At 42.9% G+C, this 63,122-nt stretch overlaps 4 protein-coding genes across 5 annotated transcripts in view; all 4 read right to left on the reverse strand.

The window, feature by feature from the left end:
• Positions 1–798, reverse strand: part of man1a2 (mannosidase, alpha, class 1A, member 2) — a 127,901-nt gene extending 127,103 nt beyond the window's left edge. The window contains exon 1 of one of the 2 annotated variants that reach the window (XM_086123596.1): positions 293–798. The gene's annotated coding sequence lies outside the window, so the exon portion shown is untranslated. The remainder of the gene's footprint in view (positions 1–292) is intronic. The other variant, XM_086123595.1, reaches the window with a different exon arrangement.
• Positions 799–18,028: 17,230 nt separating this feature from the next.
• trim45 (tripartite motif containing 45) lies at positions 18,029–29,235 on the reverse strand. The gene is made up of 8 exons (XM_086124400.1): positions 28,565–29,235; positions 27,258–27,546; positions 27,051–27,196; positions 24,391–24,707; positions 23,793–23,922; positions 23,118–23,232; positions 20,775–20,901; positions 18,029–19,626 (listed from the first exon to the last, which is right to left on the reverse strand). The coding sequence occupies exons 1-8, from the start codon at positions 29,047–29,049 to the stop codon at positions 19,472–19,474; spliced, it is 1,764 nt and encodes a 587-aa protein (XP_085980526.1). The 5' UTR covers positions 29,050–29,235; the 3' UTR covers positions 18,029–19,471.
• Positions 29,236–33,816: 4,581 nt separating this feature from the next.
• vtcn1 (V-set domain containing T cell activation inhibitor 1) lies at positions 33,817–39,904 on the reverse strand. Its single transcript, XM_086124177.1, has 4 exons — positions 39,873–39,904; positions 39,573–39,637; positions 37,807–38,166; positions 33,817–34,278 (listed from the first exon to the last, which is right to left on the reverse strand). The coding sequence occupies exons 1-4, from the start codon at positions 39,902–39,904 to the stop codon at positions 33,839–33,841; spliced, it is 897 nt and encodes a 298-aa protein (XP_085980303.1). The 3' UTR covers positions 33,817–33,838.
• An 11,187-nt stretch (positions 39,905–51,091) lies between these two features.
• Positions 51,092–56,739, reverse strand: LOC147197841 (uncharacterized). Its single transcript, XM_086124158.1, has 2 exons — positions 53,169–56,739; positions 51,092–51,123 (listed from the first exon to the last, which is right to left on the reverse strand). Exons 1-2 carry the CDS (start codon positions 56,737–56,739, stop codon positions 51,092–51,094), a joined length of 3,603 nt encoding a protein of 1,200 aa, XP_085980284.1.
• Between the last annotated feature and the right edge of the window lie 6,383 nt (positions 56,740–63,122).

Here is a 63,122-nt window from a genome sequence, read left to right on the forward strand (position 1 = left end):
CAAGCGTTCAGTGAATGGATGGATGGATGGGTTACTAATCATGACGCGACTCGCTCCTCTAAGAGGGCCAACACATGCGGCGATAACAAGCAGTGACATCTAACCACACCGTGTGAATTTAAAAGTCTCGATCTGATCAAACGGATGCATCGCTGTCGTGTGTTTTGTGGTATGGCAGGAGTTCATTCGTGGAGGGTCGCATTCTGGCAGGGATGATTAGCGGACTAGCTAGCTACCCTGCTAGCTCACAAGCGGCGTATACTCGTTTTTTAAAAACAAATGTTTCACTTACCGGGTATCATTCAACGGGAGACGTAACCTGAGGAAAATAGTAATTCCGCACGCACGTTCAGCGTGCTGACATCATTGCACGCAGAGTTGAAGACTCGATGTCCTACGCCGAACGGTCACAGACCAATGGGCTGGTTCCGTTAGCTATGTTACAAGGCTGCTAATGCTAGAATAGCGAGTCTGCCTTGTGTACCGCCGACAGAGGCGGTCTTTAGTCGCTGCCGTGCCGCATCAACGTTGCACTCATATTTTCGGGCAAAATATGACGTGCCTTCTAATTCCCAGGCAGTCCGGTCAAGGCGGGTGACTTTCCGGGTGCGTTCATGATGCCCACAAATGATTCTACGTTGCTTGGGGGAGGGGGGGTGAAGAAAAATAATGAAGGAGAGAAAAAAAATCACGCTCCGAAGAGGCGGCGGAAGTTGCTGTCTGGTCGCTCGATTGGACCTGATTGGCGGACCGACCGTCTGAAGCTTCCCCGCTATTGCTGCCGCTCCTCTATAAAGTAGTGATGTGTCGTTCGCGAACGAACAGGCTCTTAGAGCCGGCTCTTTGAACTGAACGACAGGAGCCGTCTCCTAATAGGGAGCCGCTCATAATAGGAGCCGACTTTTTTTTTCTCCTGTTTTTTTCACCATTTCGGTTAAAGCCGCACGTGATTGGTCAAGATCCGTGGTAGAAGAGGGAGGGGAAGGTTACACTCACACACACATACATACACACATGAACACACTCACACACACGCGCTGCAGTGAAGAGGGAGGAGGAGTTAGAGACATTCACAGCAGCACGCTGTGTGCAGCACACGAACAGGAGAGACAGGGAGACGAGAGAGAGTTCGATAGCAGGGGTGTTCACACGGCACACATTTGCTCCGGCGCTGCACCGATGTATTTTGTTGCGATATATTTTGCACCGCAGCAAATTGTGTGGAGCGTTCACACGTACAAAGCCGCTGAGCGTGTCTGCACCGGCACAGCGTCGGTGCAGCTCCACTTGCGGTCACACGGCAGTTTCTGCAGCGGAGCAAAACGACAAAAAACGAATGAGCTGTCGTGTTGGTTCTTTTTAAAACGTATACACAACTCAAGCGACTACTGGACAGGCACGTCCTTCTCCTTCTCGGTCTCCGTGCCTTCTGCTCGAGAGTGACCGCCCCCGAAAACGTAAATCAACGATGACTTCAATGACACTCAGAAAAGCAAAAACGTAATGCGCCAAACAGAAAATCAAGAGAGGAAATCACAAAATAAATTATATGGGGGTGGGGGGGTTGTGAACACACAACAAAGGAACAAACTACACAAACAACTCCGAGACAGTCCAGTCTCCTACAAAAGGAAAGATGTTAGCAGCCAAGTCTTGTGTCGTTATTAAACAAACACATGACGGAAGTCCGACAGAGCGCGAAAGCAACGCATTCTCGCCGTACGTAAACTCTTCACAAGCATTTGCTCTGCAGCAAATTTAACCCAGTTGCGTTCACACGTGCACATTTACACCGGTGCTGCTTTGCAAACGAGCATTTGCTCTGGAGCAAATTTTTAAACCGGTGTAAGCTGTTTTCCGGGGCTACGCCGGAGCTAATTTGCACGTGTGAACGCTCTACTGGGGCAGCCCCGGCGTAGCACCGGACCAAATCTTGCCGTGTGAACACCCCTATTGCCACAGAGAAAAAACACGATGGAAAGTGGAAAGGTGAGAAAATGGATAGGGAAACGCAGTGAAATTTGGACTCATTTCAACTTATTTGATAGTTCAAAGGCAGCGTGTAGACTGTACAAGGTTAAAATATCCAATATCAAATGTTAATTTATGATTTGTTGTGAGGTAATCAACGCTTACTTATGTCGTTTTACTGTAAATAGTTAAAAGCTTATAAATATACACAGAGATTGGAACTTTTTGTTGACCTTGTTTTGAGATGGGTCTTTGTTTTTGTACTTTGTAATTTATTTTTTGTACACTCCATGTTGTACTCCACGTTGAGTATGTTCAGAAGAATATAAATAAAGCCATATAAATAATAAATATTTGATATTCTGTATATTTTTTACATTAGTAATTTATTTTACACATAATTTTACATTATTTTTGGTCATAAATTAATTTAAGCAACAAAAAAACTGAGGAGCCAATTGGGAGGCGAAAGAGCCGGCTCTTTTGAGTGAGCCGAGCCAACACAGCCGGCTCTCTAAAAAGAGCTGGAATTTCCATCACTAATATAAAGCTGCAAGTAAATTCTCGCAGCCTTGCTGCATCAGGAACCGTCTGACAATTGCATGAGGTAAAATTTGCGTAAAAGGAAAATTGTAAAAAAACAAAATGACATGATCATAATAGCATCGAAAAATAAGTGAACTAAACATGTTGATTTGATATCACAATATTTATTCTAATCCTGCAATTTAGCAATCAACATATAATTTCTCTGGACGTGATATTGTAACTTTACCTCCTGCCCTCCTTCCTGACAACAGTTCTATAGTCGGTTATCCAAAATTATTGTTACTCAAAAGCAGTGCTTCTCAAATAGTGCCCCCCCCCCCCGCCAAGGGGGGCGTGTTTGACCTCGGGGAACATGCTTTTTCATTTTGTAATTTAGATTTTTTTACTGTGCTGGAAATAAAGTGCAGTTGCACCTCCACTACATTAGGGGGTAGTGGCGCTCTCATTGGCAGTGTGCGCAGGGAGCATTCGAAGGGAGGAAATATGACGAAGCATATGTAGTGCTTCGATTCACTGTGATTACTAGTGATGGGACGATGATACCTCAAGGAGTGTATTGACCCACTTCTGTCATGTTCCTGTTCTGGGCCTGGCCAGCAGGTGGCAGACTGAGCGGACTTGCTGGCTGCACACCTGCTGCCAATCTGTCAATTACGGAACTGTGTATTTAAGCACCCGCAATCTGTCTTCTGGTTGTCGGAGTATTGTTTATGCCTTGCTGTTTCCATGCCCATAGACTATTCTTGCTATAGATCTCGTCGTGTTTCGCTTTTGAACTCTCGGTACCAATGGTTTTGTAAGTATTGGAGTTTATTTTGTGATTTGGCTTTCGCTTGCGTGTAGTTTGATACATTGTTTTTGTTTGTCTTCGCGGTCCTTATTTTCCACCCTTCCCTTTTGTGCAAGCGCTTTTTGTTGTTCGTTTTTTGTGCCCTCTGGTCCTTGTTTTGACCAGCGCTTTATGTTATCTCTTAGTCGTGGCGATTTTTGTATTAAAAACATATTTTTGCAACGGAGACCTTGTTGACGTCTACACTTTGGGGTCCAAACTTAATTCGGCTTGTCCGAAACGTAGCAACTTCACAAACTGTGTCAGCACTATATTGACACTGTGTTGGTCACCCAATAGTGACTCCTGCAGTAGTTATAAAATCATTGCAGGTAAAGAAATTCCTTGTTTGTGTAAATGCTAAACTGAGTTGGTATGTAAAATATAGCAAATTTGAGTTACAGTTCCGATTTTTAACTTATGTAGAAAATTTTGGTTAAATCATGTGAAATAAAAGACAAAAGTGATTAGTTTATGAATTTTTATTGAGAAACTGTCAGAGATTTTCTCGGACAAAGTTAAAGAAATGACTCGGCACACAGGAAAATTGTCTTCAATATCGGCGGAAGCGGATCTCTGAGAGCGAACGACGGTTAGTTGCTCCGCGATCACACTCGAGCTCCCTTCCCGCCAATTCAGGCTTTTATTGTAACATACAAGGAAAACACTGCCCCCGATATTTGCATACCGCACCCACGGTCCGGCCCCTCGGTAATGATGGGTTACCTGTGTTAAACATTGAACCACCAGTACATTGGCGCCTTTTCTGGCTGGTCTACATCGAATTAGCATGTTGTAGACTTTGCGGATGGCCAATGTCGTCTGGGCGCGAGGGGTGTTCTCAACTCGTCTTTTGTTGTTCAACCGCTGTTCCCGAATTATTCATTCCCCTTTTGTGACCGAGTTTCGCACTATCCCCCGTGATCGCCCACCTGTATTGATGTGCTAATTGTGGACTTCAACAGCCCTCTGGCTTTGTGCACAGGAATTTGGGGGTGCTGGATACGCACCCAAATGTTTAGATGTGTCCAGATTAAATGAAACTTTAAACATGATACAATTTTGCTCATAGATTCCTCTAACACAAACACAAGTTTTTGGAGTGTCTCTGTTCCAAGGCGATTTCTCCTCTTCAACACCAGCTCTCCAGCCTCAGAATATACACTTTCACATGGTTCAGATGACGATAGTTATACAATTTTTTTTACGGTGGTGCATTGCACCCACTTTATCAGTTTATCAAGTGAATGACCTGTTATACATATGATAGTCAGTTAAAGAGCCTTACGGTTGCTTTATTCATTTTATCTTATAATTGCAGGGATGAGAGTGGCTAGTGATGAAAAAAGCGGAAGAGGGCGTGGCCGGGACGGGGGCGGGGCCACTTACAAAAGTGGCACTAAACATGTTGAAGATGAAGCGTATTCAATTTAGACACTATTTGAAACTTTAACAGAAAAAAATCCCAAGATTGTTTACTATTCTTTCAAGTGAAAATTTGCAATTTTGCTTATGCATTCCTGGTGAGCACCAACTTTGCTGTTCAAAATCAAAACTAAAAAAGGAAACATTCCCTGCCATATTTAAGATTTGTTCATTACTCGTATTCATAAAGTGTTGTGTAAATGTGATAAAAAGCTGTTGATTCTTACCTCATCGAGCTTTTTCACGAAATCCGACACAAGCACAATGGTTCCTCTTTACTGTTTCCTACTGGGGACATCGTCAGCTTTCTATCCAACCAGTCCCATCGAAACGTGTTTTTGAGATCCGCATCTATCTGACGTACTTTAGCTTCGTCGCGAGTCTCGATAACATTCGGCATTCGCGAGAAAGGGGTTTAGTAAGGCGAACACAGATTGGTTGTGATTTGTATTTGCCGATATAGCGACCAATCACAACAAGTAAGACATTGGTTTTAGCCCCTATAGGAAGTACCGACAAACTAACGCTCCGCGATAAAAAACGTGATTCAAAATGGATGCTTACAAACGTTACTTGTAAACATTACGAGCCCCGAATCTGCCAAAGACAAGTCCGGACCCCCCCCCCCCCCCCACCCTCCCACAGATTTTTTTTTACGTATTTGGAACAATATAAAATAGGTCCATTTTGACTGGAAAAAGAGCGAATTCCGCCAAAAAGCGGAAAAGTCTCATCCCTGTAATTGCGAGATCCTCCATAATTGAAGTTCAACGCTGCCTGTCAGAAGCAAGCACACCCAGAGAACAAGACCCTTTACATTATTGGAAATGGAACCAGAAAACATATCCACATCTGCATCAACTTTCATTTAAAACTCTCTGCTCACTATCGCCATTTGAACCATGTGAAAGAGTACAGTATTTTCTGAGGCTGGGGAGCTGGTGTCTCAGAGGAGAAATCGCCTTGGAGCAAAGACACTCCAAAAACTTTTGTTCCTCAATAAAAATTCATAAACTAATCACTTTTTTGTCTTTTATTTCACATGATTTAAAAAATTTCTACATACGTTAAAAATCTGAATTGTAACTCAAATTTGCTATATTTTACATACCAACTCAGTTTAGCATTTACACAAACAAGGAGTTTCTTTACCTGCAATGATTTTATAACTACTGCAGGCGACACTATTGGGTGACCAACACTGTGTCAATACAGTGCTGACACAGTTTGTGAAGTGGGTCAATACACTCCTTGAGGTATCATCATCCCATCACTAGTAAACAATGCTCAAAGGAGAAAAAGATTTACCAAGATCAAACGTATTCCACACTGGGGAAAACTTAGAACGATCCATAATTTCGCAAAACTCCAGCCAACAAACCCACGACATGTTGATACAGTTTGTGTCCTTATAAACACACTTTAGCGCAGCACATTCAAACGATTCAGTTCCTGGATTGGTCACGTGATTCTTTCTTAACTCAATACGCGCACCAATACGGGGTTTCACTCTTGAGCTCTCGGCACTGTGCTAACGTACCAGTGTCGCTCGTCCCATCACTAGTGATTACGGTGGGCTGTCTTGTGACAAGATAGCGACGTGAGCGGTTGTGCTTTTGGGAGCTGCTTACCTGACTCGATATAAAGTTAGTGGAACACAGATAACTCTTCTGTTTTTTTCATGTCAGAAAATTGAAAGTTTTTTCCTCTTGACTTTGCTGCACTCACGGTAACCTGTCCTTAGCGCAGTCGTAATTCTCTCTCTTAAATGTTGCCTCAACACGAGCTAAGCTAGCAACATTGTCGGCAGCATTGACAAAATGGAGCTGAAGTTCGCACCTGAGAATGTGCTCGTGGATGGCGCGCACGCCTACTGCCTGCAAAACCAACCTGTCCTAGCGGTTGCAGAAACTGACTTTCCCACATTGCTCGTCTCGCCATCCAAGCCACCGGCGTCGAAGAAAAGTAAGCAACCTCGCACGACCGAAGGAGAGAGCGCAACCATGTTGCAACAAATATCAACGCTGATTAATACCAGATTTGATACGATGGAGATGAATGTCAGTAAAATGACGAAGGACATAACAACGAAAATAAAAAACCTCATGAAAACATTGAATATTGCCTGCGCCGAATTACGAGATGTAAAAGCAAATCTAAAACAAGTCGACGACCGCGTTGGACTTATGGAAAAGAAAGTGAGCGTGATGGAGGGGCGGCTGACTGAACTTGAAAACTACTCACGACGCTGGAATCTATGACTCTGTGGTGTAGCTGAAAAGAAAAACCAAAATGTCCGTGAGGAGGTAATCTCGATCTGCCAAGCAGTCCTGCCCGGAGAGAGAAAAGAAAAGTTTCTTCACGCCATTGACACTGTACATCGACTGGGACAGCTGAAAAATGATGCATCCAAGCCTCGAGGGATCATTCTCCAATTCACATCGCGACTCTTCCGAGACGCTGTCTGAAATTCTGACTGTAATTTCCCCATTGCGGGACAAATAAAGGGATATCTTATCTTATCTTTAAGATTAAGATATCCTTTATTTGTTTCACACTGGGGAAATTTACAGTCTACAGCAGCAAGATTGTGGGTAGAAAGAAGAAAGAAGAAAAAAACAAACACCGTTCAATTAAGTGTAATATAAATACAAAATGGATAAGTCGCAGTGCTATTTACAATTGTTTTTCACATCATTTAATTATTATTATTATTATTTATTCTTTTTTTTTATTCAGCAGCCTGACAGCAGTCGGTAGGAACGAGCGTCGGTATCTCTCCTTCTTGCAGCGCGGGTGTAACAGTCTCTGGCTGAAGGAGCTACCTAGTGCTATCAGGGCGGGCTGGAGCGGGTGGGAGGGACTGTCCATCATAGCTTTTAGCTTAGTTAGCATCCTTCTGTTGCCCACCTCCTCCAGAGTGTCGAGGGAGCAGCCCAGGACAGAACTGGCCCTCCTGACCAGTTGCTCCAGTCTCTTTCTGTCCCGGGCCGAGATGCTGCCTGACCAGCAGACAATGCCATAATAAATGGCCGAGGCCACCACCGAGTTATAGAAAGTCTTAAGGAGTGACCCCTGAACCCCAAAAGACCTCAGTTTCCTGAGTAGGAAAAGTTGACTGTTTATTGGCCAAGTATGTAAAACACACAAGGAATTTGTCTCCGGTATAACGCTGCATTAGTATCATCGTAAACAAGGACATGACAAATAGGTATGGAAGGACATTTCGTAATGTAAGTGAACCGTAGTGCGGTGGTACCACCCAGTGACAACTGTGAGACAATGTGCAAAGTATCAAGCAGAGCTAAAGTAATCAGTGGTAGAATGCAATACTATGACAGTTGTACAGTTGGTGCAGAAAATCATTGAACGATTTTAGAGTGACCAGAAGCAGTATTTGTTGTACAAGAAGAGTGACTGCGTCAGTGACTGTTTAGGGAGTTCATGGCTAGAGGGAAGAAGCTGTTTAAGTGTCTGCTGGATTTGGCGCACATGGATCTGTAGCACCTGCCTGAAGGGAGTAGCTGGAAAAGGTGGTGGGCAGGGTGCGGGGGATCCAGGAGGATTTTCCGTGCCCTTGTTTTGATTCTTGCAGTGTGCAAGTCCTCAAAAGTGGGTAGGGCGGTGCCAATGATTTTTTCCGCCGTCCTAACTGTCCGTTAAAGTCGGATTTTGTCCTTTTTTGTGGCCGCCCCAAACCGTGATGGAAGAACACAGGATTGATTCGATGACTGCCGTGTAGAACTGTCGTAGCACCTCCTGTGGCAGGCCATGCTTCTTCAGCAGCCTCAGGAAGTACATCCTCTGCTGCGGCCTTTTCAGGATGGAGGTGGTGTTGACTTCCCACTTCATGTCCTGGGAGACTGTGATTCCCAGGAACTTGAAGGTCTCGACGGTTGTCACAGGGCAGTTGGATCGTGTGAGGGGCAACTGTGGTGAAGGATGTTTCCTGAAGTTCACGATCATTTCTACAGTCTTGAGCGTGTTCAGCCCAAGGTTGTGTCGGTTGCACCAGAGCTCCAGCTGCTCCACTTGTTGTCGGTACGCAGACTCGTCGCCGTCTTTGATGAGACCAATGACCGTGGTGTCGTCTGCGAACTTTATGAGTTTGACAGCTGGACTTGTTGAGGTGCAATCGTTTGTGTAGAGGGAGAAGAGCAGTGGAGAGAATAAATAAATAAAAAAAGAAATAACGACTATAAAGTGTTTGCTTCCATAATAGCTAGGAGAATCAAAGGTGTACTCGACCCAATTATTGATGAGGTTCAATCCGGTTTCATAAGTAAAAGACACATTTATAATAATATCAGGCTCGTCCTAGATCTGATTGATTACTAATTCCTCTGCTCTGACAATAGTTACCTCCTATTTCTGGACTTCTATAAGGCATTTGACATGGTCAAACATGAGTTCATTTTTCGCTGCATGGAACAATTCGGATTTGGTGATTTCTTTTGTAAAGGTGTTAAGACTATGTATGCCAATGGCAATAGCTCCATCAAACTGAGAAATGGCACCTCTCCAAGATTTTCTCCAAATCGAGGAGTGTGCCAAGGCTGTCCGGCCTCTCCATTTCTGTTTCTATTGTGTACGCAACTCCTCACCTGTCATATCAGAAGACGTGCCATCCAAGAGATATCTATTGCGGGCAGAGAAATCCTGATTAGTCAGCTTGCGGATGACTCTACCTTATTCCTAAAGAACTCCAGCCAAGTCTCTGCTGCGATTAAAACGGTCAAACAGTTCTCAGCGGCCTCTGGTCTCCACCTAAATCTCAACAAATGCAAACTGTTCCCTATCCATGACCGGAATGAGACTTCGATCTGCAACATCCCAATTAAAGAGAAACTTACCTATCTAGGGATTACCATTATGAAAAATGAGGCCATGCGATGTACAGCGAACTGTGACCCAATTATTAACAAAACCCAAGCAAAGCTTTACCAGTGGCTAGGTAGAGATCTTTCTTTAAAAGGACGTACGCTACTAACCAAAGCGGAAGGACTGTCACGCCTTACGTACGCAACAATCTCATTGTCTGTGAATGCGAAAATTTGTAAGAATATCAATAAGATGCTTTTCGACTTCTTGTGGAGGAACAAGACTCACTATGTGAAAAGGTCTGTTGGAATGAATACCTACAAAACGGGTGGCTTGAACTTCCTGGACTTCTCTACCCTCAATAATACGTTGAAAATAAATTGGATCAAACAATTTTTGGGTAATTCCTCATCGATTTGGAAATTTATACCTAACTATATATTTTCTCAACTTGGTGGTCTTAACTTTGCACTTTTAATGTGACTACAAAATAGAAAAAATTCCCTTGGCTTTATCCAATTTCCACAAACAAATACTTTTGGCTTGGTCCTTGATATATAAACATATTTTTCCCCCTCATAAATGCTTTATCTGGAATAATCGTTACATCTTATAAGATATCCTTTATTTGTCCCACACTGGGGAAATTTACAGCCTCCAGCAGCAAGAATGTAGGCAGAAAGAGAAAGAAGAAAAAACAAACAAACACCGTTCAATTAAGTGCAATATAAATACAAAATGGATAAATCGCAGTGCTATTTACAGTTGTTTTTCACATCATTTAATTATTATTCATATTATTGTTGCTATTTTTATTCAGCAGCCTGACAGCAGTCGGTAGGAACAAGCGTCGGTATCTCTCCTTCTTGCAGCGCGGGTGTAACAGTCTCTGGCTGAAGGAGCTATCTCGTGCTGTCAGGGCGGGCTGGAGAGGGTGGGAGGGACTGTCCATCATAGCTTTTAGCTTAGTTAGCATTCTTCTGTTGCCCACCTCCTCCAGAGTGTCAAGGGAGCAGCCCAGGACAGAACTGGCCTTCCTGACCAGTCGCTCCAGTCTCTTTCTGTCCCGGGCTGAGATGCTGCCTGACCAACAGACAATGCCATAATGGATGGCCGAGGCCACCACAGAGTTATAGAAAGTCTTAAGGAGTGACCCCTGAACCCCAAAAGACCTCAGTTTCCTGAGTAGGAAGAGTCGGCTCTGTCCTTTCCTAATCAGGGTGTCCGTGTTTGTAGACCAGTCCAGTTTGTTGTTCAGAAGAACACCAAGGTACTTGTAGGAGGTCACCCTCTCTATGTCCATACCCTGGATGTTCATCGGTGCTGGTGAGGACTGTTTCCTGCAGAAATCCACAACCAACTCCTTAGTTTTCCTAGGGTTGATCTGGAGGAGATTCTGCTGGCACCAGTCCACAAAGTCCTTCGTCATTCCCCTGTACTCCCGATCGTCCCCCTCTGTAATGAGGCCAACAATCGCAGAGTCATCGGAGAACTTCTGAAGGTGGCAGTTTGGAGTGGTGTGTCTGAAGTCCGAGGTGTAGAGGATGAACAGGAATGGAGCCAGAACAGTCCCCTGCGGCGCTCCAGTGCTGCAGAGAAGCCTGTCCGACTCACAGCTCTGCAACCTCACGTACTGCGGCCGATTTGTGAGGTAGTCTATGATCCATGCTGTGAGATGGTGGTCCACTCCGGCGTTCTGCAGTTTGCCTCCCAGCAAGTTGGGCTGGATGGTGTTGAAGGCACTGGAGAAATCAAAGAACATGATTCTCACAGTGCTCCCAGCCTTCTCCAAGTGTGACAGCACTGAGTGGAGGAGGTAGATAATGGCGTCTTCCACGCCGATGCCAGGCTGATAGGCAAACTGCAGCGGGTCCAGTGCCGGGCTCACCAGCGGTCGAAGGTGGGCGAGGACGAGTCTCTCCAGCGTCTTCATCAGGTGAGACGTCAGCGCCACCGGTCTGTAGCTGTTCAGCTCCTTAGGGTGGGGGGTCTTGGGCACTGGGACCAGGCACGAAGTTTTCCACAGATGTGGAGCTCTGCCCAGCTTCAGGCTCAGGTTGAACATGTGCTGGACAATGTCACACAGCTGGTCATCTATACAAGAATAGATCATTATTTCTCCATAATTGGTTCAATAATTAAATAATCCTGGTCAGTCAACTAATCAATAATCAAGGTTTCCTTTTAAATTACTCAGAATTTTTAAATAAATTTAATCTACCGGTCACCCCAAAGGAATTTGCTACAGTCATGGATGCTATTCCTTCTGGAATCTTGACCCTCTTGAAAGGTGTGGACAGAACAACCTCCACACCAACCCTGGACCCCAAAATGACTGTTATCGGCAAATCCTGTTTTACGTCAACATCAGTCAGAAATAACAACCGTAACATACGTTCCCTGTTTCAAAAAGATATTTCAATAACCCCACATATTATTACTTACTGGTCTGGTTTTGTTGATAATCTACACTGGGGAAAAATCTGGTCTCTCCCATACAAATACCTCCTGACTAATAAGGTCTCTTTAATAATCTCTTTTAAAATGATACACAAATACTATCCCACCAAGCATTATCTTATTAGGTTCAAGAAAGACATCTCTGTTGATTGTTCATTTTGTGGAATGTACCCTGAAACAATGGTGCACTTCTTCTGGCTATGCCCGTATACCAACACATTTTGGAAAGCTGTATCCAGATTTATTATTGAACGTATTGACTCTGACTATGCTATACTGGAAAAATGTACTGTTTGGGTTCTACAAAAGTAAGGAATAAAACACTAAACAAACCTTTATTATAAATTTAATAATCATTCTCGCCAAGTTCCATATCCACAAATCCAGATGGAGTAATTCAAAACCTATTTTCTTAATTTTTGAAGCAGAAACAAAGCAGTACCTGAGTTCTATTATGGATTCCAAAAACAAGAAAGCTGTTAAGACTCTGGCGATATGCTCCTTATTTGAATTTTTTGTTTAAAAATCCCCTGGCTTCTTTTTTGTTTAAATGTTTGTAATATGTGCATGTATTAATAACGTGTTCGTTTTGTTTTCTGCTTACTGAGAATTGTATCCTGACTTGTTCAATAAAGATTCTTTAAAAAAAAATTTTTATGAACGGGCACAGTCAGCTTGCAATAGCCAATCAGATCACGAGTCTGCGCACCGGGGCCAGCTAGAATGCCTTACGTCGAGACTGGACGTGCGCGTTCGGTGATTGGATTAGCGCCTGCTAGAGGGAGCTATCACTGCATTTTAACCCAAAATGGCCGAAGAAGAAGACTTTGATCTGGTTGCAGAACTACTTTCCACACAATTTTCAAGACGGACCTTCCACGAAAAGCTGGATATTGTGCGAAGAGGTCGCCCAACTCCTGCGCTAGCTAGCCTGTCCCAGCAAGAAAAAGGGTTTGTCCGTCATTTTCAGACGAGCAATTATGAACGGTACCCGTGGCTCACAGCCTCTGAGAAACGCTGCAAATTGTACTGCTGGGAATGCCTATTGCTTGCAACGGACCGATTTGGTGTTTGGAGCCACACTGGATTGTTTTACCAAGGCAGCAAGGAAACATCAGAGCACGGCTGGGCACTTACAAGCTACGGTGAGTTTAAAAAACGTTTGGGGACAGTCGCGTAGATCTGCAGCCCAGTGAACAGGCACTACATTGGTGAGTAAATGAATTTTATTTGACATTTCTTCTTGTCATTTTATTTCGTTAGTATTAAATTAATGGTAACGAAATAAAATGACAAAGATACAAAAATATATCAAATAAATCTGCTCACCTGCAATTTATAATGGTGCATTGTAGTCACCTTTGTGCGCTAAAGTTCATTCAATCTCAGCTGCTCAACATCGTCAGTTATTTGCTGTTGTATAGCCTATTCTCAAAATGCAAATGATCTGTTAACTTTATTTTCACAGAATAGTTAGTTTTGTTATTGTTTGGTTGGTGTCTTATATGAAACTGCGACATTGCGCAATTTATTGGACAGACTTGTATTAGATCACACAGCGTAATTTAGGTGGCATTTTATTTCGTATTTTTAAATCATCTTTTTATTTTTGACAATATCTATCAATTTAGTTTCCTGCTCTTAATTGTGAATGCATACTTGATGGTTTTAAATCAGGGGTGTCAAACTCATTTCGCATCGTGGGCCACATACGGCCTAGGGAGATGTCAAGTGGGCCGGACCATTAAAATTATACCATATTCATTCATTCATTCATCTTCCGTACCGCTTGATCCTCACGAGGGTCGCAGGGGGTGCTGGAGCCTATCCCAGCTGACTCCGGGCAGTAGGCGGGGGACACCCTGAATCGGTTGCCAGCCAATCGCAGGGCACACATAGACGAACAACCATCCGCACTCACACTCACACATGGGGACAATTTAGAGTGTTCAAACAGCCTGCTACGCATGTTTTTGGAATGTGGGAGGAAACCGGAGCACCCGGGGAAAACCCACGCAGGCCCGGGGAGAACATGCAAACTCCACACAGGGAGGCCGGAGCTGGAATCGAACCCGGTACCTCTGCACTGTATAGCCGACGTGCTAACCACTGGACTACCGGGCCGCCCAATTATACCATACTCTGCTATAAATAACCAAAATATCATGTCTTTCCTTTGTTTTGGTGTAAAGAAGCACAAGAACATTAGGAAAATATTGAAATTTAATGAACTATCCTTTTACAAAACATTTCATAAAACACCTCATATTTCCTTAGACAAATGTGCAATTTATTTTTATCATTCACAAATATGCATTGCAACTGATCCCACTGATTGTACAAAGGCACAAAACTTTAATTGGTACTGAAAAATATAGTAATGCACTTTAAGATTAAATGAGACTTTTAAAGAAAGGAATTTTTAAACCACTTACACATACGCATATAAAATCTAAATGTAATCCCTGCGTACACCTTACAAACTAAGGAGAGTGATTTTAAATGTGTAATGAAGAAAGTGTTCGCCTGTCCTGTAAATCTGTAAACTTCATACATGAAACATACATACACATACAATACATTCTGAAAATTTATAGAGTTGTATGAACAGTAGAATGCCATCACACAACTTTTGTTTTGAAGCTGCTGACTAACATTAAAGTGCACATTTTTTAAATCACCACAGTAAGGATTCATCTTCACAGAGCTGTATTCTTTCAATGCAAACAGTATCTAAGGCAGCATTTTAAAGGTGTTAGTCTAGTCTGGACTTGTATTTGTTCCTGAAACTTGGCATCTTTTGGCCTGTACAAGTGCATCAACACCAGGTGTCATGTCCTGACTAGCTGTCACTTTCAGAATGTCATTTAAGTGCTTGTTTGTGAGCCTTGAACGCATTTTTGTTTTATTGATATTCATCACTGAGAAAATTTGTTCACAAAGGTAGGTTGTCCCAAACATGCACAAAATTTTAGCAGCCAGGGCTGTTAATTTGGGGTACCCTGGTAGTAGATACTGATAAAATCTGTCCAGACCTACAGAGGCAAATTTGCCCTTCAAATCTGCATCACACTGCAAATCAATTATCTCTAGCTGAATTTCGACCGGCAGATCAGAAGCTTTAGCTGTGAAAGGTGAGCGAAAACTGAAAATTCTGTCTCAAGTTCACCAAATACCTGAAAACGTTTCTCAAACTCCCGCAGTAGTCCTGCAATTTTGTCTTTGTACCGTTTCATGTCCGCATCAGGTCTGGTCACACACACATCTCTCAGACAGGGGAAATGAGCAGGGTTGCCATTTGCCAGTTGCATCTCCCACAAAGTCAGCTTCAACTTAAATGCATGTATGTTGTCAGAAAACTGTGTGACAACTTTTTTGCGGCCTTGCAACATTTTGTTCAAATTGTTCAAGTGTTCAGTAATATCAACCAAGAATGCAAGGTCCCGTAGCCATTCCTGAGATTGTAATTCCAACACCGGTTTTCCTTTTTTCTCCATGAACTGTCCGATTTCCTCTCGTAGGTCAAAGAAATGCCTCAGCACAGCGCCTCGGCTTAACCATCTCACTTCAGTGTGGTATGGCAGGCTGTGGGTAATGTTGCTGTCGCTGAGAAGTTTGTCAAACTGACGATGGTTCAGACCTCTGGACCGGATGAAATTTACAGTGCGAACAACCACCTCCATGACGTGGTCCATTTTCAGCGACTTGCAACACAATGCCTCCTGGTGCAAAATACAGTGAAATGTCCAGAAACGATCTCCTCCATTAAGGGCTTGTACTTTGTCTTTGAACTTTGTCGCGACACCTGCTTTCTTTCCGACCATGGATGGCGTGCCGTCTGTAGCCAGGCTGACAGCGCGGGACCAGTCCACTCCAACTCTGTCCAATGCAGCAACAACAGAGCCGAAAATGTCCTCGGCTGTTGTGGTGTCCATCATTGGCACCAATTCAAGAAACTCTTCAGTAACAGTCAATGTCTCATCAACTCCTCGAATAAATATGGCCAGTTGGGCCACGTCTGTGATGTCAGTGCTCTCGTCAATTGCCACGGAAAATGCAATAAATGACTTGACTCTCTGTTTCAATTGACTGTCTAAATCTGCCGATAGTTCCGAAATCCTCTCTGCTATAGTATTCCTCGTCAGGCTAATATTGGCAAAAGCTTGTCGCTTCTCGGGACATACAAGTTCAGCCGCCTTCATCATGCATCGTTTAACAAAGTCGCCGTCGGAATACGGCTTCGATGCTAATGCTATTTTGCTAGCAATTAGGTAGCTGGCTTTTACCGCTGCTTCACTGACTTCTCGGCTCTGGATGAAAGTTGACTGCTGTTTCCTCAGACCCGCCAGCAATTCGTTAATCTTATCTCTTCTCAGTTGTCCTTGCATGCCGTCATATTTTTCGCTGTGATGAGTCTCGTAGTGGCGTCGAATATTATATTCCTTCAATACCGAAACTTGTTGCAAACACACCACGCACGAAGGTTTTCCGTGCATCTCTGTAAATAAATAGGACGTGGTCCATTTTTCTTTGAAAATTCTACACTCCTTATCTACTTTTCTCCGTTTGGATAACGACATTTTGGCTAATGAGGGTGTAGCGGAGAGGTAGAGACCAAGGTATTAACAACGTCGTAACAAGCAGCAGATGGCGCATTGATACCGTCTGCTGTTTTCAGTCTGTCTCAGTGATGCGGCTTGTCTTCTACTCTGATGGAAAGAGTGCGCCGCTTAGCGGATAATCCATGAATTGCAGCGAATTAAAAATATTAATTCCATGTCTTTGATGCATTTTTTCCACTGCGGGCCTGACCGAACCTCCTTGGGGGCCGGTTCCGGCCCGCGGGCCGTATGTTTAACACCACTGTTTTAAATGCTCCTGAAATTAAGTGCTGCTTGACGAGCCTATACTGTATTGTGTTAATGTATGTGACGTCACTGAAGGCCTAAGGTTGAAATGCACGGCCCGCCACCGAGACGAGTCATTGGATGAATGCTGGTTTTGTCCCGCTCACCGGACGCTCAGCGTCTCTGGGGGTCTATGGACAGTGGGCGTTTATGGGCTGGCCCGGACGCTGAGCTTCAATCACCGATCTTTTGGTGTCGGCATCCGTGGGAGCATTTTTCAATTCTCATTCTGTTCTGAGTTGAACGGGAGACTTCTAATCATTTTAGCGACACTCTCTTTGTTGAAAATGACTAGCGACAAATTAATCTTTTATTTCTGGTGGGTTTTATTGTAGTTGCTTGTGTTCGCAGACTGACTTATATCACCACAGGGTCACAAATCATTTTCTTGAATAGGAACGGAGAGTAGAATTCACGTATAAATAAATAAACGGACACATTTTATGACGTAGCCCGAAATTGAGCTTCCACCCCCTTGACAGACCAGCATCCGCCACTGATATGGACTAAATGCAAGCTGGACTACTTCAAGCGACACATTCATCAGAAAAGTCATTTGAATGATGTTGGAACAATACAAAGTCTCAAGATGGGAAAAGGGATTGGTACAATGTTGCGGGAGAGCGCAAACGATCGGGAGAAAAAGAACCGGCTTTCAGACAGAAAAAAATCCAGCCCTGAGGAAGTTAAAGTTCTAATTGACTATATTTTACCTGCCATTAAAATGAATGCACCAAATCTTGCATTGATGTTGTTTTGATTCCGATTCAATGTGTTATAATGTCTTAATTTTCAACGTTAAACGCTTATCGTAACAATAGAACAGGTAATTGTTAAAATAAGCCTTTTTTCACATTTTCAGGTAGTGGTGCGCCGCCGGATTTTTTCAATGAAAGAAATGTGCCTTGGCAAGTTGGCTCCAAAAAGATTAAAAAAACACGGCTTTACAGCAATCGTGAGGGGCCAAGGGTCCTGTGCAAGACTCTGGCCCTGTTTGGAACACTTGATGCTTCCATCCCATTGTCAAACCAAACACACCGATCCGAAGAGGGCAGTATTCACCAAGTGCGATGATGAGTTAGTTTTATTGTGAATCAACAGCGGTCACTGGAAATGTCAGCAATGGAGGAAGTAGGAACATGAGCATTCGCTCTGGAACAGCAGGTAGGAGAGGAAAAACAATTCTCTCCTACCACCTGGTGGTATAACAAGAAACAAACGCCTAATTCATTTAAAAAGGGCACTTGCCACCATTTTATGCAAAATATATCTCGGACACCGAACCAGTATAAAAATGAGCTAAACTAACACTTTTTTTTCAAACAATTAACAGTAATAATAATACATCATCATACATATACTTGATTGTTTATTACAATGTCTATAATGTATCATTTCTGTTGAAAACATGCATATTCAATGATTGTACAGTGTGGAATAAGAGCACTTACTGACATCATTTAGCAACATCTACACTCATTGGAGAAAATTGATCACCGTTCTAATACATTTGTCATAAAAACATAGGAAATTGTAGTCATATTAAGGCAAAGAAAGGGGGCTTGTCAACTGCAAGAATGGCATTATGTACTGTATATGCATACGGTGTCGACAATTATAAGGACCATGGAAGAAATCCTGAAATATTGTGATCATACTTCATAGAAAATATACTTTACTGTATTTTTAAATCAACGATGACAAAAGGAAGTAGTAGTCCCAACACAGAGTTTTGGGGCCATGACGTTCGTCTTGTCTTCTTTTTCGTTGAAATAGGTTTACGGTTTCTTTTTTTTTCCCTCAGACAATGGTCTTTTTCTTTTGTGAAGAGAAAAACTCTGACCGAGTTGACAGTTTCGACTCTCACTTCAACCTTCGTCGGAGCTGTCACTGCTTCTTTGCGACACGTCTAAAAACAGCTGTTGTTTTTCAGTACGGATAGCTTATAGTGAATGTATTTCCTCACTATTATGTCAATCATAAGAAGAAAAAAAAGCCTCCGTCTGATAGACTGCTTCCATTTTCCAACACGGGGGGGGGGGGGGGGGGGGGGGGGGGGGACAGGTCATAAGTGTGTATTAATCTCAGTCAGATCACAGAAGTTACCGTTCACACATGAAAGAGTTCATTCCTAAGCCCAAGAGCAGCATGAGAAAATCTCAGACACCAGCAGTCTGAAACAATGATTAAAATGTAATTGTACGAATAAATGCTTTCCCCCTCATAGATGACTCACCCTGCCTGTGAATTGACTAAATTTATGCCCTTGGCCACCATATGAACATTTTGCACAACTGTCTGCAACAATAACGCATTTTTTTTTAAATTGGCACATTGATTTTATTGTTTGATGCATTATTTCATGCTCAAAAGCAGTGTTGTTATAGAATTAAGGGGCTAAAGTAATAGCTGGATAATGTTCCACATCATATGGAGATGGCTTACTGGCAACTCAGTCAAGCAGACAAATTTCCTGTTTCTGGCTCGTCATTGACCATATCGTCCAACCTCAGAGCTCGATGGTGCGTACGTGTTTGCCCGCTGAAACGGCTTTGATCACACTGGCAGGTAAACACTCTGACTTCTCCGTGGCGCTGCCACAACATGACCAGTGCGGCTTTCCGGGATGACCCTTGTGGTTGTGACCGCACCCTTGAAATCCTCCTGCCCACATAAACACAAAGTATTCAGGTTTCAAGGATGCAACATTGACCGGCTGTAGAGTTGAATTGATACCCGATATGTTTACATTTTATACCTTCAGGAAATGTTACCTCCCTTCTGTACAGTAATCAATCTGTCAGGTTTTATTAACTCATTCAATCCCAGCCATTTTCACTGGAGCAACCCCCTCAATCCCAGCCTTTTACTGGATTTTGACTGATCTTGCAAGGCCCACAGAATATTTGGTTTTAATGCTATATAAACATGGAGCCTACCAAAATAAAGTTTGGACTCTCTTCTTTCAGTAGATAATTTTGTTTCTATCTTTTTCCATTCTTCAGCAATCGGCATTACAAAATGGCTGTTTCATGAAAATGGTGATTCCTGGGCAAAAAAACGGAGAAAAAGAGCTTTTTATAAAAGCAAGGCATTTCAAGCACGTGAGGCACCACTGCCACCTACTGGTCGCTTTTTTACATGATTTACAATGCAAACGGCTTATTCTCATTCACAGATTGCATCAGACCCTCCTCTCTATGGCGCAAAAAAAAAGAGAGACTACAGGTACGTCCTTGGTAGGCGCGGCCTAATTTTAAAAAGACGTACAAGTACATCTTGTGGAATGAAAGAGTTAAGTGCCTACATGAGCAGGAAAAAATACACTACTATGCAGAAGTTTTGACACACTTTTACATTCAAAATCATGAGCAAGTGAGCTTTGCCATTTTCCCCCCGCAAAATAAAAGTATAAGATGTTATCATTTATTGACCATCATTTTCTGTACCAGTTGTTGTCCTCATTACTTTTGACGGTTGAGCTGGAGCCTATCCCAGCTGACTTTAGGTGAGAGGCAGGATATGCCCTAAAATGGCCATCCATCAAACACAGAGCACATATGGACAAACAATTCACACGAATCACTGTGGTTGCAAAAGTGGACTTTGATGTCTACCTTATACTACTTTCCTATAAGTGACTTGCTTTGGAGCGCTGCAACTGCACTTACTGTAAATTACATTAAAGCGACTTGCATCGTTTCGGACTACACCATGAACCAAACACCAATAATTAACTACAAAGTGTAATTTGTGTCATTAAAAACAACAGAGTGCAACAGGGTTAGTGTAATGTTAGCGTCTCTTCATACCGGGCATAGTTCCTGGACAGCCGCAGCGAGCCTCCTTGGCTCCTCCACTGGAGCAGAAGGAGCAGCAGTGAAACACTCCAGTGTGAAGCCTCAGCTTCTTCGTTACATTCAAAATAAACGGGGAACCCTGCAGGATAGAACATAAGTCGCTTTATGAACCAAACTACTATTGATTGTCAGAGGTGTTTTATGACCTGGTTTACTTTAAAATCTCCCAATTAATGTACAAAGCACACAATAACCTGCTCTGCCAAAATATTCAGAAGTTTTTCGAAATTCGAGAAAGCAGCTATGATTTAAGAGGTACCAACTTATTCAAAAAACTCAAAACAAGAACAAACATCAAGCAAAGAAGTGTATCTATCAAAGGTGTTAATCTGTGGAATAATCTCGAAACGGACCTGAAAATGAGTAAATCGCTTGCTGAGTTCAAAAACAAATTCAAAAAAATAGTACAAACAACCTACATCAATCAGAGTTAAAATGATAAATTCAAAACATTAAATATAATGATAAATCAGAACTAAGTTGATAAATGGAGAAAGGTATATAAATATCCATTATGAATACAAGAGAAAATTGACAAGAGTGTCAGGGTGTGGAAGTATATAATCGCAATACAAACCAAAAGTTGTAAAAATATCACGGTTAAGGGTAAAGTATGAGCCTTAATGGAGACTTCTTTCTTTCTTTTCTGATTGATATAAAAATGATTTATTAGATATAAACACATAACGGGGTAGGACTAGATACGTTTTTTACTTCTTCCTACTCCCTTGAACATAACTGTGTTGAATGAAGATTGATTTCTTTCTTTTTAATCTACCTTATTTTCTGTCAAATTATTACTGTATATATGTTTTATGTTCAGTGTCAAGGTTTGGTTGCTGACCTCAGCTCCTTAGGCTAATGTATCCATTTTTTAAAAGTTCTGGTAATAATGTTTGCAACAATCCCATTTTTAACATTTACCTTCTACAATTTTCTCAATACTCTCTTCTATATTGTCGCTGTCAGGCGGAATCCTCATACTGTCAAAATACCAACTTTTGCGGAAATCAAAAAAATGCCAGCTTGGTTGCGTTCCCAAATACATTCAAACAATAATGCGTAAGAAAATAAAAACACTCTTTTATTTCTCTGGCATTGATGAAAATAGCAAAAGTGGGCATCCCTCGTCTGTGACAGGAGGTCTGTCAGTCCATCACTGATAATTGACGAATGACGCAAAACTAAAAAAAGAAATGACGGACAAAGCATTGACAGAAATGGGTTTTCGTCCATCAGTGTCCGCTTGGAGTTGTCCCTTCTAAATAATGAAACCTAAAAACTGGACAACATCTGAGTGGAATTCACATTTCTCAGCCTTTATGTACAATTTGTTTTCAAGTAATCTTTCTAATAATTAGCAAGTAACATGTTGATGATGGCGGCCCGTTGGTCCAGTGATTAGCGCATTGACCTCACGGTGCAGAGGTTCAATTCCAGCTCCGGCTTTCCTTGTAAATTGCCCACCTCTGGAAAATAGTACAAACATGGAGCTCGAGGCGGCTGTGCGCTTCACAGTCCGTGGTCTTGCCAAGCCCCCATCATCCAAAAACCCTTTTGATATGTCACAAAAGAAAATGCCCATCCTACGTCACGGTCACAAATGTCATGAGCGAGCCAATAAGACAATCATCCAATTAACCCTGTGCATTACACGTAATGTGCAGCTGAGACTTACCTGCAATGAGGTACTACAGCGATCAATTTTAACATAACAAGCCAATTTAAATGATTCTAACCTTACTATTTTCACTCATTATTGTCAAAGAAACAACCAGATGTTGAATACAGGCGGCACACAGCATCCGCAAAACAATGAAATAGATGGGGTTTTAGAACACTCCTCAGACATAAGTCGTGTTCAAGACTGACAATGTATTTGTTTTCAAGCTATTTTCACCCCTATAAATAGGTTAATACTGTTAATACTGTTGCACTGTTTGTGCAAAATTAACAGACGAAATGAGGGTGGTCCTTAAGTATCGATTTGTGGAAAAAAAATATGAATTTCGCCATATTTAGGCATGGGGGCATCCATCAGACAGCGACAATATTATTTATGGCATAAATAGCACACAAAACAATGACATGCACATTACCAATAAAGGTAAAACAAAACGAAAAATATGTTTTTCTTGCTCAGGGAAGCCTTTGAAGTCAATTCATTTTCTAGTCTCAAGCATTACCTTTCCTCAGCCTTGTCAGTATTGTATCCCAGTACTTCTTCTCCGTATATAGTCCATAAAGTACACAGAGTAGCTATATTTAAGTCAGTCACATGGGTTCATGTTGTACCTTCACATGTTGAGCTTTGACACAAACCCACACAGAGTATGTTCCAGCCTCGTCCGGCGTGTAGGAAACTTTGTAAGAGCCGTCATTGTTGTCCACCACTGTGCTTTCCACCACACTGAAAGAAAAAATTACAGTTCCTTTGACAAAATGTCACATACTGGTAAGTCAAAACCAACATGAACTATAACATTATTTAACACATCTCACAGGATATCGTAGCAATCTCCACAAAATAAGCAAACACATAAATGCGAGTGATTGACATCACAACAAATTGAGTGAATGCTTTGTGTTTGATCTTTTTTTTCTTTTTGTTCTTGCTCTCACCGTTGGATGTCTAACATTTCAGAATGGATTTGATTTGATCTCAATTAATCCACCCAGCCATTTTGTGTTGTGTTTCACCTTATTAAGGGTTGTGATTCGTGGGAAAGCTAGAACCTCTCCCAGCTGACTTTGGGCAAGAGGCAGGGTACACCATGGACTAGTTGCCAGCCAACCTCAAAGACGACAACTTTTTGTCATTGTTTCAGTTAAGGTTAGTGGTAGTCACTCGCCTTGTAGTACACGTAAGTATCGTGGCGCCCACTGTATAAATATTCTGAAACACTCAATATAAAGTGTATGTAGGTATGGATGGATGGATGGATGGATATATGGCCTACATGTTCTTACCAGTTTTTCTTCTCCCTGTGGACAATGCTGACCAGGACATGATCCCCGCCACGTGCCATCTGGTCCCCGCTGGAATTTCTGCAAACCAGGGTAAAGTGAGCCTGCTGGCCCTCATTAGCCTGCTGGAGACCTGTGGACATGGTGATGAGGAGGGTTCAGTAAATTTTCAAATTAAAAAAGTAATTTATTATGCGGGGCAGCACGGTGGTCGACTGGTTAGCACATCCGCCTTTCAGTGCAGAGGTGCAGGGTTCAATATAGCCTTCATGTGTGGAGTTGGCATGTTCTCCCATTGCCGGTGTGGGTTTTCTCCGGGTACTCCAGTTTCCTCCCACATTCCAAAAACATGCATGGCAGGCTGATTGAACACTCTAAATTGTCCCTCTGTGTTAGTGTGAGCATGGATGGTTGTCCGTCTCTGTGTGCCCTGCTGGCAACCGGTGCAGTGGAATTTGAACCATTACCTTTAAGCTCCACAGCACAATTCTTTACAGTAGAGCAAATGCAGTGTCATAGCATAAACATGGGAGCACAAAATAAGGTCCAACTAATTACTATAACTAGCTGCCACTCTAAACCTCTGTTCACGACTGCTTACCTTCTCCATCTATAGTGCACTTGTTGGGGTCCAGAGCCTTAAAGTGGATTACGCCCACCACTGGGTAGCCGCTCACCTCACCTGCCAGGCCCCGGGGATCAAAGCGAATACCGCTGCCGTCATCGGGGACGAGTGCAGCTAGCTGGTCATCGCAGCTGCTCTCTGCCAGGCTGCTCAGCCTCCTCAGCGTCACACCCTTAGTGCTGAGAATCTCTGCATCCGAGCCACAGCTCAGCAGCCTGTCGGCGAAGTCCACGCCACCACGGACATCAGACAGTGCCTGCTGCAGCTGTGCCCTCTGCAGATGCAGCTGGTTCCTGTCACACAATGGGAATGACTCCTAAATTAACTTGGTTCAAGTTGTCATCCAGCATGGCAACACTCAAAACAATTAACAGCATATCAAAGTCCAACATATCATCCAGCAGTCCAGCGTACAACATATCAGGATCCAACATGTAATCCAGCATTTCTATCCCAACATTTGATTTAGTATGTGAATGTCAACATGTCGTTCTGTCATTCAGCATTTCAAATCCCAGTATGTCAATGTACAATCTGTCATATACAGTGAAACTCCTCTACAACGGAACCTACATGGTCGAAAATACCCCCTAATGTGAAAAATCTTTCATGCTCCCCCTATGACGAAAAGTCCCCGTTGCGTTATACGAAATATTTTTCTCTGCTCTTGCCTCGCAACGAGATTCACTACAGTGAAAACAAGCCTTCCGCAAAAGTCTAATCCAACAGCGACCTCTACTGCTTCGTTCGGAAATGGCAACAGCAACCACCACACTGGTTTACACATGGCAGTAGTCCAGGAAGTATATGTTATTGTTAGTTTCAGACGCAGCAAGAACGTTGCATTGCTAAAATGGCTACAAAACGGACCTTTGGATGTCAAGCAGCTAAGACAAGAAGAGCTCTGATGCTGGAAGAGAGGGTAAAAGTGATCAAAATGAAAGATGGAGGAAGCAAAATAAAAGACATTATCCAAGAAATCGATGTAAGTGAAAGTGAATGCTGATCGTAAATTTCTCAATTTCTTTCTTTTTCACAAATGGATAGAAAATTTGAATGTTGCTTTACAACATAACGAAAAAAATAACTGATTTTTGGGTGGTTTTTTTTCTTAGTTTTGTATCATTAATTTATTAATTACAGGAGGGGGATGATGCTGATGATAAAACACCTGAACCCAGATCCCTGCAAGACAGTCTCAGCAATATTACAGCACTCATTGAAGATGTTAAAGGCAGAGGAAACATGGAATGACTGAGTACAGCACTAAAACTCAGAGACCTGATCCAAGAAGAAAAATTGAGAAGTGTCGAGCAAAAGAGTATAAATGACTTTTTAAAACCAACAGACAAAGTGGAGTGATAAATGTCAAACAATTGTATGTTAATGTTAAACAATATCAAATAAGTGTATGCTCATATTTCTACACTATGTACAGTATTGGAATAAAAATAAAGAGTACACATACACGTTTTGTGTGTGTGTGTTTACATCGGAGATAAAAATTTGCTACAGTGAAAAACCCCCTGTTGTGAAAGATTTCTTGCTGCAAACATGATTTCGTTGTAGAAGAGTTTCACTGTAGCACGTCATCCAACAAGTCATCCAGTATGTCAGCATCCGACATGTAATCAAGCATGTCAGCCTCCAGCATGTTATCCAGCAGGTCATATGTTCTAGTTTATCAACATGTCTTGCAGTATTCTAACACAACATATCAGTGGTGTCAGGTCGAAACCTCCAATGTCACATTTTAGTAAAGTTCTTTTTCTTCCCCATAAATCTATACAATTAGTCAGTCTACACGTAGTGGGTGTTATTTTCACAAATTATTGACCAATCTTAAGTGTTAACTTGCGATCTTTGACGATAATATTAATGGTTTAAAAGACATGGCGTTTTGAAGGTGTCCTGAAAAGTGATGATTTAGCAAGTAAAAGGCTTCTGTCTGATGCCAGCCGCATCAAAATTTCATCCTCATCAAGCATGTTATTGTCTGACATATACTGTGACATGTTAAAGGGGAAGTCAAGTCAAACTTCTTTTCAATAATATTCTCCAAGCCTCGCCACTCATCTAAACACGGCATTCTGCTTAATATTGCATTTGTGGAATATGAAGGAAACCATCCGTTTTTATCCATCTCAGGGGGCGACCATTTTGCCACTTGGCTGTCGACTGTAGTCCAGTGGGGGATTATCATATAAGTGAATGATGAATAGTACAAAAGATGATCTGAGCTGTATTTTCTGGCACCAAAGCTGAATCAGGCTGTTTGAGAAATAACTGCTTTGTTGCTGCAGCATATCAGAGTACAATGTAACGCAGCATCAATGAAACCCATTCATCCAATATCCAGCACCTCATCTCAAATGTCATCCAGAAGCATCTTCCAGCATGTTAATGCGTAACATGTCTTTTAGCATATGCTATGACATCTCAGCAGCCAGTCCAGTATGTCATCATGTCATGCAATATGCCATGCAGTATGTGATCCAACATGTTAACCAGCATCTGTGATCTATCATCCAACATGTCATACTTCATACATGTCAACATCTAGAACGCCACTCAACATGACATGTTGGATCTTGGCAATATGTCATTCAGCATGGTTCATCGTGTTGGTATCATACTTGCGTTGGATGTGAAGCTCCTCTAGGCGACGCAGTAGGGCGAGGCAGTGAGCTTCCACCGCACCGGCGTAGCCTCGAGCGAATGCCCTCACCTCATTGGCTGTGGCCTCCACTCTTGTCTGCAAAGCCTCCTGGGAACCCTCCACCTGGAGAAGATTATAAATATTAACAAATGAAACAGGAGGTGACAAAATGAACTCGTCACACCTTTTGCAGTGTCTGCTCCAGTCTTTGCAGGTGAGGTCGCAGGCGGACAGTGACCAGTGTCCTGATGTGGTCTCCGTGGCAGCCAATAACCTCATGGGCGGGACTGCAGCGGTGCTCGGAGTGGAGAGTTGCGGCGCATTCCAGGCATACTGGTAGGTCGCAGGGTTGGCAGAAGAGGCGCAGCTCCTGTCCAGGATGGAAGGCACACAGGATGGGACGGCAGAGGCGACCCTGAGACTTGAGATCCTGTAATTGCTGAATGGAGTGAGACGCTGTACGCGTCTGACGCCTGTCAATGACAGCATCAATGTAGATCAGTGATTCCCAACACATAGAGTACAGTGAGTATTCAATTAAAAAGACCAAAATGTAATAGCAGGTAAGTAATTAGTGATTAAATCATCAAGATCATCAGACAAAAATCATCGTATCGACAGTTATACAATTTTTTTGGGGTGGTGAACTGTGAGATTTTTGTCACGTGCAAAATATTGCGTCTTGGCTCAACAATGGTTGGGAAACACAAATGCTCAAAAAGAGCTCAATCAAAAATGATGGCTGGACTGTATTAAAGTCAAGATAACTTTAGAGGTACAGTATTTATGTAACAATGCGTTTGTTTTTGAGCTTGTACAGCAGCAGCACAATGACAACAGTTTCTAATAGTTTCTCAATTATCTTTAACTTGATGACAGTTTTATTTGCTGATTATAACTAACCTGTGCAGATAAGATTTTATTTACATGTTGATTAGTAGAACATGATGTAGAAAGGTTCTACTGCCGTAGTAGTTGAAAAAAAGTCACCAAATTACAAGTGATTAATTTCTTGATTAATTTTGCACAAATAGTAATAATGATTATGATAATAATACATAATACATGTTCAGCTACATTTGGGAAAGCATCCTAAAAACGCCCCGACGAAACAAGAGAATTGACCAAATGGCCTGAAATTGCAGTGTTTCGTTTTGCCTTGTGTTTAAGGCTCTCATTATTTGTTATGTTTTGTGAATATTAATTGAACAGGTGTTATGCTTTGATCGCCAGATTTTGTACAAGATAAGCTATTTTATTAGCAAAGAGAAAAGGCAAGGAAAATAGTCGAACGTTCATGTGGAATTAATGGCGTTGTTGAAGTTATCGTTTTATCATCGCATGCAAATGTTCATCACGACAGAGTCTGTTTTGTTTACTTGTGAATAGAATTTTGCAATAAAGATTGTCTTAAAAAAAACAAAAGTTAACGCGGAAGTACAAAGTAGAAGAAAAAAGTAAAGCGGTAGTAAATAGCCGTGAAAGAAGTACCTGTGCGCTTGAAAACAGAACTCGCACAAGTTAACACAGCAGACCTCACAGCGGCTCTCAGCCAGTCCTTCGCCGCACAGGTCACACCCAAGTGGGCCGTTGCGAACCAGGGTCTCGAGAAAGACTTCGTCTAACGCCAAGTGGTCAATGGTTAAGCCGGCAGGCCCTGAAGGCGGAAGGTCCACCTCCGAGTCACAGTCGGGGCAGAGCACCGTGACGGTGATCGGTGTGGCTTTCTCTTTCGGAGTTCCCCCGTCGCTGCCCTTACGTTCTGGGGCGTCCCGGTTGCGACCAGCGTGAACCGAAAAGGGCTCCAAGTGGCTGATACAGTCCAAGCAGAAGGTGTGCAGGCACGGCAGGATTTTCGGCTCCCGGTACAAGCGTTTACACGCGCTACAAACCGCCCTGGGGTTCGCCGGCAGACCGTCTTGTGCGATTGCCACAGTTGTCGTCAGCTGTTCGCAATGATCTTTTTCTTCGGACATCGTTGGTGCCGACAAAAACAAACCAAACTTTGCGACTAAACTTGTTCAAAAGACAACAGTGCGGAAGGAGAATTTTTGATATGTCCACAGTAACTCACGTGAAACTTTACTATCAAAACAAAAACACATTTTTAACTTGCCTTCATCCGTTAATATGCCACCGGAATGCAGTCCTTGATGCTTCTTCCATGGCTCCAATGGGACATACGACACCGCTTCAGCGGTGGGCCAATGGAAGGGCGCCGGGGTCCAGCAGGGGCGGTCCGAACATTTTTAGGTACCCCCTCCAAACATGCCCACACTGGCCCTCTTTTCTGGCAGGACTGAACTAAGCAAATTGTCATGCTATATTTACACACAAAAACGGACCTTTTACAAGTTCTGTTGTTTCTTTTTAGAAGTATTCCAAGCACTGTTAAACTCATGTGAAAATTATGCACAGAATGAAAAATGCATGAAACGTTCAATGATAAACCTCACTCAAAGTTTAAGCTATAGTTCGCAGTGCCATGAAGGGAGATGGCCAAGTCGTCTACAGCGAGGAGCGGAGGGCTGGCCAGTGGATGGGTTGACCACCTGTAGAGTGCGGCGGGCCTCTGCGTACCAGTGTCCTACCATGGCCAAGCCATTCCAGGCCGACTTGGAGCCTGTTCCGGCGCACCACAGCGTGGGAAGTGCGCCTGGCTGACGGCCGCCATTCCGCGGGGTGGGAGTCATTCTCTCCAGATTGTCGCTACGTTTCTCCATTTTCTGTTATCTCTTCTATTATTTTCTTCTCTTTTCTTTCTTACCGCTATTTTTTTCTTCTTCTTCGTGCTACCGCTATTTTTATTTTTATTCATCGTGACAGCGGTTCATTTTGGCCTGGGGAGTCAAGTTCAGCATGCGCGTCAATGATATCTGGCGCCATCTAGCGTCGTGAATGGCTATAATGTCTAGACCCGAATATAAGACGACCCCCACTTTTTCAGTCATATTTCAATGCAAAAAACACCGTCTTATATTCGGGCCAATACGGTGTTTGTGTGTGTGTGTGTGTGTGTGTATATATATACAGGTATACAGTGTATATATATATATATACTGTATATAAATATTAGAGCTGTCAAATGATTAAAATATTTGATCTCATTAAAAATGCAACTGTCGTAATGAACTCAAATTCACTAAAAATTAATAGTGATTACTCACGCATGTTTTAGCGTTTCTGAATTTCCTTTTATATTTGTTTTGTCCTGTCCCCCCCCCCCCATTTCAATGCTCTCATCAACATGGAATCATGAATCAGTTTTCCATGTGCAAAATGCAAATATTTACTGAAATAACAATTTTGATTTTCAATTTTACATGAATTTTTTTTTAACTTGGAGCAGTTATTCACACATAATCTCTCACACAATATTACTGTCCATCAACAACAGTGAAAAAAATATTTTGTCACACAACAGCTGCTTTAACAGTTCTTTTAATGGAATCAAAACAGAGCAATATAACATTATAAAGTGCACATCTAAGGTAAACTAGTACTCAGCCGATAGTGGATTGAAGCCATGGTTGCATACTTCGTTTTTCTCAATTTTGCTTTGAACACAGCAGTCAGGCTATGTGGATTCTGTTGGTCCTTCTTGCGCGGAAGTCTCTCTACGGTTATGTGTAGACATCATTTCGGATGACTACACTTGGTTCGATGACAACACTGGAGACGTTTTATTTTCAGTGTGGTCGCTAAGTCGCTACCACTGCACCGCTGAACTCTCGACGTGCCTCAGCGCACCGTCACTGTCAGACGAACACAGAGAAGCTCCACCCGCTTTATTTATATGGAGACGGAACACGGTAACCTTCCACACAAAATAGTTCTAAACAAGTAACAATCGTATCAGTGGCATACATCATACTCAACAGAATGCCTGCTCTTTATTCACCAGAGGCTCATCAACCTAGTCTCATATTTCTCTCCCGAAACGGTGTCTGCTCCCGCTTGGTGTACCTGAGCCTTCTCCGCTACGTACAATTTCTGTTCATAGCTTGTAATGGAGGCTCTCGCTGGCAATCCGTAGTGGAGTCGTTAGATGCAATGCGAATGATTTCAGCTTGAGTCGAGCTGTGGACAATGTTGACAGGTTTGCATGCAGTCGCCATGTGGCTGTCAGACAAAGACAGCAAATGAACTGAGTGGCGAGCAGGGAAGGGTGGGGGTGGAGGTGGGGGGACAGGAGCAGAAAGCAAAAGCATCCGCCTTTGTCGAGAGCCAAGAAAAAGCAGATGACCATACCTGATGCACTCGAAACTGCCAAACAAAGGCTCCAACCCATGTCCAGCCGCCTAAAGAGGTACACGAAAGAGAATGAGGCCAGACGAATAAATAGGTATATACATATATTCATTCATTCATCTTCCAAACCGCTTGATCCTCACTAGGGTTGCCAGCCAATCGCAGGGCACACAGAGACGAACAACCATCCACGCCCACACCTAGGGACAATTTTGAGTGTCCAATCAGCCTGCCATGCATGTTTTTGGAATGTGGGAAGAAACCGGAGCACCCGGAGAAAACCCACGCAGGCCCGGGGAGAACATGCAAACTCTCTCTCTCTCTCTCTCTCTCCATTTCATTTTCTGAACCGTTTTATCCTTACAAGGGTCGCGGGGCATGCTGGAGCTGTCTTTGGGCAGAGACAAACAACCAGACAACAGACCAACAACCATCCACGCTCACATTCACACCAAGGGACAGTTTAAAATTTTCAATTAGCCTGCCATTCATGTTTTTGCAATGTGGGAGAAAACCCACGCAGGCCCAGCAGAACATGAAAACTCCACACAGGAAGGCCAGAGCCGGGATCGGAAGCGACGAGTTTCGGGCAGTGAAGACCTCGAGCCCGTTCTGGCGCACCGCGGCATGGGAAACGCGCTTGGCTGGGGGCTGCCATTCCACGGGGTGGGAGTCAAATCTCGCAGGCCCGCTGCACCTGCCGGGTTGAATCCCCTGCGCAAAATATGTGCGTACGCGCCACACCCGTTTACCTACTGTGGTCACCTGATATATTTGGTGGGTGGGGACCAATGGCGGTTCTGGATCAATTTCACTGAGGGGGCCGGGCTGGGGCCAGGGGTTTTGATGGGGGGGCACATTCAACCCAGGGCTAAAAAGACAGATTCAAATTTTTATTTGACTTTTTATTTCTTCAAACTTTGAAATTGTAGTCATAACATTACAGTGATGAGAAAAAAACAGTATTCGGAGGGCTAAAATGTCTGCAGGCGTAACAATACGCCGTGTCCATCTGTTGAGAATATTCAAGCCAAATTTTAAAAGGCAATGTCTTATATATTGATCCTGTGCAATAAAAATTAAAATAAAAAGGGAGACTAAAAAAGTTACACACACACACGCACGCACACACACACGCATATAGCACTCGTGTCGTGGTAATTTCCTTCTCTGCGGACTGCTTCTCATTTTCCCGCTCATTTTTAAGTAGCGCAGCGCACTAAAGGGTCCGACTAGAATGTTAAATTCACGCACTTGGGTTCCACCTTTCGCGTCGGCGACTTGGCGCGACTGCGTAATCTACGCTCGGAGGGGGGGCCACAGGGGGGGGGGGGCAGAATCAGTGCTACAGGGGCACTGCCCCCCCCCCCCCCCCCCAGAACCGCCACTGGTGGGGACCATTGACGACAAGTATGCATTGAAAAGGTGAGCATGCCTGCCTCAGAGTGCAGAAGTGCGGGGTTCGATTCCAGCTCCGGCCTTCCTGTGTGGAGTTTGCATGCTCTCTCTGTGCCTGTGTGGGTTTTCTCCAGGCACTCCGGTTTCCTCCAATTACATTTATACTTTTACTGAAGTAAAAAGCTGGAGTTGAGACTTCAACTAAAATATTTTTAAACCTCAATATCTGTACATCTTGGGAAATTAAAGTAAATATTTTTAACAACTCTGGTCAATTGAAGTACAAAATGTGCATCTCCTTTTTTATTGTATGGCTGCATTGCTTTCATATCGAAAAATGAATTCCCAAGTTCATCGAGACATTTTGCAGGAGAACTTAAGACTAACTGCCGACTGAAGCTGAAGAGGAGATGGGTGAAGCGACGGGAAAAGGAACCATAGGACAGAAATAATAACACAATTCTTTCAACAGAAGAAAATACATTATGCCTTCTTCAGTGGCTTCGTCAGATCTGACCTCAACACAAAGGGGATGCTGTGCCATGACCTCATGAGAGCAATTCACACCAGACATCTCAAGAAATATATTGCTGCCCTGAAGCAATTTTAGAACTTGTCCAAAAATCCCCCTGAGCATTGTACAGGTCTGATTGTACCTACAGGAAAGGTTTGGTTGAGGTTTTGTTGCCAAAGGAGGTTAGCATCCGTTCCCACCCTGCTCTTTACATGTTCAATAAAAACATGGAAGCATATTGTTTTTGTGGGGAAAATTGTGTCTGTATGTTGTTGTGGCCAAGATGAGCGTCAGCTCACAGAATGACCAATTTATGCAGGAATTAAGAGTTCACATGGGCTAATATAGGTTATTACAGGACCATAAATTGAATTTCCCCTTGAACGATTAAACAGTACAATAAATAAAAAAATGAAAAAAGCAGCCATGAAAACTTCATAAATTAGATTTTGAAGCAAATTAGTGGCAGTTACACAAAATTTTCATGGTGTGATCATCAAATAAATAATGTTTAAATGGCTTAATATACAAGAAATAATGGCATTATCCATGTGATACATTAGAACATAATTTATATTTAATTTTGAAGGACTTGTGTTGCATTACAATAGATAAACGTAAAAGACACACATTATTCTGAGATACGGCGCGATCAGGGGTGATGCGGCATTGAAGGTAAAATATGTTTCCGTAGTAACATCAGAGTCTGCAAAATATGACATAAAAGGAAAATATTCACAAAATGTTTCCATGGTTTTGAAATGGAGGGCGTATCTGGGTAACTGACCTGTTGTCACTGTGGCATCAGAGTGTGAGACCACAAGCTCTGTCTTAATGCTGCACGTGTATATGTCACTGATGTTGACCGACTGCAGTGTGCTGACCACTCGAAACATGCCCGCAGAGCTCTGCTGAAAATCTGTGCTCCCCTGCAGAACGTTGTCGTCGGCATCCAGCCATGTCACGTTGGGCCTGGGAAACCATCTGCTTGCCTCAGCTGTCAGGACACCGTTTGACAACGTAAACGTGGGTGCTGTGAAAGCTTACAGGAGGATATAAAAAGAAATCATGAGTGCATCAACCCTGAAAAAAAAGTGCAGTGTCTTAATATGTTAAGAAAAAAAAACCACGACCCGGATTCTACATAATAAAATGTGGGGTGACCGAAAGAGTGCTGTTCACAGGAAATGCTCATACAAGATGAGAGCCTTGGAGTGCTTTGAAGATACTGTAGACAGAGATGGACCATACTCTGAGTGGATATATAGACAGTACACTGTACATTTTCCATGAAAAGCGGGGGGATATATGGGGAAATTTTTTTTTGAAAAATTAACAATGCAAAAAATGGCAGAAAAAAGGAAAAAGCGAATATGCAAATCCATGGTAGCCAAACAACAAATCTGCCTCAGTCGACTGTAGTTTTAAGTTGTGACTTCAACAATCACCACTAGAAAATCATCCATCCATCCACCCAACAATTTTCTAGTCTGCTTATCCTCACAAGGGTCACGGGCGCACTGGAGCCTATCCCAGCTGTCTTCCGGCAGTAGGCGGGGGGCACAATGAACTGGTTGCCAGCCAATCGCAGGGCACACATCGACGAACAACAATCTGCGCTCTCACTCACACCTAGGGAAAATTTAGATCAGGGGTGCCCAATATGTCGATCACGTCCCAAGTTGATCGTAAGGAGTGTAGAGGGGGAACCCCCCCCCCCCCCAAAAAACTGAACATTTGTGTGTCTGTGCGCATGATATTAACTCATTCAGTACCAGCCAATTCTAGACCAAGTCTGAAAAGACGTTTAAAAACGTCTTTGGGAGTGAATGAGTTAATATGTTATGTTTGTCTTTGTGTACACTGTACCCTTAGCATCCTATCAGTCTCACTTTCACAAAAAGTATATAAAAAATATTAAAAAGCAGGTCATTTTTAACCTACAGTGTCCCATGACCTGCATCACTGGAAGTTGTTAGCAGTCAGCAGTCTGGAATTGCAGCTTGCGATCAGAACTGGTGCGTCATATCTTTTATTATTCTCATTCTGAGTTTGTTTCATGTATAATTCACCAAGGGCACTAGCAAAGAATGAGAATCTGGAGGGCTGAGAGATGCATTTTCAAACGGGACACGTGAGCTACGATTGTGAACACGCTGAAAAAGTGCGTCCCATGCCTTGACGTCAGGTCTCTACGAGGGTAGGCAGCGATTTGCTTTTCACAAACTCAAACTTTTGTGTCTACTTTATTTTTCTGTTTCGTTCATCTTAGGGGCCGTTATGGCTATTGCTCATTCGGGAATGTGTGTGTAAGTACATGCGTATGCGCAGTAACGGGTCAATCGCGGGAGGTTGGTCGATCATGTCACGTTTGCGTGGTAGACCCCAAAAAGCAGGCATGAGGGAGGAGCAGGGTGTACTTGAAACATTGTATTACAACTCAGAAAACTAAATCCAAAACAAACAAAGTATCAAACAAAACACATGACTGAAGATAAAACATAATGACCAAAACCTGACTGAAACAAACTTGACAGCAGCCAACAAACAATGACCCGACAATGAGTAGTCGGCCGGGAGTCCTTTTATAGCCACTAATTACCTAACGACCAACAGGTGTGCAGCTGCAGGGAAAAGCCCCACAGTGCCACCTGTTGGTCACAAACCGAAACATGACAGTACCCATCCCTCAAGGGACGGATCTCAGACGTCCCAAAGTTGTCCAAAAGGCTTGCCTCGCTGGGGAACGGGAACTAAAAGCGACGGCGACCTTCGCCTCGCCGGAGAACAGGAATAAAAGCGAGGGCGACCTTCGCCTCGCCAGGGAACAGGAACAAAAGCGACGGCAACCCTTTGGATGGGCTTGGCCGGACGTGGACGGAGCTCAACGTAGCGGGGGACACGGGACAGCCAGATGTGAACAGGGGCTCGGCCTGACGTGGGCGTGGACGTGGCACGGCTCGTCGTGGACGTGAATGTGACTCAGTTCGAGCAGACACGTGACGAGCCTCGGCTCAAAGTGGACGCGGACGGGGCTCGGCCCACCGTAGACGCGGCTTGACGAGACAAAAGCATGGGACAGCCGCATCACCAGCGCTGCCTGAAGGGGAAAAGTGTGTCGGCAGCAGACGTGCTCCGCCAGGCACATGGTGGAATAGGGACCAGTCCCTAGTACCTGCGGGGTCCAGGTGGTCGGGTCACTCTGTCACATAGCGAGGTGGTGGTGGACCCCAAAAAGCAGGCAGGAGGGAGGAGCAGGGTGTACTTGAACGATTGTATTATTAACTCAGAAAACTAAATCCAAATCAAACAAAGTCCAAAGTATCAAACAAAACACAGGACTGAAGATAAAACATAACAATGACCAAAACCTGACTGAAACAAACATGACAGCAGCCAACAAACAATGACCCGACAACGAGTAGTCGGCCGGGAGTCCTTTTATAGCCAATAATTACCTAACGACCAACAGGTGTGCAGCTGCAGGGAAAAGTCCCACAGTGCCACCTGTTGGTCACAAACCGAAACATGACAGATTGACGGTCAAAAAATGTTGGGCAGCCCTGATTTTGAGTGTTCCATTAACCTGCCATGTATGTTTTTGGAACGTGGGAGGAAACCGGAGTATCCAGAGAAAACCCACTAGGGCACGGGGACAACAGGATCGCAAATGACTAAACAAAACTACTTTGGGACATACACACACCATTAAAAAAGCAAGGCTTTGGAGTTTTGAAAATAAAAATATGAATCTTTTTATACGAAGTACATCCACTAAATTGTGTTTTAACCCTTTCGTGCACCCTGTAACCTGATAACATGATAAGCCGTCCACTGTAGTAACCGCTATCCCTGAAAGGGTTGTTAATGTGTTTTGTACAGCAACCTTGACGGCGTTTTAAATAACATTTATTAATATTATTAAAGTACACATTACTAGTATGAAGTACTTTTTGATTTATATTTTCATTGTTGAGCACAGACACCATGGACACCACTTGTAACTTCAGGTGGTCGTTAAATTAACCTTGCGGTTGAGCTGGAGCTCACATGTGTCGCTGGACAAGACATTCCCCAACCCCCAAAACGTGGCTGCAGTATTAGCATTCTACCAGTAGAGGGTCATAATAGACTGTGAAACATTCATTTGGAGTTTGAATCGAGTTCACGGTTGGATATCAAATGTATGAGGAAGATGACCAAGGATATAGAGCACCAGCGTATCTTCAAGGCAGAGATTCAATTTCGACGCTTTTTATTTTTTATTTTTTTGTCCAATTACCAAAATTATGTTGTTTTTTTTCCAATCCCTGCAAAGTCGGGTAACAATAAACAAATTGGGAGAGTGTTGCATGAGCAAATAGAAAAATCAGCTTTTGAAAAGCTACTTAAAGGGTGTGTATAATATTCAAGTGTGTGTTCTTGTGGAGAGGGTAATTTTTTTCATGGAGAATTACAGAACATTGTTGACTTTTGGTCCTTCTTAAAATCCGTCTCTTTCCAATTGAAGGTTTCTGCTGTTTGATTATGGAAAGAATCAGAGTGCAACCGGAATGTCGAGTTTTCCCACCTGCCGTCCTGAGGATGATGTTGACTTTCCCGCTGCCTCCGGAGTGGCTGAGCGAGCACGTGTACTTGCCCGCGTCACTGCGTCGCACCTTCCTCAAAAGAAGTGAGGCGTTTCCTTTCGGCACAACATCCCTGAAGATCTCTACCCTGCCGCTGTACTCTGAGTTCTGCTCACTGTTGCTCTCGGCACCATCCTCATAGCGGTAAACGACTCCTTCCAGTGACTCCTTCCTCCATGTGACTGACACCTCTTGGAGTGTACTTTGTTCGCTGTCTGGAGGCAGGAAGCAGCTGAGCATGTGGTCTTTGCCGAGGTTGGCCACAGGAAGTCTATTGAGGCTCTGAACCAGAGACAAGCTGCCTTCTTGGACAAAGACAAAAAACACAGGGACTGAGCAAAATTGACACATCAGAGGTATAACAGGTGCATTTACACAGAATCCACCGAATGGAGGCAGATAAGCAACTGCTGTGACGCACAATGTAGTCAGCGAGCAAAAAGTGTTTTCAGCACGATGGTGCGAGTAGTGCAACATGTGTGCAATTTTGCAAGAGGGGCTCCACTTATTTCCTTACCCTTTCATAAAGGCAATGTCCCAACTTGCCTCTGATTCACAACACCTAAATCTGTATTGGTCCGTTTTCAGAAGGGATAGAGCAGGGGTCGGCAACCCAAAATGTTGAAAGAGCCATATTGGACCAAAAAAACGAATATATCTGGAGCTGCAAAAAATTAAACGCCAAATATATGCCTTATAATGAAGGCAACACATGCTGTACCTATATTAGCTGTATTAGCCTACTGTCAAAATGATGAAGTTGGCTCCAAATACACAATGAGCCTTCATGATTATTATTTTTTCCCTGCAGTGCATCTGGGGAGCAGGGGTGCCCAACCTTTTATTGACCGAAGATCTATTTTTCGATCAACCAGCCTCCGAGATCGACCCATTACCGCACACGCGTGCATACGCACACATGTACACACGCATGCCATAATGAGCAATAGCCATAACGGTATTGTTGAAAAATGCTTCTCTCGGCTCTCCACATTCCCATTCTTTGCCAGTACCCTCGGTGAATTGTACAGGGAACGGCATTTTCATTTTATTTATTTATTTATTTTTTACAACAGGCCCATGCTTGGCATCCCGCCCTACTGATAGAACAGTGTGTCGCAGGCTATGACGCGACACACTGTTCGCGTCAACGTTGACAGAATTGTTGAAATTGAATATTTATTCGACACATTTTTGCAACATTGGAAAATGTTAAGAATGTTTGTGTCATGTGTGTCCCCAGAAAGTATATTAAAACAAAAATATGTATTTCCCTCCCCCATCTTTTTCAATTTTCAAACATTTTTGAAAAAGCTCCAGGTAGCCAGTAGGGCAGCATAAAGAGCCGCATGCGGCTCTTGAGCCGCTGGTTGCCGACCCCCGGGATTGAGTAAGCTTTTATTGGCAGCGTGGAAGGGGCTTGTGACAGAATCACACTTGGCACTTTGATTATTACAACATCTGGTACGATGTATAAAATATGGAGGCGCGAGAGTTCCCTTTGACACAACACTGATGTCGGGGAAAAAGACGAGAAATGTTTTTCTAAAAATGTAAAAAAATGTTTGTCTTGTCTTTCTGGACTTACATCAACCAGCCGAAAGAAATTGTACTGAGCACTTTGTGTGGCTAAAAGGTTCATTTCCTAATGTGTGCATATCAACATACTCATGGCGAACCTTTTTGAAAATTATTTTAAAAGTCTTACCTGAGAGTGTCAAAGACAAGATGAGAATGATGAGAGCTGAGAAGACAGCAATCAGCGTGATCATGCTGCGCCCACGCACGCCCACGCACACACACACACACACACACACACACACACACACACTCGCATAAACATTTAATGATCTTTCTGACAACACAAAGATAAAAGGTTATGTTTTGATTGAGCCAAATTTATAATCCAAAGTTATCAGCAGCCGTTCATGACGAGAAAGTAACTATTATTGATTATGCTGTAACTTTGCTATCGTTGCGTTAAAAAACACACTGTTTTTATGCTCACATGTAGAAGATGATCTGTCCCAGCGAAGCCATAGTTTCTCATTCCGAAACCTCTTTGGATGAAAGCCTCTTGATCAAGTCAAATTTCCTAAAAAAAAAAAAAAATAATAATAATAATAAAAATAAATAACAACAACAACAATAATAATAATAATAATAATAATAATAATAATAATAAAAAGTATGATCTTGACTTGTGTCGGCTGGTTCACTCACTCATTCAGTCACTTACACACACACACACACACACACACAGATGCGGTCTTAAAAACAGGCGCATGAGTCAATATTACCTTAAGGCGTATGCTGCTGCTATTAAAATAAGCTGATTTCCACTGCTAAGAAAAGAGAGGCTTCCGACATTCCAGAAACACACACTACTCACAAAAAGTTAGGGATATTTGGCTTTCAGGTGAAATTTCAGGACGAGCCTAAAATACATTCAAACCTTTACTAGTGAACTTAATGTGACCTTCTTTAAGCTATTGAATGCACATGTCCAACTATTATACTGTATGTTTCAGTGCTTTTTGCAGTAGTTGTTGTTCTCTAACAAAGTGCTTAACGGCAACATTTACAACAGGCATATGACCCTTGAATCGACCAATAAATGTCCTGGTTTAATAAGAGCTTGTGTTTAAACAGTCATCCTCAAGACGCTGTTCACATTTTGACATCATGAGACCAAGACGGGGCCGCACGGTGCTCGACTGGTTAGTACGCCAGGCTCACAGTACAGAGGTGCAGGGTTCTGATTATGACTCTGGCCTTCCTGTGTGGAGTTTGCATGTTCTCCCTGTGCCTGTGTGGGATTTCTCCAGGTCGTCCGGTTTCCTCCCACATTCCAAAAACATGCATGACAGGCTGATTGAACACTCCAAATTGTCCTAAGGTGTGAGTGCGAGCGCGGATGGTTGTTCGTCTATGTGTGCCCTGTGGTTGGCCAGCAACTCGTTCAGGGTGTACCATGCCTCCTGCCCGAAGATAGCTCGGATAGGCTCCAGCACACACCTAGGGACAATTTAGAGTATTCAATAAGCCAGCCATGCATGTGTTTGGAATGTGGGAGGAAATCGGAGTACCCAGAGAAAACCCACGCAGGCCCGGGGAGAACATGCAAACTCCACACAGAAAGGCCGGAGCAGGGACTGAACCCACGACCTCTGCACTGAGAGGTCAATGCACTGACCACTGGACCACCGGGCCGCCCCAAATAGGATGTTCTCAGAAGGAAATGGCCACTGAGCTTAGCGGTCATCAGCATGGAATGTGGACAAAGGATGTCCACTTCTACGTCTTTCTGTGACTCTTCCAGTCTCTCTGTATCTCTGTTGCAACCCGCTGATGACACTCTGTGACACTCTACCCAGGCTCAGTGTGGACAGGTGTGTCCAGTCATGACAGAACTGCCCATACTACCTTAATAACATCATTAATCCAGTGACTGTGCCTCTTCATGAACAACACGAGCCTAATTTCACCTTCATGGACGACAATGCTCCAGCTCATCGAGGTCACCTCATCAGGGAACGACTGGTGTGCCTCAAATGGAATGGTCTGCACTTTCTCCAGGTCACCTCCCAAACTTTTTGTGAGTAGTGAATATTTTAGGCTCACTAAATAATCTATATTGTCCAATAGTGTGAATGTGAGCATGAATGGTTGTTTGTTTATTTGTGCCCTGCGATTGGCTGTGGAAAAATCCATGGAATACCTCATCTCTTGCTCAACATTAGATGAGATAGGCTTCAGCTCACACTTGAGCTTTATGATACTTGGTACACAAATTAATAACCGGATAGTGTTTATTCTATTGTATCTATGCTTCTGATCAATGTTTTCTATGGTATCTATGGTATGGTGTTGATCGTAGCCACAGTGCAGTAAAAAAATTGCAGCCTTCCTGCTTTCAATGTATTTATTTTTTGCATGATTATTACCCTTTTATGTTTTCGATCATTAAGCTAATTTTAATACTGTATCTTAAGGATATTTAAACAAAGCAACAAAATGCAATTTCCAAATGATCATTTTATTTATTCGGGGAAAGAAAAACAAAGCTATCTGGCCCGTCATATTCTGTCTTGATTCTGTTTCAGCTCCAGCTGGAGTGAAGGGCGTTTCCCTCTGGCAGGCGCACCTGTGCCGCATTTCCCCATCAAGCTTTGCTGTATGTTTAAGGACTACCTAGCTGCCTGGTCATTTTATCGGATTATTGATCTTGCTCACTGTTGTGCTTCAAGTGTTGTATTCTAGACCTTTTGATACCTTTCATAGTCGCTCTTGTTTTGTCATAGACCTTTTGTCAGTGTTTTTCATTCTTCCTTTAGTTGATCTTGATCCTTGTCTGAGCCTGCATTTTTGGACTCTAAAAATTATTCGGTTCTATGTGAAAAGTATCAACTGTGATTAACCACAGTCTTTGGAAATCTGAATTCAGTTTCACTTCTAAAACCCAGGCCAGATTTGTTGAATCAAGTAGTATCTAAAACAGTACCTGTCAGACAAAGTGAGGTAGGATACAAACTCGTCATTGAGAAATGACAGTCAGGTGGCGTGGTGAAGTCTGAGGCTGGCTTAAGTAGAGCAGTTGAAGATAGGAAACACCTTTTGTGTGACTTCAGCGCACCACACATGAAAAGACCTTAAACTTTAAACCATGCACACACATACACAAACTCAGGCTGCTGAGATGGCACATCACCAGGCGCCCAACCCAGGTGACCAGGATAGCTGGGCGTGTGTTGGAGTTGTTTCAGAAGACCGGAGTTGAGCGTAGCGGGCGTGTCTGAAGACTCTGCAGCACAAGCATAACCAGTAGTGTTGGACTGCATTGTGTTTAAGAATATTGACGACTCACAGCAGGACCTCTTGTGTCGGCTGTGTTTAATCATCTCCATCACAAAAAAGGAGAAAAAAAAGGAGAAAACAATGCCCTTCTGTCAATTAGAGTGATACAGAGTGCCCCTCCCCGTGGAGAGCAAGAGAAGAAGGGAAGCACATTGAAGTAGGGGTACACATAAACATTTTGTTCCACCCTTTGATCATGGAGGATATAGTAAAAGAACACTTCAGGTATTTATCATTGTACAGATTTTGTATAATTATAATACAGTACAGTCAGTTTTTCACTGGCCCTGTTATACAGGCACATGTGGTTTTGTTCTAATGTGACTGCATGGTCTTGGAAGTCAAGCAGTGGTGGTTGGTTACCTCGATAATATTGGCATGTAACAGTGTGTGGCATGTAACTTAAAAAAAGCAATTTTTTTATCATGACAAATTCCGCTTCCAAAAAGTAAACGAGTTACTACCTCAATAACTGCTTTGTAAAAAGAATGCATTAGTTATGCGTACCTGATGATTGCACGCTCCGAGTGGAAGTCCGTTGTTTCAAACTTTTTCAAAGTCATCCTACAGGCAGGACGCCCCATAAACTAATCCAGAAAGAGACGCCAGCCTCCTTGGTGACAGACCACCAGCAGCTGTTTGTCTGTGATCGTCATTTTTCAGAGGATTGCCTTGTTAGCCTTGGCCAGTACCAAAGTGGATTAGCCTCTATCTACCCCAAACTACATCGATGCCTACAAATAGTACAAATTGTAAGGGTCCCAATATGTCCCCTGCTTAATGGGTACAATATGTGTACCCTTTAGGGTACAGCCCTAGTGACAAGAGATTGAACTCTTATCTGTAAAAATATAGCACCTTTTTTCCAAACATGTTACACAAAAAATGTCTCTTCCCTGAAATGTTTTGTGTTGTTTGGGCTACTGTGCCTCTGTTGTGTGAACTGTATAGGTATCCACGAGCCCCTACCTGGCTTGTGGACCTTGCAGCGGGGCCTTGCTCTATGTGCTGCGTGTGGTTCCATACAACTGAGAGCCTTCAAGGAAAGTTAACTGTGAACACAGCAGCACACATTGAAACTGTGGCTCACACTATAGACCAGTGGTTCTTAACTTTGTTAGAAGTACCGAACCTAACCAGTTCATATGCACATTCACCGAACCCTTCATTAATGAAAAATAAAAATGTGATTTTTTAAATTTAAAATTCAAGACATTAAAAAACAGGCTTATTTAAACAGAAAAAAGTAAATGAAATTACATGGCATAAGTATAGTTTTAAAAAAAATGATGACGTACTATCACGACAGTCACACGTTGACTACTGGGCAAACTAAATTTCCCGCAGTAGTAGCTGTAGCCAGCAATGGCCAAGCTGGCGTGGCATAACTAATTGACATCTTGAGTCGAGTGTGTCTTAACCTCCATGGCAGAGGCTCCATCGAATCCCTGAGACTGAAGGGGTGTTCACACAGCACACATTTGCTCCGGCGCTACATCGATGTATTTTGTTGCGATATATTTAACTCCAGAGCAAATTTTGTGGAGCGGTCACACGTACAAAGCCGCTGAGCATGTCAGCACCGGCGCAGCGTCGGTGCAGCTCCACTTGCGGTCACACGGCAGTTTCTGCAGCGGAGCAAAACGACAGAAAACAAATGAGCTGTCGTGTTGGTTCTATTAAAAACTTTTACACAACTCAAGCAACGACTGTACAGGCACGTCCTTCTCCTTCTCGGTCTCCGTGCCTTCAGCTCGAGAGTGACCGCCCCTGAAAACGTAAATCAACGATGACTTCAATGACACTCAGAAAAGCAAACATGTAATGCGCCAAACAGAAAATCAAGAGAGGAAATCACTAAATAAATTCTATGGGGGGCGGGGAGTTGTGAACACACAACAAAGGAACAAACTACACAAACAACTCTGAGACAGTCCAGTCTCCTACAAAAGGAAAGATGACGTTTGGGGACTATCCCCCCCCGTTCTAGTTGAGATGGTATAACCCAAGAGGTGCTTGCTACTGTTACCAGCCATGTCTTGTGTCATTATTCAACAAACACATGACGGAAGTCCGACAGAGCACAAAAGCAACACATTCTCGGCGTACGTAATCAACTCTTCTCGAGCATTTGCTTGGGAGCAAATTTTTAAACTATCTCCCTGAGGTGGATCAAATTTGCTCCGGTGTAAGCTGTTTTCCGGGGCTACCCCGGAGCAAATTTGCATGTGTGACCGCTCCACTGGCGCAGCGCCGGAGCAAACGTTGCCGTGTGAACACTCCTTGATTCACCGAACCCCTAGGGTTCGATCAAACCCAGGTTAAGAACCACTGCTATAGACATACTGTTTGTCACGGCAAACTTTTGAGCGCATAATGTAAAAACATATGTGCAACGTATGTGAGTGACAGGTAAGAATAGAGTGGGGCGTGTTTCCAGCTTATTCGGTGGACACAAGAACCGGCCTGAGCCGAAGGAAATTGAATGTTTCCCGCCCACTCCCAAAAAAATCATGTGCTAATTACTTCCACAGATAACTAATTACATGTATTAAGGAGAAATTCAGGAGCTTATTGAATTAGTTTTTGGAAAAAGCTTTTTTTTCCCCCCCAAGTAATTTGAACCACTCTGGACACTGGGAAACAAAACCCAGATAATAGGAAACAAAACCAAATCAGATCAAAACACGATGCAAAGACAACCAAAAAGGCAACAAAATGATACCTTTGTCATGATCTGACAAAGGTATCATTTTGTTCCTCCAAAAAACGATGTTTGTTGCAATATGCACTGTCTCTGTACCAAATGTCATCCATTGTACATATACAGTATAGTCATAAGAGGGTCTGGGGTTTGTTGGTGGAAAAAAGGGGGATGGTATTTGTAAGATGCTTGAAATATCAGTCTTGCATCCCGCCTATGAAATCACATTCACAAGGGAACAGTCTGACCAATCGAAAATTGGTTTCACAGAGCTTCTTTTCAAGCGTGTGTCTCCACACAATGAAATTGTTTTCAGTGTAAATAATGTTGACTGGCTACAGCTGTTTTAATAAGGCATGTTTGTGGCGCTTTGACTATGTTTTTATGAGCCGGGGAAATTTCAAACGTTCCTGGCTGCATGACATTGCCACGTCAGGAGATAAGGACACTGCATTTAGACCAATTGCAACCAACATGTACGTAACTTGTCTTGGTGGCCTGATCATTTCATGCTGGAGCGTCCGAGTAAATACTTCAAATTAACACCTCAACAATGCCCGCCACACAAAACCGTAAATCGATCCTTTTAATCGATCTTGTTCACATAAATTCATGTACTTCTTGAGTCCCGTGAGATCTTGTCACATTGCGACAGTAGCCTCTCAAAATGATGTATGTATGTATAATGTAACTGGACTGGTTTCAATTCTTAATGTAAATATTCATGTTTTTACAAATTGTGTTGGAGCGAGTAGTCTCTACTATTTACAACATTACTTTTGTGAATACCTTCCATATGAAAGTAAAATTATATATTTAGAAAATATAAAATTGTGACACACACTGATTTACTGCATGGGTGACGAGGCTGATGATATCCTGAGTGAGTTGAATCTGACAGAGGTTCAACAGCACACGTACCAAGAGGTGTGACAGGGACTCCAAAACGTCTTCCTTGTCAAGAAAAACATAATCTTCAAGCGTATTATATACAATATGTATATCGGTAGGGAGGGGAGAGTGTGGATTAGTTTATCACTGCACTGTATGTGCTGGCAGAGCATTGTCGCTATGGGGCGCGACACAATGAACTAATCAGAGACAGAATTGTCATCAGACTGCAAACAAGATAAAAGTCTCTACGCTTGCAGTTGGATACAGATCTGATCCTTGAAAAAGCCATAAGAATAGCACGGCAAAGCGAGGAGGTGACGAGACAGCTGTCTTACCTGCATTGGGACACCAATTCAGAGGCAAGGATGCTGAATCTGTTGACAGTGTTCAAGAGCAACTTAACCACTGCTAATAGCCAAATAAACAAGTCCCACAGTACTCACTGCAGCAGAGGTGAGCAAACTAAGGCCCGCGGTCCGGATCCGGCCCGTTGGTATATAGCCTTATGGTCTGAGCTTCCAAGGGGAGGCAGGGCTCTAGCAGTATAGGCTTCCTTAATAATAATTAAAATGATTTCTCGTGCCACATTTTAACATACTGATGAAAGCCAGGCAGTGATTTGTCCAGATTACAGTGATTTACGTCCCCTAGGATTAACATGAGGGTGTCCGGCTTGTCTCTTCAGATTACAGTGATTTACGTCCCCTAGGATTAACATGAGGGTGTCTGGTTTGTCTCTTAAATGCTGGTGAATACAGTCCGTGATCTGTCTCGCTGCTTTCGCGGCATTCCCGTTTGGTGGCACATACATGACACACACAAATATGTTGGTGAACTCCCTCGGGAGGTCGTATGGTTGCAGGGATATGCACAGCAGCTCCAGATTGGGGTTGCAGAATGTCTTTTGTGGCAAAATTCCGACACCAGCTGTCGCAAAGGTATACGCAGAGACCCCTCTTGTTTTCCCGGAAGAGTCATCTCGATCCAAGGTATGTGAGTGAACCCGTCCATTTTAATGAGATTGTCCGGGACATCCGCGTGAAACCAGGTCTCGGTAAACACCAGCAAGCCAGACTCAGGATATTCGAAGCTTGCTCCTGCCTGGGTGCGCAGCTCGTCCAGTTTGTTCTTGAGCAATCACGGATTGCAGAGCAGGATGGGCGGGAGTGGAAGTTTGACAGCTCTCCGCACCTGCTGCCGAACACCTCCTCTCCTGCCCCGCTTCCTGATCCTCTTGGGACGGCTTGCGTTGGCGTGGGTCGCCGTTATAATTTCACGGGAATGTCTTCCAGCACGCTAGGTGACGGCAGAAGTCCATACACCCGCAGGTTTCAGAGCTCGATCCTGCTGTGTCTGAGTTGTCCTGAGCTGGAGAGCACGCCGGCAAACACCGTGCTGGCAGCCCAGATACCGTCAGCCATACAAAAAACAGTGGCTTCATTCTTCTCCAGTTTGATGCACCAACACTCAGATTGACGCATAAACCCAAGCACAGACAAAGTAAATGCTGTGCCTAGTGTGCAGAGCAACGCCAAACAACATAACGCACCACAAACAACCAGAGTGCAGCAGCAGGGGGCCTCCTCCATGTCGCCTGCAGAGCAGCGCCATCTTGGATTCAGTAAATGAACGTTTCCTGGAATGGTTTGACTGTTATCATGTTAAAAACTTTCCGCAAACTGGACCGCTAATAAGAGAGGAGGCGAGTTCCATAGTGCTAACTATAAGCATCGAAGACTTCGAAGCGTCCCTTGGCTGGCTTCAAAAGTTCGTTGCACGACATCAGTTGAGCAATGCTGTTATGTGTGGTGATCGAGGGGAGGTAAAGTTAGAGACAATGGGTGAGTGGAAAGAAAACCCACCAGGCCTCTTACTCGTCTCATTTTGTCGCAAATAGTCCTAACTTTTTTATACTTTGTTTTTGTTTTTTTTATATACCTGTACTGTATGCTGCAGTTTTTATGTTATAAGTTTTTGGGCAATATATTGTTTCACTTTGTTGCTTGTGTTGTCACACATGTATGTTGTTAACATACTTGGACGTTCATACAGGACATATACTATAGTTGTTTCACTGTTGTCATTTAAAAAAAGGATGTTCATACTTTAATGCTTTTGTTCTGTTGATGTTTGGTATGGACTGTCAACATATGCAGTTTTTTTTATATGTACCGTATCTTGTGCTGACCCGGCCCACCTGTCAAATTTTAGAAATCAATGTGGCCCCCGAGCCAAAAAGTTTGCCCACCCCTGCACTACAGCAAGGAAAGGGGTGCACAGTCAGTGTGTCAGAGATGTGGCAGCTCCCCATCCCATCCAAAATGTGATTGTCCCGCTCATGAGGCAAAATGTCATACTTTCAGGAGGAAGGGACGTTTTAAGTGTGTGTGCAAGTTCAAATCTGCGCATTTAGTTACAGGTGACGAAGAAGACAAGAACGAGGAGGAGGTCCTCCTCGACAGTGTTACGACAGACCGTGACTCCGTGGATGGTCAAAACTGACAATCAGTGCAATGTGATGTTCAAAATAGATATGGGCGCCGTTGCATGCCGAGGCAGTGTCACTATGGAGACATTAAAGAAGAACTATCCAAAAATATGCACTGGGCTAGGAGAGACGCGGCAGCCGTATAACATCAAGCTGAAACTAGGGGCTGAACCTTTCTCATTTAAAACACCAAGGGGGATTCCATTGCCATTACTGGACAAAGTCAAGCAAGAGCTATCCCGCATGGAACAACTTCGGGTGATAAGCAGAATCGAGGAGCCAAAAGACTGGTGCGCTGACATCGTGGTGGTGCCCAAAAAAATCAGGTGCTGTACGCATCTGTTTCGATCTCACCAAACTCAATGAGTCAGTGTGTAGGGAAAAGTATATCCCGCCGTCAGTGGAGGAAACACTGGGCAAGTTGGCTGAAGCCAGAATTTTTAGTAAGCTGGATGCAAAAATGGGGTTTTGGCAAACACCTCTTACACCTTCGGGCACTATTACTTCAAGTGGCTACCTTTTGGAATAGCCTCCGCCCCTGAACACTTCCAGAATTGAATGGTAACAGAGGTTACAGAAGTTCTGGATGGTGTTGTTTGCCACATGGACAATGTGCTAATATGGGGCCGAACACAGGAGCAGCATGATGCCTGCCTGCATGCTAATTTGGAGAAGATCCAGGAGGCAGGAATTAGTCTCAACGTCAAAAAGTGTGAACTGTCGAAGTCAGAGGAGACATTTCTAGGCCATGTGATCTCCGACAGTGGGATCAGGACAGACCCAGGCAAGACTGAGGCAGTCATGATGATGCCGGAGCCAATGAATGCAACAGAGTTGAGAAGTTTTCTCGGAATGCTGAACCAACTGGAGAGGTTTGTGCCTCGGTTGGCAGAGAGAAATAAGCCTCTCTGTGACCTCCTGTCCAAAAAGAACTGTTGGGTATGGGGTGTCGACAATGCGCAAGCCTTTCAAGATTTAAAGGATGCACTGATGTCCACACCAGTGCTAGCTATGTACAATCCCAATAGGGAGAGCAAAGTCTCGGGAGACGCGTCGTAGTACAGCTTGGGAGGAGTTCTTCTCCAGACGTGGGAGGAAGAATTGTGGCCAATATCCTGTGTGTCACAGTCTCTCAGATCTATGGAACAGATATATGCACAAGTGGAGAAGGAGGCTCTGGGGCTGACCTGGGCCTATGAGAGGTTCCACAACTTTCTCATTGGGAACCATTTCCTGATGCAGATGGACCACAAGCCTCTCCTGAGTCTTCTGGGGTACCAAGCCCTGGATGCTTTTCCTCCACGGCTCCAATGCTTCAGAATTCGACTCATGCGCTTCTTCCTCCATCTCTCACGTCCCAGGAAAATGCCTGTGGACGGCCGACACACTGTCTCGAGCTCCCATGGAGAGGGAGGAGACACCAGCTGACAAAGAATTGTTTGAAGATACGAAGATACGAAGACGTGGTAATGGAGAACCTACCGGCGACCACCAAATACAGAGAAAAGCTGAGAGAGCAGCTGCAGAGGGACAGTGTGTGTGCACATGTGATGCAGCTGTGCACAGAAGGCTGGCCTGAACACAGCCAACGGCACTATGGCTGTACAGAGCAGAGCAGGTGTTCCTTGCAGTCCTTTCAAAAGAATCCTCCTGAAGGGACAGAGACTCATCATACCTTCAACCATGAGAATTGACATTCTCGCCAAACTGCACGAAGGTCACCAAGGCGTGGTAAAGTGTAGACAGCGGGCGAGGCGATTCCATAGCCGTACCGAGGCCGACCATGGGAGGAGTTAGGATTTGTTCATGCTTGGAAGCAAGACCTACTTGCTGGTTGTGGCACGTGGAGATAGCTCCATTGGCCTCCACGAAGTCGAATGAGGTAATCCGTCATTTTAAATCAATCTATGCATATGTATAAGAGGGAGCACATAACTCCTACTCTGGCATCCCTTCATTGGCTTCCTATACATTTTAGAGTTATTTTCACAGGGTCGCCGTGGTGCAGCGGAGTTCTCAGGAGGCTTTCCAGAAAAACCATCAGAACCACCACAGCAGAGTCTTCCAGACCCACCATCTACTCCTACTAGAACTGGGTTTGGGAGAGTCGTGGTGAAACAAACCAGGTTGGACTTACAATTGTTTTTTCCCTTCTTTAGCTGTTATACAGAGAACGGGGGAAGACAACAAAAGATACACGCTACAACACGCAACATTGTGCACAGAACCTCATCACTCAACCTAGGACAGGATGTGTGGATTAAGGACCAAGGAGCAGGAGCCTTCATTGAAAGACATGCCTCTCCACGATCATATCTGGTGGAGGGACCCCATGGGACCATCAGATGAAACTGTCGTCATCTAATCCCAATGAGGTCATCGCCTGAGCAGGGTCGCCGTGGTGCAGCGGAACTCTCAGGAGGCTTTCCAGAAAAACCATCAGAACCACCACAGCAGAGTCTTCCAGACCCGCCATCTACTCCTACTACTAGAACCGGGTTTGGGAGAGTCGTGGTGAAACAAACCAGGTTGGACTTACAATTGTTTTTTCCCCTTCTTCGTTCTTCCTCTGACGTTTCAGAGACAATCATAAGTTTAAAAAAATGATGGAATGTTGAGATATGATTGTACATGTTGTTCTGTTTCACTGTACAATGTTTAGCCAGTTACAGAGCGTAGAAGAGGATTAGTTAAGATGGATGTTCAAGTTATTGGTTTTGGAGTGGATTGTTCAAACTAACAGTATCCTTCTTTATGCGTACGTGATTCTTTGGCACAGTCTTAGGCAGCATACCTTACAACCATGAGGCATAATAATCCTCAAGGTCTGTTGAATCATTGGTCGTCGATCCAATGATTTTAGAGAGGGGAGATGTGGTGTAATCGTGTACGACAAAAACTAGTCGCTGTGCGATTATGTCACGGGTGTGCGTTGGGAGTGGGAGATGAGAGTAGGGATGAAAGAGCTAGAGACACGCATCGCGGAAGCATAATAAAAGTTATCCACGTTAACTCAACAGTTGAACTCACGTGTGCCTCATTCAACACGACAAGTATCAGGTAGCACCAGCTAGAAAACGAATAACTCCAAAAACAAGTAGCCGCAACAAAAGAATGTTTTACACAAATGGAAAAAGCAATGGGTATGCAGATAGGGGAAAGTTTTATCTTCCTTTTTGTCTGCTTGTGCCAGAATCTCTAATTGAGAAAATGAATAGCATGAAAATGTTTTCTTCACATCTGAGGAAAACAAAGCCTCTCATGTTCTTTTTGCTTGAGTGCTACAGAGCAACTATTGACTCTGAATTGACTTGCTTGCTATTCTCCAAATTCATATTCCAGCAAAGAAGTTACTTTTCCTAGACTTCCTCACCGAAAATCTAAACTCATCAATACAAGTCTTGTTGTCAATGCTCATGGCCCTGACCATCATAACATCATAAGTGTGACGTCGATGAATTAAAAGAACTTGACAATAAAAGTGCCACTTTGTTTTTTTGTTTTTTGTTTTTTTTACCGCCGCCAAATCTTTTTCCAAAGTCTCCTGAAAAAAGAGATTTTAGTCTTTTTTTCCTGCACTTTTGGCGGAGCGTTCGTCTTTTCTTTAAAAATTGTGCTCTTCTCTGGACAAACTTTGCGCCTCTTCATCCTGGCAAAGAGGTTTCTCACCTTTTTAAAACATCTTCTGTCCAGTAAACGCGTTTCTGGGACTGGAAGTTGTGGCAGTCCAAGAGCTGAACTATGAACCACATCTTTTTTTAATTTTCGGGTCCTTTTTGAAGCCAACAGTTTGTGCTTTGTATTCTTGTTGCTTTCAGCAGTTAAAGGTTTTGCGGATGAGGTTGTGTTGTTTTCTTTGGTAGTTGACTGCACTTTTGTGGCCTCGATTGTCTTTTCATCCTCAGGAACCTCAAAAAGATGGTGTGGACAAGGATGTTCACTATCATCCTGTGATTCTGTTGCAATTGGGTGAACTTTGCACATCTGGCGTCTTGATAAGATGTCCGTAAAGTCGGCCTGGTTCTCTGCACTATGTGGAGCTGCCATGGAGTTTTCAGAAGGTTCTTCTGCAACAGATGACATTTTCACACTCTGCTCTCCTTGCACATTTGTGAAATTTGATGCCTCATATTCTCTTCTGGTATTATTAGCTAACATGACTAATCAAAGCTTCAAATATAGTGGTGGAGCATGTTTGTAGCACAGCAGAGAGAAGTACTCACCAAGAATGTCTGTGGTGGTTGGTTGGTGGCAACTATCATGTCCTAAAAGTTTTGCAGGTGAGTCCCCTTCTTGCTCTACTGGAGTTATAACATGAGTTTTAGATTGTGCAAGGTCTTCCCCATGTATTGACGCCCTGCCTTCTTTCATGGCATCCGAGTAGTCCACTACTTGATTCAATAGGGCCTGAAATATGGTGTTGGAGCACGCTTTCATTGCATCACTGAAGTACTTTTCTAGCATTTGTGGCACTGATGTTGTAACCTCTGGCAGTGAATGTTTCAATGGCTTTGATGGCTCTTCCGTTTGGTTTTTGTCAACACTATCATCATCCATGTGCATCTCTTGATAAGTGGATCTATCAGTAGCCTTTGTGATGAGTGCTTGGGTGCAACTGGGTGATACAGAACTTGTGTTTTGTGACAGTTCTTGTAGTGAAAGCGTCTCATCATGTGGACTGGTTTTGATGGTGTTTTCTATCCGGAACTCTTGACACGTGGTGGTTGGACCAGGTATAACTCCTGCATACTGCTCTTTTGAAGGAGATGGGCTCAATTTGGATGCCATGTCTTCATTTGATGTGATGTTCAGTTGATGAACAGAGGCCTCACAGGTGTAAGTCGGGGCAGCCTGGATGTCAACATCCAAACATACTAAAGTGGGGGATGAGGCTTGAGAGCCACTCTTAGGCTTTAAGTGTTCTGGAGTTGAATCCTTGTGGTCTTCTATGAGTGTGCACAAGTCTTCGTTCTGCTCCCCATTTGGAGATGATCTTGTGGAGGATTTTGATGACAACCTTTCTCTTAATATGACACCCCCATCATCATTATCACCCACTGAAACAAATTCTTGACAAGGGGAACTTGAGTCTGGTTTATCAGCATACTGGATGGCATCTTTGGAACATACTGAAGAGTGGCTTCCATGTCCTTTGGATTCATGTGTTGAATCTTTGTAGAAAACCAGATCTCTTTCAGGAGATCTTCCACTGCTGTTCTCCTCTCGTGGTGATGAGCTCAAGGATTTAGACACCATAATCTCAAGTTCCTGTTCAGCATCAACCTCCAGAAAATCTAACTCTGGTGGAGTTTCACCCCTTTTCTCATCCTCTAGTTGTGAAGGGCTCAATGATTTGGATGTTTTTTTCTCCTCCAAGTCACTATCAACCTCCACAAGAGCTACCGCCTGAGTTGAAGTCAGGGGTGGAGTTCCATCCCCTTTCTGCTCCCTTAATATTGATGGACTCAGTGACCTTGATATTTTATCTCCAACTAAGTCACTATCAACATCCAGATGACCATGGCCTGTAGATAGACTTGGTGATAGACTAAAGGATTGTGATGGTTTCTCTTCATCCACACCACTGACAACCTCCAAAGGTTCCAACTGCTGACCAGTAAATGTAGAGGGTGGTGTTGCATCACTATATTGTTCATGGCTAGATGACAGACTCAAGGATTTAGAGGCTTTCTCTTCATCCCCATCACTGTAACCATTCAAAGGATATGATCCCCGACTAGAAGATCTTGAGGGTGGCTTTGCATCCCTACAGAGCTCATCTCTTGGTGATAGACTCAAGGATTTTGATCGTTTCCCTTCATCCACATTCAGAGGATCAAATCCATGACATGAAGATCTTGAAGGTGGTGTTGCATCCCTATACTGCTCATCTCTTGGTGATGAACTCAAGGATTTTGATCGTTTCGCCTCTTCAACATCACTGTAACCATTCAAAGGATCAGATCCCTGACAAGAAGATCTTGAGGGTGGTGTTGTAGTCCTATACTGCTCATCTTTTGGTGATAGACTCAAAGATTTTGATCGTTTCTTTTCATCTACATCACTGGAAACATTAAGAGGATCAGATCCCCAACAAGATCTTGAGGGTGGTGTTGCATCCCTATCCTGCTCATCTCTTGGTGATAGACTCAAGGATTTTGATCGTCTCTCTTCATCCACATCACTGAAAACATTCAGAGGATCGGATCCCTGGCAAGAAGATCTTGAAGGTGGCGTTGCATCCCTATGCTGTTCATCTTTTGGTGATAGACTCAAGGATTTTGATCGTTTCTCTTCTTCCACATCACTGTAGCCATTCAGAGGATCAGATCCCTGACAAGAAGATCTTGAGGGCGGTGTTGCAATCCTATACTGCTCATCTCTTGGTGATAGACTGAAAGATTTTGATTGTTTCTTTTCATCTACATCACTGGAAACATTCAGAGGATCAGATCCCTGACAAGAAGATCTTGAGGGTGGTGTTGCATCCCTATACTGCTCATCTCTTGGTGATGGACTCAAGGATTTTGATCGTTTCTCTTCATTCACATCACTGCAACCATTCAGAGGATCAGATACCCGGCAAGAAGATCTTGAGGGAGATGTTGCATCTCCATAGTGCTCATCTCTTGGTGATAGACTCAAAGATTTTGATTGTCTCTCTTCTTCCACATCACTGTAGCCATTGAGAGGATCAGATCCCTGACAAGAAGATCTTGAGGGTGGTGTTGCAATCCTATACTGCTCATCTCTTGGTGATAGGCTCAAAGATTTTGATCGTCTCTTTTCATCTACATCACTGGAAACATTCAGAGGATCGGATCCCTGGCAAGAAGATCTTGAAGGTGGTGTTGCATCCCTATGCTGTTCATCTTTTGGTGATAGACTCAAGGATTTTGATCGTTTCTCTTCTTCCACATCACTGTCAACATCCAGAGTATCAAGCCCCTGACCAGTGGAGATAGAGGGTGGTGTTGCATCCCTATTCTGCTGATCTCTTGGTGATAGACTCAAGGATTTTGATCGTTTTATTTCATCCACATCACTGTCAACATCCAGAGTATCAAAGCCCTGACCAGTGGAGATGGATGGTGGTGTTGCTTCTCCATACCTCTCTGATGGTGACAGACTTAAGGATTTTGATCGTTTTTCTTCTTCCACATCACCATTAACTGCTGCGGAATTAGACTGTTGACTCTGAAAAAATTGGGGTGGAGTTTTCTCCTCATTTTGCTCCTCTGTTGGTGATATGTTCCAGGATTCAGATTGTTTTTCTTCATCCACATTATTGTCAACATCGAGAGAATCAAACCCATGACCAGTAGAGTTAGATGTGATGACATCCCCATGCCGCTCCTCTCTTAGTGACAGAATCAATGACTTTAATAGTTTCTCTTCATTCACATCACTATCAAACTCCACAAAATCCAACTCTTGACAGGCAGACGTTGCGGGTGGTGTTGTCTCCCGATGCTGCTCCTCTCGTGGTGATGGACTCAAGGTTTTTGATGGCTTATGCTCATCTAAAGCACTATTAACTTCCATAGGATCTGACTCCTGATAAAGAAGGTTAAAGGGTGGTGCCGCTTCGCTGACCTGCTTCTCTGCCACCTTTTCTTCTGGTGTGACAACCTTATCGTGGTCAAATTCTTGAACAATGGGGCTGCAGGGTGGTTTTATATTACCCGGGCTGTCACTGGAACATACGGAGGTAGGGTTGCTTCCATTTCCTGGGGTTTGTGGCTTTAAAGTCAGGTCATTGGAGACAGAAGGCTGTCCTCCATTGTGTTCCTCTTGGGATGAGTTTGACGATACACCGGCTGGTAGTTCTAAATTACTATCCTCAGGATATAATTCCTGACAAGGGATGGCTGGTGACACATCTCTGTTCTGCTCATCTTGGGGTGATGGTCTTAAGGATTTTGATGCCATGTGAACATCGTGTGAAGGATCAACGTAATGAACAAAGCCCTCGTAGATGGTTTTGGAGGCTGTCTTTATTGCAGCCTGGACTTCATCATCCAAGCATGTTGAGGCAGGGGATGAGGCTGTAGAGCTGCTCTGATGTTCTGAGTTTTTTGGGGTTGATTCTCTTTGGACACTCTGATCTTCTTGATCACCGGTGCACATTTGCCCCTCAAGAGGAGAAGCTAGCACAACATAGTCCACTTTTTCATCTGATGTGACACCATCATCCTCTACATAACCTGCCCCTCGTCTTTTGATTACACCATGCATGTCCTCATGGGAATCCACGAATTTGGGAGTGCCTGCTTCAGGACGACTTCCATACTTTGCAGCTTCCTGTGCCTGATCATTACAAAATGAGTCATCTTTCGCTTCCGAAGACTTGTTTTCTATTTGCTGCTCACTGTCATTATTGTTCAGGCCATCTACCAACCCAGAGAAAGGTGAACGTGAATTTTCATTAGTTTCTGTTGAGTTGTTGTCTGAGTCCATCTCCTTGTCTCAAAGTATATGAAATAAAATCTATTATTTTGCCTTATTAAGGTCATTATTTATGAACTTTCATGGCGACAAACTTGACAATTTTGTGTGTGGATGACAATTTTGTGTGTGGATGGTGGTTTGTAAACATAAGCCTTCATGATTGGGTGTGAGCTTTTAAAACCCAAAACACAGCCTTCAATGAATACACATGGTGCCTTCATTGACTAAACATAAGCCTTTATGACTTCAGTTATTCAGCCTTCGATGACCTCATCGGGATTACATCATAGTATGGTCAGGCTGGCTGTCACATGATTGATAGTTGGTGAGCATCCAACCCACTGACCAACAACTATTACAATGTTAATAATATTGGGCATAATTCAAGAGAGACATGTCCCCCAATTGATATTAAGGTAAGCAGCAATTATATAAATTTCAGTTCAATTTGATTAACACTAACATGTCAGTGAGTTGAAGGATTGCTACTCACTGGACATATCGTTCGGTACATCCTCTGCAAAAATGATTTGAGTGGGAGATTTTGCATTTGATAAAATGTTTAGTATTTTGCTTGTAGTTAACTGACAGTTGTTTTTAATATATTGCTTACCTATTTAGCGTGATGAAAATTACAATATTAGTCCAAAGCATTATTGGATCTCATTAGGTTGTTGTGGCCTGTTTTATTACTGTGCGGTATTTTGAATTATATAAGTTATTGAGGGGGGGGGGGGCACGGTGGCCGACTGGGTAGCACGTCGGCCTTAAAGCACAGGCCTTCCTATGTGGAGTTTGCATGTTCTCCACATGCGTGCATGGGCTTTCTAAGGGTATTCCAGTTTCCTCCTACATTCCAAAATCATGCATGACAGGCTCATGGAACACTCTAAATTGTCCATAATTGTGAGTGAGAGCATGGATGGTTGTTTGTCTATGTGTGCCCTACGATTAGTTGGCAGCCAGTTCAGGGTGTACCCCGCCTACGAACCAAAGACAGCTGGGATAGGCTCCAGCACGCTCACGACCCTTGTGAGGATAAGCGGACTAGAAAATGGGTGGATGGAAGTTATTGCCCTTCTGACATTCAACGGTCTCATCAAATTATAATCATAATAATAAAGTACTACGTTAAGTCACTGTGCCTTTACAAGACAAACAAAAGTGTCAAGCGGGTGTGCTGCTGAAGGGCACAAAAAATTGCTAACCAACAAACACAAATACGTTGCTCAGCTATTTTCTGGGGAATTAATCTGTTGCAATTTGCTCTTGGTATTTTGAAGGCATGTACAGTACTGTATGTGATTCACAGTTGTTTGGATTTACATTCCACTAAATGGGGAATTAGTTTACATTACAATCACATTTTGGAGAGAGAACTTTCAAACCTCTTTATTGAAATTACAAAATTACTATCCATGTTGTCATAAAAGGCTGCATGAACAATATATACAATATATATAATAAAGAAACCGCTTGTTTGTTTACATGACATCTTGTAGGACCTAGAAGATGTCATGTAAACAACACTAACCTTGATTAAATCTAGGTTACAGTTTTTCAATCATTTTGTTTGTTTGTTTGTTTGTTTGTTTATTGAACATAAAACATATATACAGTAATAATTTGACAGAAAATAAGGTAGATTAAAAAAAGTAAAAAGAAAGAAATCAATCTTCATTCAACACAGTTATTATGTTCAAGGGAGTAGGAAGAAGTAAAAAACTTATCTAGTCCTACCCCGTTATGTGATTGTATCTAATAAATCATTTTTATATCAATCAGAAAAGTAAGAAGAAAGAAGTCTCCATTAAGGCTCATACTTTACCCTTAACCGTGATATTTTTACAACTTTTGGTTTGTATCGGGATTATATACTTCCACACCCTGACACTCTTGTGTCAATTTTCTCTTAAATTCATAATGGATATTTATATACCTTTCTCTATTTATCAACTTAGTTCTGATTTATCATTATATTTAATGTTTTGAATTTATCATTTTAACTCTGATTGATGTAGGTTGTTTGTACTATTTTTTTGAATTTGTTTTTTAACTCAGCAAGCGATTTACTCATTTTCAGGTCCGTTTCGAGATTATTCCACAGATTAACACCTTTGATAGATACACTTCTTTGCTTGATGTTTGTTCTTGTTTTGAGTTTTTTGAATAAGTTGGTACCTCTTAAATCATAGCTGCTTTCTCGAATTTCGAAAAACTTCTGAATGTTTTGGCAGAGCAGGTTATTGTGTGCTTTGTACATTAATTGGGCGATTTTAAAGTCAACCAGGTCATAAAATTTCATCGTATTTAATTTGATAAATAGTGGATTTGTGGGTTCCGTATATTTTGATCTATTAATAATTCGAATTGCTTTTTTTTGTAGGTTGAGAATAGGGAGTGTGTTTGTTTTGCAGGCATTTCCCCATATTTCCACACAGTAGGTCATATATGGTAATAATAATGAAGTGTACAATGTGTACAATGATCTCTTATTTAGCACTTCCTTGGTTTTGTAGAGGATCCCTACGGTTTTGGCTATTTTTCTTTTTACGTTATCGATATGTGGCTTCCAACATAGTTTTGAGTCTATTACTAATCCGAGAAACTTGGTTTCATACGCTCTTTCTATCTCAATTGAGTTTACCATAATTTTAGCTTGGTGTTTGATTGGTCTTGTGCCAAAAACAATTAACTTCGATTTTTTCAGGTTAAGTGACAATTTATTTCTGTCGAACCAGTTTTTTAATTTGTTTAATTCGTTTTCTACGGTTGTCAGGAGCTGTTTCAGATTTATTCCAGAACAGTAGAAAGTTGTATCATCAGCAAATAGGACACATTTAAATTGTTTTGAGACCTTGCAGATATCATTTATATATAAGATGAATAGTTTTGGACCAAGCACTGACCCCTGAGGAACTCCGTGAGTGATTTTTAGTTGATTAGTTTTTTTATTGTTGAGTTGCACGTACTGATATCTGTTTTCTAAATAACTTTTTATCCATTTATAAGCTACACCTCTAATGCCATATCTTTCTAGTTTTTTCAATAATATACTGTGATCTATTGTGTCAAAAGCTTTTTTTAGATCTAGGAAAACCCCAACAGTAAATTCTTTGTTGTCTATATTAGTGGCTATTGCTTCCACAAACTCCATAACTGCCATTGAGGTGGTCCGTTTTTCCCTGAAGCCATATTGATTCTCACTTAACAGCGCATGCTTTTGTATAAAGCTATCAAGTCTGCGAGAAAATAGTTTTTCTAATATTTTTGAAAATTGTGGTAGTAGTGATATTGGTCTATAATTTGTAAACCGATGTCTTTCTCCACTTTTATAGATTGGAATAACTTTAGCAATTTTCATTTTTGATGGAAAGATACCAGCTTTGAATGACAGGTTGCATATGTGCGTGAAAGGTCGCACTACATATTCTATAATCTGCTTTATTATTGTCATGTCAATATTAAAGCAATCAGTTGACTTTTTATTTTTAAAAGTTTTTATAATATTTGATACTTCTTCTTGTTTTACAGCAGTAAGGAACATCGTGGAGGAGTTTTTTTCTACATATCTATCTATTTCAAACAAGTTTGTTGGATCAGGAATTTGTTTTGCTAGGTTACTGCCGATGTTGACAAAATACTCATTAAATTCAGTTGCTATTTCTGCAGTTTTTTCCAAAATAGTATTTTTGCCTTTGATAAAATACTCTGGATAATCCATTTTTTTAGGACTATTTCTGATTACTTGGTTAAGTATCTTCCATATTTCTTGTGTGTTACTTTTATTCTGCTCTAATAGTGCATGATAATGATCTCTTTTACTGGTTCTTATAATATTTACTAGTTTATTTTTATAGGTCTTATATTTTTTTTCTGCTTCTTCAGTTCTCAATTTTAAAAACAATTTATATAAATTGTTTTTCTTTTTACATGCGTTTTCTATGCCTTTCGTTATCCATGGCTTACTTGGGTCTTTATACTTTTTGGAGACTTTAGTTAATGGAAAATGTTTATCATATAAGGAGATTATGGTAGACTGAAATACTTCAAACGCTGTATTTGGGTCTTCGTTTGAATAGACCTCGGTCCAGTTTTGTTTTTCTAGGTCTTGCTTAAAGGCGTCGGTGGAGCGTTGGGTTCTTAGTCTTATTTCTGTTATGCGAGTTGTTGACTTGGCTTTTCTATCAAAATAATTATGAAAAACTGCAAAAACAGGTAGGTGGTCACTTATGTCATTAATGAGAAGTCCACTTTCCATTTTATGGTCAATCTTATTTATAAATATGTTATCTATTAATGTGGCCGTGTCAACTGTTATTCTGCTAGGTTTCAGGATTACTGGGAAAAAGCTGTTGCTGTACATAGTATTTATGAAGTCGGTTGTTTTTTTGTGTCCATTTGGGTTTAATAAGTCAATGTTAAAGTCACCACATATTATTCGTGTTTTCTTATCGTTGTTGTAACTGAGCATATCTGTTAGTTTTTTATTGAATGTGTCAATACATGATCCTGGTGTCCTATAGATGCAACTTATGATGATATTTGATGCCTTTTTATTATGTATTTCAATGGTTAGACATTCCATTAGGTTTTCTATTGTGTTTGTCAATCTCTCGATTTTACTGCATTTAAGTGCTTTGTCTACATATATTGCAACCCCCCCTCCTTTTTTGTTTTCCCTATTAGTTGCAAACATTTCATAACCTTCTATTTCCATTTCAGTTGTTTTATCTTCATCAAGCCAAGTTTCTGATATGGCAATTATTTTGAATTTATTGAATTTAGTCAGGTATTCTTTGATTTTTGTGAAGTTTTTATAGAGACTTCTACTGTTTAAGTGTATTACTGAAAGTGCATTTTCCAATTTTATATTAGTGTTGAATTGTTCATCCAGGTAATAGTCAGAGTTTGTTACCCTTTGTTTGTTCTGGAAGAAGTTGTTGTCTGGGTCCAAATTGTTCTCGGGATCGAATGGCTTATAGTCAATATCTTCAAAGGGTTGGAAGTCCATGTTTTTGGGATGTGAATTTCCCGCTCCCACGCGGTCGTCGCTGGCTCCCTCGCGGTCGTCGTTGGTTCTCTCGCTGTCGTCGCTCGCTCTCTCGCCGTCATCACTGGCTCCCTCGCGGTTGCTGGCTGGACGTCTCCTGGGTCCCTCGTGGTCGCTGGCTCCCTTGCGGTCGTCGCCGACTCCCTCACGCTCGCTGGCTGGCTGCCTCCTGGCTCTCTCACGCGCGCTGGCTGGTTGTCTCCCGGCTCCCTCAGGCTCGCTGTCTCCCGGCTCCCTCGCGGTCACTGGCTCCCCTGCTGTCGTCGCTGGTTTCCTCTCGGTCGTCTCTGGCTCCCTCGCGGTGGTCGCTGGCTGGTTGTCTCCCGGCTTCCTCGCGGTCGCTGGCTTCCCTGCAGTCGTCGCTGGCTTCCTCGCGGTCATCACTGGCCCCCTCACGGTCGGTCGTCGCTGGCTCCCTCGCGGTCGGTCGGTCTTGAAAAAGTTATTGTCCGGGTCCAAGTTGTTCTCAGGGTCAAATGTCTTGTGGTCAGTAGGGTTGGAAGTCATCAAAGGGTTGGAAGGGTCATCAAAGGGTTCGAAGTCCATGTTTTTGGTATGTGAATTTCCTGCTTCAGTAGGGTCAGAGTTTTTATCTTCGGGTGGTGAATAATTCTCAGTATGCTGCTTGATGGTGTTGAACTCGAGCCTGTTGTGTTGGAGTACTGGTGCGGGGGTGGACGATAAGTTTGTCATGTCTTAAGTAGGCAGTTTCCCCTCTGTCACGTGCAGCTTTTAATTTTGGGAGGAGCTCTTTTCTTTTTTGTCGTACGGCATCTGTAAAGTCTTCGTTGATGTAGATGTTGGAGCCTTT

The sequence above is a fragment of the Hippocampus guttulatus genome, chromosome 11 (assembly GCF_054856545.1).
Source record: "Hippocampus guttulatus isolate MCC_2025c chromosome 11, RoL_Hgut_1.0, whole genome shotgun sequence".
Lineage (NCBI taxonomy): Eukaryota > Metazoa > Chordata > Actinopteri > Syngnathiformes > Syngnathidae > Hippocampus > Hippocampus guttulatus.

Coding starts and splice junctions, on each gene's coding strand:
- trim45 (XM_086124400.1), bottom strand. CDS start 29,049: ATGTCCGAAGAAAAAGATCATTGCGAACAGCTGACGACAACTGTGGCA. Junction 27,547..28,564: donor TTCTGTTTTCAAGCGCACAG/GTACTTCTTTCA, acceptor TGTCATTGACAG/GCGTCAGACGCGTACAGCGT. Junction 23,233..23,792: donor CACAGGGAGAAGAAAAACTG/GTAAGAACATGT, acceptor TTTTTCTTTCAG/TGTGGTGGAAAGCACAGTGG.
- vtcn1 (XM_086124177.1), bottom strand. CDS start 39,904: ATGGCTTCGCTGGGACAGATCATCTTCTACAT. Junction 39,638..39,872: donor GGACAGATCATCTTCTACAT/GTGAGCATAAAA, acceptor GCGTGGGCGCAG/CATGATCACGCTGATTGCTG. Junction 34,279..37,806: donor CATCATCCTCAGGACGGCAG/GTGGGAAAACTC, acceptor TCCTCCTGTAAG/CTTTCACAGCACCCACGTTT.
- LOC147197841 (XM_086124158.1), bottom strand. CDS start 56,739: ATGGCATCAAAATCCTTAAGACCATCACCCCAAGATGAGCAGAACAGA. Junction 51,124..53,168: donor CTCGGATGCCATGAAAGAAG/GCAGGGCGTCAA, acceptor TCCCTCCACCAG/ATATGATCGTGGAGAGGCAT.